Here is a 72089-nt window from a genome sequence, read left to right as displayed (position 1 = left end):
AACTTTGTGTACGAATATGTTGAGTCTATCAGCACTAGCTTAAATAATTATATGTTGCATTTATATTTCAAATATTTAAAAATGTTATATGCGAATTATTTAACCAACCATTTTGTTTTTCGACAAGAAACTAAAATGAAACCAACCACCTTTTGTATATATCTAACAGCAAGGAGGATGCCACCGTGGTGCAATGGTATGCACACCCGCCTTGCACGCTAAAGGTCGTGGGTTCGATTCCCCGGCCAGTCAACATCAAAACACTTTTCAACGGTGGCAAAATACCCCTCAGTAATGTTGGCGACATTTTCTGAGTATTTCAGCCTAGTACAACTTCTCTGCAAGTGGTGTCTTAGACACGCCGTTCGGACTCGGCGATAAACAGTAGGTCCCATATCATTGAGCTAATATGAATCGGGGTGCACTCATTGATATGAGAGAAGTCTCCCCTGTCCCGCCTGGGATGTTTGTGGAACAATTATTAGTATATTATTATTAACAGCAAGGAGTTAGTTATGAAAAAAGGTGCTTGTTGTGCGTAGAGAAATTTGTTTCCGACATATCGATCCGAAGTCGTACCGAAGTCGGAAGAAAAACATTAGCATATTCGAAAGGAAATTTACTTCCGACATTCGCTCTGAAATTGGAACGACACCTAAAGGAATTCCCCTACGAAAAATCGTTTAAAAATCGGAACGAAATCTTAACGATTTTGCTTGCGAAATTGTTCCGATGTGTCGGACATCCGACATTTGGTTTGCTGGAAAGATTCTAGCTTCGGACGTTTCATGTGGGCGTTGTAGATCTATCAGTCATCATCACTCAAATCTTTTATATGTATATATGTATATAGATTTAAAAATTTTGGACCAAATCGTTTACCCCTTTTGAGAGTTTTATGATGGCCAGCCAACCAATCAGACGGACGGACGAACATGGCTATATCAACTATGTCAACTCCAAATTGTCTGAAACGGATTTGCTCTTAACATATATGGGATCTTTAATCATTTTAAAGGATGAACATTTCTGATCCTGACAATGTGTATATATATTTTTTATGCTGGGCCGCTGTTATTTTTAATAAATGTTTCTCGGGTTTCAAAACATAGATCGTGAGTGGTATATTCTTTACTTATGTAACCCACTGTTCTTCGATTTAATTTTTTTAAACATTTTTTTCGAAAACTTCATGTTGTGTGGCCCAAAGTCAAAAGGTGGCTGCTGCTGGTTGATGATGCTGCTGGGCAGGTCGACCATCAGCACACGAAACAAAAATTTTGCAATGGTTTGCATTAATGTTATGTGCAGGTGTGTTTTTCTACTAATGTTTGTGTATGTGTTTTTGTTCTTCTACGTGTATAATACAAGAGAAGAGGCTGGGTAAGCGGTAGAATATTTTGTTCTAATAAATTATTCAAAAGTACTTTTTGGAAAATTGAAGTGGCATAAAATGTTTTAAAATTATACCATTAAAAGTTTTTTTTTCTGTATTGACGAATAGGGGGAGGAGTTGGGTTGTGTTGTTATTATTTTTGAACATATTTTGCTGCCGTTGTTGCTGTCATGAGATAACATCTGCTGTTAACATTGAATATTTCAATTGATGGTAACACACTTCTCCGACCCTCTATGTCAGGATATATTGCTGTGTAATTGGTACTTTAAGCGGGCAGTAATGGAAAAAGAAGTAGCCGAAAAAATGAAGATTGATGTATGGTGAAAATCAAATCGTGTGGTGTGAAGTAAATCTGTCAAATATTCACTTTTGACATAATTTATTAAAATTGTACATTTTGTGGAAATGAATATTTATAAGTATAAAAAGTGGCTGATTGATATTCTGCAAGAGATATAACTCTAGTATGGGATCTTTTGAAATAATTTTGAAAAGAAATTAAAAAAATGTTTAGGTCAGCTTGAGTCCATATTTTGTTGTATTTAAATATTTGAATAACAATTAAAAAAGTATCAGTCGGCTTTTCCGACAGAGATATACCCTCAGCCTGTGCAAATTGAAACACTTTTTTCACAAAAAACTTATGTATTTAGAGGGTTTCAAAATTTTGGTCATATGAACCGACAAAAATGTTGATTAGGATTAAAGTTCAACATTTTTGCGGAAAAGGTACTTACAGGAATGGACCGACATAGACCATGGGGGTGTCATAGGGGGTTTTTACACCCTTCGGGCTGTTTTCTCAAGAAGTATGGACTTGCCCCTGAAACAACTTTTACCATCGTAATTGAGGCAGCGAATGTAAGTTGCTTCAACAAAAATCAAAGTGATTCAATAGCAGGTCTTAAAGTGAACTTATCCAAAATTTTGTGTGGGAGGTACGGGATGGAGTGGACAAATATAGTCCATATTCGAACCTGATATATATCTGGTAGATATTATGAGAATGTGTAAAGTATGGACCAAATCGGTAACTCCCATCAAGAGTTATGGTGCGCACAATTTTTCGGAATATTTTTTAACTTTTGTGGGGTAGGTACATGAAGGAGTGGACCGATATGGCTTATCTACAAACTTAAAGTAAGTTTGGAAACAATATTACGAAGGCCAAATTTTGACCGGAATCGGCATTTCCGTTCGAGAATAATCTTGCGCTTCCACCCATAAACATGGTGTCATAGGGTTTGTTTTTCAACTTTCAGGCTATTTTTTCAGGAAGTATGGACTTGCCCCTGAGGAAACTTGTACCTTCGTATATGGGACAGTGAATACAAGATGTTACAACAAAAACCAAGGCGATTCGAGAGCAGGTCCCAAACTGAACTTTTCCGAAATTTTGTGTGGGAGGTACTTGAAGGAGTTTACCGATTGAGTCCATATTGGACCCTCATCTAAGTTTGGTAGAAATTTCATAATGTGCTAAGTATGGACCAAATCGGTTACTTCCTTCAAGAGTTATCCTACGCACAAATTTTCCGAACATTTTCGAAATTTTGTGGGGGAGGTACCGGAAGGAGTGGACCGATATAATCCATCTTTGAACTTGAACTAAGTTTGGACAAAATATTACGAAAGCTAAATTTTGGACCGAATCGGCAGATACGTTCGAGAGTTATCTTGCGCTCCAACCACTACACACGGTGTCATAGGGTTTTTTGTAACTTTCAGGCTATTTTCTCAGGAAGTATGGACTTGCCCCTAATGAAACTTACAGCGTCGTATAGAGGACAACGAATAAAACTTGCGTAAACAAAAATCAATGCGATTCGAGGCCAGGTCCTAAACTGAACTTTTCCCAAAATTTGCGTGGGAGGTACCCGAAGGAGTGGACCGATTGAGTCCATATTGGAACCTCATCTAAGTTTGGTAGAAATTACACGATGTGCAAAGTATGGACCAAATCGTTTATTCCCTTCGAGAGTTATCGTGCGCACAAGTTTTGCGACAATTTTTGAACATTTGTGGGGGAGGTACCTGAAGGAGTGGACCTATATGGCCCATCTTCGAACTTAAATCGAATCTGGACAAAATATTTCGATACCCAAAATTTGAACCGAATCGATTGATCCGTTCGAGAGTTATCGTGCGCCCCAGCCTGCCAGACAGACAGACAGACAGACAGACGGACGGACATTGCTAGACCTACTCAAAATTGTCTGAAACGGATATCGTACAAACATACTTGGGGTCTAAAACCATTATTTCGATGAGGCACATTTTTGGTCGTATCAAAGTGTAAATACCCTCTTTAGCCTAAAGGCTGAGGGTATAACAACAAAATTTTTTACAGTGGATATGAAATTGATTAGTTGCGGGCGGAGGGTAGGGAATACTATAGTTTCAGTTGTAACCAAACAACTTCATCAGTTCCCTTTTCCGCCGACTCTGTATCGATAAACAGGTCAATAAGCCCATCCAGCAAATTAAACAAAATGAGAAATTTGCTGTATGGCCCTAAAGCTTTTTACCCTACAATTTGAGTCAAACTAAAGAATTTCATATCCACCACTGTTTTTATGTCGTCTTTGCTTTGCAAAGAATACGAATATAGGAATGATGCTTCAATAAGCGGGGGTAAAACAACGAGAAAGTTGTTGTTTTTGCATTACGCATTGATCAACAAGGCCATGCTGATGTCTGTTATTGTTGTTGGCGTTTTTTATTGTTGGACTGCAGAATTTTACATCTTTGTGTTTATTTCAGCTGGAGTTCATATTTTGTTGTATTCAAGTATTTGAATAACAACAAAATGTTTTACAGTGGATATGAAATTGATTAGTTGCGGACGGAGGGTAGGGAATACTATAGATTCAGTTGTCACCAAACAACTTCATCAAATCAATTTCATATCCACTGTGAAACATTTTGTTGTTATTCAAATACTTGAATACAACAAAATATAGACTCCAGCTGAAATAAACACAAAGATGTAAAATTCTGCAATCCAACAATAAAGAATCTAATCATCTTGTCCTTTAGCCGAAAGGAATTAAGAAATACCCATTTTTTATCCATTTTCACGAATTTGCTAGTTTTTCGCTATAAATACATCAAAAATTGTTTAAGGGCAAGATTTGTATGTGTATGGGTGACGTAGGGGATGGAAGATACCAGGGAACGGTCCTGACCGGCTTTAACATGGCAAAGACCAGGATTTATCTTGGTCTCTCTTTCATCTCAAGTCGACACTGATCTCCCCGTGGTGTCACCTGGGGAGCTGTCTTTAACACCCGTTAAAGGTAGTGGGCTAACATGTGCTGCGCGTTCTCCCATAAGAACTTTAAATACTTGGGTTTGGGCGTCGGGTTAGTAACCCTCCCCTAGAAAAAACAGCCTAATATGAAAAAACCATATGGCCGTTGCCCTGCGCATGACACTAAAATTATTTTAGGCGATTTTAATGGCAAAATTGGAAGGGAGAATATTTTTGGCCCAACAGTCGGGAATTTCAGTCTCCACAGTGAAACAACTGACAATGGTATGAGGCTGATAGACTTTGCAGCTGCAAAAAACATTGTAATTAGCAGTACCAGATTTAATTATCTCGATATTCATAAGGGCTCCTGGCTGTCTCCAGATCAAAGAACAAGTAATCAAATTGATCATGTTGTGATAGATGGAAGACATTAATCGAGCGTGTTGGATGGCGCAAACCTTGATTCGGACCACTACCTGGCTGCAGCAAAGGTACGTACCGTTCTAAGCGTTGCAAATAAAGCACGAACAGACACAACGCGGAAGTTGGACATCGATAGGCCGCAAACACAACAGATAGCCACAGCATATTCCACTCAACTAGGCCACCTTGTCCCGATAACATAACAACACAATGGCAAAATATTGCCCACTCCATGCAAACAGCCGCAAAATCAGTACTTGGATACCAGAGACCTCCATCAAAGAATCCATGGTATAACCAGGAGTGCCGTGCTGCTACCGAAGAAAAAAAATGCATATAGGGCTATTTTACAATCAGTAGCAATGCGTAGCGCTCGAGAGAGGTATCGGGAGAAAAGGAGAGAGGAGAAACGTCTTTTCCGCAGGAGACAGAACGAAGTCCGAAAATTCTACCAAAGAGTGAAACATCAAACTGATGGCTTTGGTACAGGCATATCCTCCTGTAGAGACCAACAAGGTAATTCGGTAACTGATACAGATAGTGTGCTCAGGATAAGGAAAGAAATTTTTCCAAACTGTTGGTATCCGATAGCAGTGAAGATGGCGAAGATACCATAGATCCAATCCCAGAAGATGGTATTGAATGTATACCGCCCAGTCGAGCTGTTAAAAACCGGACTCGACACGCTGATAAGGTGTATGCATCAGGTAATTAGCACCATCTGGCAGGAATAACGCGTACCCGACGTGAGCATCCTATGTCCAGTCCACAAGAAGGGTGATAAGACTGTGTGCTCCAATTACAGGGGTCTGCTCCCTATTGCATATAAGATAGTATCTGGCATATTGTGTGAGAGACTAAAGCCTATGGTCAATGAAATTATTGGACCCTATCAGTGCGGCTTTAGACCTGGCAAATCCACCGTTGACCAGATATTTACCTTGAGCCAATTCCTGGAAAAGACCCAAGAAATGCAGATCGACACCTTTCATCGTTTCGTCGATTATAAAGCAGCATTCGACAGCCCTATACGTTCAAAGGTGTTCCAAGCCATGTCTGATTTTGGTATTCCTGCAAAGCTCATTCGGCTTTGTAGAATGACATTAACTGAGACGAGATCCTCAGTTAGAATAGGAAAGAACCTCTCCGAAGAGTTTATTACCAAAAGAGGTTTCAGACAAGGAGACGGCCTGTCGTGTGATATATTCAACATCCTGCTGGAAAAGTCATACGAGACGCGAAGGTCAAAAGAAATGGAACGATATACACGAACAGCCATATGTTACTGGCTTATGCCGACGACATTGACATCATGGGTCGATCGGTAAAGGAAGTAACTGACACCTTTGCAAAAGTCGAAAGAGAATCTGCTAAAGTTGGTCTGGCAGTAAACGGCGAAAAAACCAAGTTGATGGTATCGACGCGTAATCTGTCCACAAACCCCACACCATCTGTGAATGTTGGTACCTACAATTTTGAGGTAGTAAAGGACTTCGTCTACCTCGGCACCGCCATAAACACAACAAATAACATCAGTTGTGAAATACGAAGAAGAATAGTGTTGGCTAACAGATGCTACTTTGGGCTGAGTAAGCAGTTTAGGAATAAAGCCACCTCTCGTCAAACAAAAGTAACACTTTACAAAACACTGATACTACCCGTGCTAATGTATGGTTCCGAAGCATGGGTACTTGCTCAAGCAGATAACACAGTGCTTGGTGTGTTCGAGAGAAAAATTCTTCGAAAGATCTACGGGCCAATCTGTGTTGACGGCGAATATCGGCGTCTTATGAACAACGAGCTGTATCAACTATACAATGACATCAATGTAGTTGAACGAATCGAGATACACCGATTGCGATGGCTAGGCCATGTAATAAGAATGAGTGATGATGAACCCGCTAAAAAGGCGTATAAATACGTTCCGCATGGATGTTCTCGCAGATCTGGAAGGCCACAGCTTCGTTGGAGCGAACAAGTGAAACGAGATATCATAAAGCTACATATCCCAGATTGGGAAAATACAGCAGCAAACAGAGAGGATTGGAGATTTTTTCTTAGCTCGGCTTATGGAACATATGTTCTGTAAAAGGCCAGCTAAGTAATTAAGTAAGTACCAATATTAAATGCGATTTCTTCCTTGTCCAATAAAATATTTCTATTCACCTTTTTGATTCAATTGTAAAATGTATTGGACATTTAATTTACTTTTTAGTATTTTTTACTTTTTAGTATTTCTTTAAGAAAAGACAAAACACTGATTTATTCCCTCACTTTACCGTCATTACTCAACGATGTTCTCTAGAACACTGATGAAAAAAGACCATCATAATTAATACCATTTTTTCTTTTCCTCTTCGCTTGTTACGTTGGTTAACAACAACAAATCACGAAACACACGTGTTTTACGCATACTCATCACAAAACTTCTGTTTCTCCTATTACATCATGCACACAGCTCTTTATTATAAACCAGCATTCCGCAGCTGCGAGAGCCCTGTTGTTACTCTCTTTGACAAAAATCCTCTCCACCCATAAAAAATATGTTCTAACATAAAAAATATGTTGGTACCCAAACATATTAAATTAATATATGTTACAAATATTGCAAACATATGTTTGTTTGGACACAAACAAATTATGTTTGAATCCAAACACATATATTTGTTTGCAATCAGTCCCAAACAAATATTTGTTTGGATCCAAACATATTTCTAACATATATTTTTCTGCGTGTATGCATAAATCGGCTAAGATTGTGATTCTATGTCGATCATCTAAGGGAACTGTTTGTCTATGTCGATGGCTTTTCCATGTAGAAACTGCAATGGTGCGGACAATAAATTTTAGGACAAACCCCAATGTTAAGGAAACTATTATTTTATTCTCCAAGGTTTTAAAGAATGTTATATAGATCATGAGTGCGATTGAACTTACTCAGCCTACGAGAAAGTCAATATACAATCGGTTCTTGATCTAATATGATACTGCCACAAAGCTCTTTTTTGGGCAGTACTATGTTCTTTATTCCTCTCCATTCAACGAAAATTTTACTTATTAGACTTAAGTTAACAATAAATTCGAGAATCCATCATAAACGGCAGATGTTAATAGAAATTTGGCCATTTTTTAGTATTATCAACCAATACGAAAACAATATTATCACATAAACTAAATGCAAAAAAAAATAAAACAATTTCAAATCGATAATATCCTCAATCAACATCAGATTATCGTAAAGCCTGTTTTTTGCATTTTTATGTATTTTTTCAATATTCTTCTATGTACATTTTTTGCTCAGTAACACTTAATTTTTATCAGACCACAAAAATATCATCAAATAAATGACATTTTATCAGACATCAACTCCCATGAAGTTATCCGCATTCTATTGAAGCAAAGTGCTAAAAACCGAACCAAAAACAAAAAAAGACATGCCAGAAACATTTGTGATATCAATTTATTCAAACAGCATCACTTTTTATGAGCGGATTTTGTTTTTTTTTGTTCTAAGTTTTTTGTTTTGATTTTGTTATTTCATGCCATGCCATATGGAGGCAATAATTCTGTGAAAATAATCATCACTTATTTGAATATGTGAACGCTTACAAATGCATTAGCAGGCATATTGTATGAATATACAAATGTTCGAGTATGTGTATGTATGTTCGCATTTCTCAAAAAATATTTCAAATTTAATTTACATAATAATGTTATTTTGTAACAGAGATAACATTTATACGAGTAACATAATTTTCCGAAACGAGGATGGTTTTGCAAGGGTAGAGGTTTAAACGGGATATTTTAATTTTTGTTAGGCCACATACTAGATTAATGGTATTTATAATTTTTTCTTGGAGTCCCCAAGAAAATAATAATCAGCGTAAAGTACCTACTCTCTGTAAAATTAAAAAAGAAACAAAAAATAAACTTCCATTGTCGAAATCTTAAGAATGGTTGATTCTTGAGAAAAATCAAAAAAAAAAAAAATAAATAAATAAAAAAGTTGACCTTAGACCAGCGTCGCCCATAATATTTCATCAATACTACAGCATATGTGTATGCATGGGTGAAAAAAACAACAACCACATGATATTCATCGTTTGTTTATTTACACGTACACTGTACGTGAGAGAGAGAAGCAAATGCAAAAACAACTCAGTGGGCGCCCTCACTATACTTCTTTGCAAAGACAGCGCGACCCTGCCTTAGACTAACATGCGCATGTGGCATTGAACCAGCTCTTTCAGAACAAACACCTGTGCCTTATGCTTGTATAGGAAATATTCACATTATCATGATGCGACGATTCATTCAAATCCGTTTCAGATAATTTGGAGTCAATATAGCCATATTCGCCCCTTCGTTTTTATACCCTCAGTCTTTGGACTACGATGTTTGGACGAAATCCGTTTCCGACAATTGGAAGTCGATATAGCAATGACCGTCCGTCTGTCTGGCTGGCTGGAGCACACGATAACTTTCGAACGGATCAGCCGATTCGTTCAAAAATTTGGCCTTTGCAATATTTTGTCCAAACTTAGTTTAATTTCGAACATGTGTAACACAAACTCAAAACCTTGACATTTTCGGTAAAATGGTGTGCACAATAACTCTCGAAACATTAACCGATTTCTTCCATACTTTGCACATCGTACACCCTAAATTTTTTGCCACAACATTTTTTTTTTGAAATACGATTTTACGCATAAAATGTTTTAAATTTAGGCATTTGTTGTTGCAGATCCAACTCACTTTCCATACATGGGTTCACAATTTCAGCACACTTTATGCGTAAAAATCGTATTTCAACAAAAATGTTTAGAATTACGTAAATTTTTGGAAAAATGTTGCAATATTTCTATGAGACATACAGAGAATATGTACTATATCGGTCAAAGCCTTCGGGTACCACCCACACAAAATTTCGGAAAAGTGCACCTTAAGGCCTGTTCTCGATTCGCTCTGTTTTTATACCGTACACCACACTGTGGTAAGGGGTATTATGTCTTTGTGCATTTGTATGTAACATACAAAAGGAAACGAAATAGACCCATAGTTCCTATTGGGGATATACATATAATCACTTTCTGAGTCGATTTATGCATGTCCGTTCGTCTGTCCATGTATTTTTGTTCACAACGAACAGGTCGCATTTTTTGTCCGATTTAGTTGATAATTGGGGAATGTAATTTTTTTTAGCCATAGGAAGGACGCTATTTTGGTGATTTCACGTATTTGCTGCACCGAACTCGCTATATATGTTTGATTTCGATGACATATGGTATGTGTGACTGGATTCGGTCTAAAAATAAATGTGCCAAATTACATCAAAATCGGTTCAGATTTGGATATAGCTCCCATATATATTTTCGACCGATTTGACGTATTTGCTGCACCAAACACCCTATGTCTGTCCAATTTTGATGAAATTTGGAATGTGGGACGGAATTTTATCTAGTAATAAGTGTCCCATATTATATAGAAATCAGTTCAAATTGATATATATCTCCTATATTTTACATATTCACAGTGGTGTAGGGTATCATATATTCGGCCCCGCCCGACTATGATCCTTTCCTTACCGGGTTTTTTTGCAACAATTTGTATTCGCTGCTTCCATTACAAAGGCACACGTGAGCTCGAGAACCTTCCAACGAATCAGCCAATTCGGTCAAAAATTGGGCCTTCGTAATATTTTGTCGTGTGGGATGAATAATCCCAAGGAATGGTCCTGACGGGCTTTAACATGGCTGGTGTCACCTGGGGAGCTGCCTTTAATACCCGCACCTGGAATTTTCACACTCTTTATAGAGAAGGTGCCGTTTACGCGCTGGCAGATGTACTTGAAAAGTACAGGCCCGATATAACTGTCATAAAGGAAATACGTCGCAACAACGCCTAAAGGTGATGCACGGTATTATAGCTGCCATGACACAAAGCGGATTTGTAGTTGCGCTCATGCTCCCACTGAAGACAAAGACGAACAGACCAAAGGTATATTTTTCGAGCGCTTAGAAGAAACTTATGACCGTTGCCCTTCCCATGACATCAACATTATTCTAGGAGATTTTAATGCCAAAATTGGGATGGAGAATATCTTTTGCCCAACAGTCGGGAAATTCAGTCTCCACAGTAAAACATCTGACAATGGTATGGGGGTGATAGACTTTGCAGCTGCAAAAAACATGGTAGTTAGCAGTAGCAGATTTAAGCATCTCGATATTCACAAGGGCACCTGGCTGTCTTCAGATCAAAGAACAAGAAATCAAATTGATCACGTTGTGATTGAAGACATTCAGCAAGCGTGTTAGATATACGATCGTTCCGAGGAGCAAATATGGAGTCGGACCACTACCAAACGTTCCAAAATTTGCAAATAAAGCACGAACAGACACAACACTTAAGTTGGACATCGGTAAGCTGCAAACACAATAGATAGCCATAGCAATTCCATACAATTGGCCAAATTGCTTAATGAAAGCACTCCTCGTCCCAATAACCTAACAGCACAATGGCAAAATATTGCCCACCCCATGCAAACTGCCGCAAAATTCATACTTGGTTACCAGAGACCTCCACCAAGGGACCCATGGTATGACCAGCAGTGTCGTGCTGCTTCAGAAAAGAAAAATGCAGCACCCTACAATAAGTAGAAACGCGTAGTACGCCAGAGAGGTGGCGGGAGAAGTAGGCTAGAGGAGAAACGTATTTTCGGCAGGAAATGGGGATAAATGGAAAAGCAGGTGTGTGAAAAAATCTAGATGTAGAGGAGCCAGAATGAAGTCGGAAAATTCTACCAAAGAGTGAAACACCAAACCGATGGCTTTCGTACAGGAACATCATCCTGTGGAGACCAGCAAGGTAATTTGGTAACTGATACAGATAGCGTGCTCGGGAATGTTGAATGTATACCGCCCGGCCAAGATGAGGTAAAGGCAGCAATAAACCAGCTGAAGAATAATAAGGCAGCAGGCTGCAATGACCTACCAGCCGAGCTGTTCAAAACCGGAGGCGACACGCTGATAAGGTGTATGCATCAGCTAGTTAGGTCCATCTGGCAGGCAGAATGCTACCCGACGATTGGAACCTGAGCATCCTGTGTTCCGTCCATAAGAAAGGAGATAAGACATTATGCTCCAACTATAGGGGCATAAGTCTGCTCCCTATTGCATATAAGATAGTTTTAGACCGGGAAAATCCACCATTGACCAGAAATTTACCTTGAGACCAATCCTGGAAAAGACCTAAGAAATGCATATCGGCACCTTCCACCTTTCAACTATTATAAAGCAGCCTTCGACAGCCCTGTACGTTCAAAGGTGTTCCAAGCCATGTCTGATATTGTTATCCCCGCAAAGCTCATTCGGCTTTGTAAGATGACATTAACTGATACTCGATCCTCAGTTCAAATAGGAAAGTACCTCTCCGAAGAGGTTATTACCAAAAGAGGTTTCAGACAAGGAGAGGTTGGAAAAGGTCCTACGAGACGCGAAGGTCAAAAGAAGTGAAACAATATACAGAAACAGTCATATGTTACTTGCTTATGCCGATGACATTGACATCATCGGTCGATCGGTAAAGGAAGTAACTGATACCTTTGCAAAAGTCCAAAGGGAATCTGCTAAAGTCGGTCTGTCAGTAAACGGCGATAAAACCAGGTTTATGATATACGTCTACAGTTCTCGCACCATCTGTGAATGCTGGTACCTACAATTATGAAGTAGTAAAGGATTTCGTCTACTTCGGCACCGCCATAAACACAACAAACAACATCAGTTGTGACATACGAAGAAGAATAGTGTTGGGCAACAGATGCTACTTTGGGCTAATAGTCCGGTCAAAATAGACATGCGTATAAGGGGGAAATAGCAAAAATTCCCACAAAGCTGAATTTTGGTGGAGAGCTAGGGTTAGCCATTAGAAGCAACGTCCTAAAAGTCCCCATCGATCCCATGTGTGCAAAACAAGTTATTCGAGGTCAAAGGTCATTTTTGGAGGCATTATTCAGTTTTTTTTTAGTTTTCCTCAAAAACGGTAAGACTTAGCAAAAGCCGGCTAAAGTAAAAGTTGTAGATTCAATAATTGTCTACAAGAGTGGTCTTTATGATACTTAAAAAAGACTTACCATTTTCGATATATCGCGATCTAAAGGTCAAATAAAAAATTAGCCGCGTAAGTACATTATGAGGCGAACCGGTTAAAGTAACGACACTATGTGGTAGATACTTCCGTAAGCTTTCAGACGATATCCACTTTGCAGGAATCGGATCAGTAGAATAACCGGCGAACCGGATCCGCAACCATTGAAAATTATACATTTCCGTAATCAGCGCAACAAACCCTACCTTCGGACAAAACTTGAAAAAAATCGGAGAGTTTTCGTTGGGGTCGTTCCCGTTGGGCTTTCGATTATACATGTGGGTTAAATGGGCTATTTTTGCATAAAGTGACTCTAACATTGAGTAACTCTACTGAACACGCTCCGATTTTGTTGGATTTTTTTTTAGAAGATAGCTATAATTTCGCTCTTCAAGAAAATATATATATTTTTTGGGGGACAGATCCGATTACTTCGCTTATTTTAGCCGGTTCGTCTGAATATGTGCATATTTCCCTTATAAGTGCATAAAAATCATGTGTTTTTAGAACAGCTATATCTCAAGAATGGTTCCTTGTAGGAAAAAAATTATAAAGGTCAAACTTGTAGATAATTTTTCTGTCTACAATATTTACTTTAATCACTTTTTGATTAATCAACCGTTTTCAAAAAATAAATCCAAAAACCAAAAAACCCTTAAAATTTGACCTTTGACCCCGAATAATTTTTTTTGCACACATGGGATCGATGGGGACTTTTAGGACGTTACTTCTAATGGCAAACTCTAGCTCTCCACCAAAATTCAGCTTTGTGGGAATTTTTGCTATTTCAATGTCTATTTTGACCGGACTATAAGTTAGCAGCTTAAGAATAAAGCCACATCTTGTCGAACAAATGTAACACTTTACAAAACACCGCTACTGCCCGTGTTAATGTATGGTTCCAAAGGCGGTGCTTGGTGTGTTCGAGAGAAAAATGCTTCGTAAGATCAACGGGCCAATCTGCGTTGACGGCGAATATCGACGTCGTATGAACAACGAGCTGTATCAACTATACAACGACATTAATATAGTTGAACGAATCGAGATACAACGATTGCGGTTGCTAGGTTATGTCATAAGAATGAGTGATGATGAACCCGCTAAAAAGGCGCATGGAGGTTCACGCAGATATGGAAGGCCAAAGCTCCGTTGGAGCGAACAAGTGAACAAGAGACATCAGAAAGCTACAAAACCCAGATTGAGAAAATACAGCAGCAAATATTGGAGATCTTCTCTTAGTTCGGCTTAGTAAGTAAGTAGTAAGTAGTAATATTTTGTCCAAACTTAACATAAGTTCGTAGAATTAAAATATCGATCTACGCCTTCCGGTACCTCCACCACAAAAGTTCTAATTTTTTCGCTTAATTGGTGCGCACGATAAACGATAACCGACAGTAACCGATTTTGTCCACACTTTACAGAAAGTAAAATTTCTTCCACACATAGATCAGTTTCGAAAATGTATATGTTATAAAGTATATGTTATAAAGTTCGATATTGCGGGTACTCTCCTGCTCAAGTTAAAACGTTTGTAATTATGGACCTTGTGGTCCTGATTACAACTACCAATTTTTTTTCGTGGGTATGACCATACTTCCCGGGATTATGACTCAAGGCTTCAACTTAAACGATTACCATATAACATGAGGTTTTAATATCCGATTTCACAGAAATTTTGTAAATCGCAAAATTTCTTTCAAATGTAAATTAAGCTCCAATAAGGGCTGTTCGAGAACAGCTTTGTAATGTTGTCGAAACTATTCCTTGTTATTCTAATTACAACGATATGACCAAGACCGGAGAGATGCTGTCTACTGACAAAGGGATAGTGGGGAATGGTGGGGACGGACATGCGGCACCCGTCATATATTGCAAACCTTCTGGAACAACCATGACCCTGGGTTTAGTGAGACTTCTCATGCCGAGTACAGTTCATCTTAGGACGAACAAGAAACTGACATCGGCGTCGTTATAAAAAACATTGTCGCCATAGCCGATAGAAGAATTCCGGTTCAGTTGAAAAAGGAACGGCGAGCGTCTAGGTCGATGCAGTATCTTAGGAAATTCATAGGCATGGAACCCTTGTTCATCGCGGCAAGATTAAGAGCTTGCCCAAGAGAAATCCATATCTCAACAGACTCTATTCCCGATGTCCACCGAGCGCAAATTGAGTACAAAATCCATAACTACGCTAACTACCCGTGTTTACGGAAAAACGTAAACCCCTACTTTTTTCCTTTTTGTCCCTGCTTTATGTTTAAATATCCGAATAGATCAAATGTAACAACGACGTAGTAAGTTGTACTACAGTCTTGCTTACTGATTACTTTTCGACATATTGAGAAGACCATCCTTCCGCTTAAATATGTATATCCTATTTAATCAGCTAAGGAACAAACATCTGAATTTATTGGATTGGCAACTAATCTATTATAAATCCTTATCCAACACGGCAAATTCTACGTCTTCGTTTTATTTGTACTATCATTTACTTTGCCTTTGCTTATCGAGTTTTTAAACAGCACCTGGTTAGCTACAAATCAAAGCTACATCAATACTTTGATTTATTTCGGCTCTCACTTGAACTGATTTCTGCACTGTACCTTCACTCAGCCGTTTGCTGTAAACAACCCATAAAAGTCACATTAGTAGTGACGTTGGTTTGGCTCAATAATTCATTCTTTGCGATTTCAACACTCCAACTTCAACGGGATGCTCTGGCAGCACACCAGCGGGGGTCCTGTGTCCTCGTTGAAGAACGGCACGTAAAAGGGGAAGACTTAGCCTAAATATAAACCAAGGATGCAAAGAGTTGAGAAGACTGACTCAGCAAAGGCCTGGACAACTAACATGTGGATTCGATGAGTACCAAAGGTGACCGGAGCAACCATATTCGAAGCAAGACACCCAAACCGAGTCAGGACTGTCTGCTTGCTGTCAATAGATTAGGATCGAGAATTATACGACGGCCAAGTAGCCTCACAAACTAACCAAAGCCACACTCAAAGAAAAACGGAAAAAGTCCGTCCAATCGTACCAGACGAGCTTTGAGTTACCGTTATCGATAGAGCTTTTTCTGTATGGATCAGATATGGAAAGAGCGTCTATCTATGGTTGCTGATTGAGGATCGTCTAGGAAATATTGTGTTCTCGGGCGATGGAGATTCTCTCAAACCTCTATTGGTGAGCCAATGTAATCTGAAGTGCGAACAAGGAATAGCTGGACTGACTCTGTAGTACAATTAATGGTCTTGGTGAACTTTGGATAGCGTATCAGTTAGCGGTTGTGACTATGAAGGAGATCTCCTGTAGAATGGTATTGACTTTAAAGATGCCACATCCTGTGGAATCTGCATGCAGTTTTGAATTGCAAGGCCGACTTGGGGATCCTAAAATTAATAGCAACTTTATATTGAGTCCTGGGTCACTGCAACATTGATAGAAATGAAAGGGCAGATAAACAGGGACGTCGGGAATCGATAGCACACGATGTTATAATCAATAATTCAGTCAATCCACTTTTGTGCTACTGCATGCGACTGGTTGAAGAAAGCCTTCGGGATAATACCAACCAGACTTGGCAACACAATGAAGCAAAATGCAAGGTCTTCATGGTAATCTGACCAATCCTCTCCAACCGCAGAACAACCTCTATACTATTCCTGAAGAAGCCTTCTCATTTCATTCTGGCTCGATTTTGTCACACTCCCGCATTTCCATTTATCACCTTTTCCTGCGGAAAATACACCTCTCTTGTGCGCTACGCATTGCTACTGATTGTAGAGTAGCCCTATGTACCGCATTCTTCTATTCGTTTATAAGCACGACCCTCCAAGTCATACCATCGGTTCCTTGATCGAGGTCTCTGGTATACAACAATTTTGCAGTTGTTTACGAGGAGTGGGCAACACTTTGCCACTGTGCTGACATGTTGGATCAGCTGAATGGAACATGCTGCGTTTATCAACAACTTAATTGTTTCAACATGGGGGATCCGAGTCGTGTTTGGTCCTCGGACGATCGTACATCAAACACGCTCGATGAATGTATTGCATCTATCACAACGTGATAAATTTGACTTCTTGTTTGTTAATCTGAAATCCGAAATCTGATGCTGCTAACTAGCATGTTGTTGCTGTTGGGAAGTCTATCTGTCTCATGCCACTGTCAGATGTTTCACTGTGGAGAATGAATTTACCGACTGCTGAGCTAATTTTGGCATAGAAAGCGCCTAGAATAATTTTAATGTCAGGGACAAGGACAATAGCCATATTTCGCTTCTAAGCGTTCTTAAAATGTATTTTTGGTCTGCTCGTCTTTGCCTTAAGTTGGTGTAGATCATGTTCGAAAATGGGGTATATAGGCCCGGGTTAAACTTAAGTTTATATTTTGGTATGTCCCCCATATAACGGCACCTCCCGATTTTCGTTTTTTTTTTCAAAACCCGATCCGATTTTCACAAATTTTTGTAGGATTGGTTTTTTAGCTACAACAATGAACTGGTAAAGTTTTTTCATCGATTGGCCATATTTGCGATCTATAAAATTTTCGTAAAATGCACCTTTGGCCCCATACAAATATTATGGAAACAAAGATCTCTCGGGTGGCACGATTTAACGTTAACCGATCGACATAAAATTGCATATATAAGTTTTTTTGTATAAAATGGAAACAAATTTAGGAGGTAGGAGTTCCAAACAAAAAAGATGCTTTTGGGTCGCCCTGATGTGGAGTCAAACTGATGGCTTTGGAACTGGCACATCCTCCTATAGAGACCAGCATGGTAATCTGGTAACTGATACAGATAGTGTGCTAAGGATATGGAAAGAGCATTTTCCATAAACTGTTGGTAACCAATAGTAGTGAAGTTAACGAAGATACCACAGATCCAATCCAAGAAGATGGTATTGAATGTATACCACCAGGCCAGAATGAGGTAAAGACAGCAATAATCCGGCTGAAGACACGCTGATAAGGTGTATGCAACAGCTAGTTAGCTCCATCTGGCAGGAAGAGCTCGTACCCGACGATTGGAACCTGAGCATCCTGTGTCTCGTCCATAAAAAAGGAGATACTACTTTATGCTCCAACTATAGGGGCACAAGTCTTCTCCCTATCGCCTACAAGATAGTGTCAGGGATATTGTGCGAACGACTAAAGCCCATGGTCAGCGAAATAATTAGACCATACCAATGACCAGATATTTACCCTGCGGCAAATCCTGGAGAAGACTCAAGGGATGCAGATCGACGCATACCACCTTTTTGTCGATTTTAAAGCAGCCTTCGACAGCCCGCTACGTTCAAAGGTATTCCAAGCAATGTCTAAATTTGATATCCCCGCAAAGCTCATTCGGCTTTGTAAAATGACTCTGACCCAAGATCTTCAGTTAAAATAGGAAAGAACCTTTCCGAAGAGTTTTGTACCAAAAGAGGTTTCAGGCAAGGATACGGCCTTTCGTGTGATCTTTTCAACATCCTGCTAAAAAGGTGATACGAGAGGCAAACGTCAAAAGAAGTGGCACAATCTACACCAATAGCCGCATGTTACTTGCTTATGCTGATGATATAGACATCATGGGACGATCAGTAAAATAAGTAACCGATACCTTTATGAAGGTCTAAGGAGAATCTGCTAAAGTGGGTCTGGCGTTAAACGGCGAGAAGACCAAGCTGATGGTGTCGACGCGCAATGCGCCCATTGAGATCGGACCAACTGTTGAAGTTGGTTCCTATAATTTTGAGGTAGTAAAAGACTTCGTATACCTCGGCACCGCCGTAAACACAACAAACGACATCAGTTGTGAAGTAAAAAGAAGAATTGTATTGGCCAACAGATGCTACTTTGGCTTAAGTAAGCAGTTTAAAAACAAAGCCACAACTCGTCAAACAAAAATAACGCTTTACAAAACACTGATACTACCCGTGCTGATGTATGGTTTCGAAGCCTGGGTACTTGCGCAATCAGATAAGGCAGTGCTTGGCGTGTTTGAGACAAAAATTCTTCGAAAGATCTACGGACCAATCTGCGTTGACGGTGAATATCGACGTCCTATGAACCACGAGCTGTATCTGCTATACAACGACATCAGTATAGATAAACGTATAGAAATGCAGCGATTTCGTTGTTTAGGCCATATAATAAGAATGAGCGATGATGAACCCGCTAAAAAGGCGTATAAATTCGAGCCACATGGCGGTGCATGCAGAATTGGCAGACCAAAGAATATATGGCGCAAAAAAGTGGATGAAGAGATGACAAGGCGCCGTATTCCAGAAAGCGAAGCACTGAACAGAGGGAATTGGAGATCTTTTATTAGTGCGGTCTATGGAACAAATGTTTTGTAATGTGCCAGCTAAGTAAGTACGTAAATAATGTGGAGTCTTAAGTCCTTAATTAATGGCGATCGTGACAAAGTGTATTTACCAAAGTGTATTTACCCTTAACTTCTAGACTTAATATATCTGCTCCTTTTTTTGGGTGATGAAAGTTTTGAAATGCTGCTGTTTTATGTAAATACATACATATGTAAATTAGTTGAAATATGTATGTTAACAAATATGTAATAATTATTATCTAAATTCCTACAACTGAAAATATATGCGTTCAAACATATGTATGTTAATGCTCTCTTTCGAAATGTACATAAATAAAGAAAAGCGATTTAAGCAAACGAAGCCGGAAGCAGTCCAATATTTTGCTGATTACCACTTGAAATTGAAAAGAAAACAATCAAAGCCTCCCTTAGCAACATTAAGAATATCCTAACAAAAACCTTAAGTTGAAATTAATATCCTTCTAACGCTGAAATAATCGGGAAAAGGGATTTTGAATGTAAATGTTGCTCCTTTCAATGAATAACAAAAACAAGCTCCAGGATATGTTAAAAACTGAAATTTTTATCAAAAAAGAAACTCCAACACATAAAAACCTAAGCGAATACAGAAAAAACCAAAAGTAAAAATTTGTAACTTTATATATAAAAAAGCATATCCGCTGCCATAAACAGAATTATCTTTACCTTTAAAAAAGGCCATCATCATAACTCAGCGTTGGAAAAGTGGCAAAAACTCAACACGAACCAAGTGGAGGATGGGCAGCCATGCATCAAACATCAACAGGCCATAAAAGCATTTAAGCCAAAAACAAAGTGACAAGGATGATAACGGTGACGATGGCAATGCAGGTAAAGATGAATGCTTATGAAGCATTGGCCATAGCGATGATGATGCTGATGATGGGCCATCATCGTGGTTGTGCTGTTTGTTGGTGATGGGCAATGATGATGATATGAAAATCTGAATTCAAGCAGAATAATTCAAATATTATTCTAAAGTTATTCATGCAGCAAAACATGAAACCTTACGAAGAAAGTCTTAACATTGCTCTCTTGCACAGAAAAAGAAGGATGTGGCGAATGAAAAACTTTTAAAAATGCAATAAAAATATTATAAGAAATATATAAGTATTTTATGCAGAAAAGGTGAATATTTAAACCATAGAAAAATAAGTAAGTAGTTGAACTTTTTTGTCTTCATTTCTGTAACAGTTTACTTATTGGCAAAGGGGAATATAACATAATATTATGCACTGGAGAAAATCAAGAGATGCTAGGTAAATTGGAATGTACAATCTCGGCGACCCAACTGACATAAGGACACGTTTTTCTCACCAGACCAATTGTAGAAGTTGGAAACTATAATTGTAAGGTAACACTGTGATACAAAAGTTGACAACAAATTTTTGCAGGTGTTCTGATGCATAAATTCGGTTTTGTGGGAGTCCATAGAAGACGAAAATACCTTTGGTGTCCTTGGGTCACTTCGGTTTTTGGTTTTATAACGGTAAGTGTAGCGAAAAATAGACATTCTTGGATTATCAACTTTAAACGAACATTACTTCTTTTCTCCACAACCAATTTGCACACCCATAGATTTTTAAAATCGGTTAACAAATGGCTAAGTAATAGTGGTTTATATGTGACAAAAACCCATTAAAAAACAGTGAAATGTTTTTCCTTTTGCTCTAGGCTTCGTAAACGATGCCTAACAGTACAATTATATACTGTTAGCAAGTAGGAAATTTAGTTGGCTTTCCAAAATGGGAAAAACCAACGAAATCGGTAGAAAAATGAATGCGCTATGTCATTTTTTGTGTTTCGACTTTTTGTTTTGTTTTTTTTTTCATATTTTCCTTTATTAAAGATTGGTACCTTGTGCGTAATAGTTAAGCAAGATAATCACAATTAGAATCATACATGCTAAGGTACCAACTTGACCAAAAATCATAAAAATTGAAAATGGTGTGTAGCTTTACTTAAAGTGTTTTTAAGGTTTTGCTGTTGATTTTATATTAAATATTGACACAAAGTATATAAATTCAGTAGAGAAAGCTCACAATATTTAGGATACAATTTTAACTTCTTACAGAGTCCCAGACAAAATTTGGAGGAAGGGGTTCCATGCGATGACGTGATTTCATGGCATCTTTTGCATTGGTTCAAACGAAGTCGTGAAAGATCCCATCTTTTCATTACATTTGAACCAATGCGAAGGAAGTCGTGAACGATCCGATCTTTTCATCAGCATTCGAACCCATGCAAAAGAAGTCGCGAAAGATCCGATCTTCTCATCAGCATTTGAAACCATTCCATCGATCCAATAGAGATGAATTTTGTGTTTTTATTTATACACATTTTTCTAAATATATAAGATTAATTATTTACAATAGGCTTGATGTTGTCGGAGACTCAAAATCACAGCCAACGTTGTTAAAACTCTCGTCGTAATGATAATGTCATTGCAAAGGGTTGGTGAAAATGACATGCCAAAGCATTGGTGAAAATTACATGTCAAAGCATTGGTGTAAAGGACATGCTTTGAATCCAAATATGAATAGCATCTTTTGGGGACCACGCTCATATAAAATTCTTGCACCTTGATTGAATGGCATCTTTGGCATCGAACATTTTGCTAGGGTATTATATCCCATTGAACCCCTTCCTTCAAATTTTGCTGGAAAGTAGTTAAAATATATACACGTTTTAATCCAATCCCTACTTAACTATATTCGCGAGTAGGACGAATTGAGTTATACAGGAGTTATAGGGTATAGGGTTATAGTTCGACCCAAACAGAATGCCTCAATATACCCTACACCACTATGTGGAAAGGGTATTATAAGTTTGTTTTGGTAAAAATTCATGTAACACCGCGAAATATTCGTCGGAGACCCCCAATGTGGTATACCAATCTTTATATCTCGGCGTGATAAAGCGATTTTGAGATGTGTGTCCGTCCGTGTGTCCGTCTGTCCATTTTAAATTGTAATCAAACTCCAGGCCGCAATTATGGGCCGATCGTCACGAAATTTGGTATTGAGGTCGGTTTCACATCAGAATAGATCGCTATTTTAATTGGTGATAATCGTGAAATATTTAGCGGGTGAAATGGACCAAAAACATAATTTTTATCTGATTTTGTAGCTGCTCTGTAGTTCGCAATAATAGTCCGATCGCCTCGAAATTCTAAATAAGGTAAGATTATATGACAAAGAAGAAGCTTGCAATTTGAGATGGCGATCAGATAATATTTAGACGGTTAAATGGACCACAACTTTTGTGTGAAAATTGTGAAAATTTTTAATATACAGCTTATATATTTATTCCTGGAAGATACATTCCGCCCACGTAAATAACATTTGGAAGGCCATTTCTTGACCTTTCCATTGATACCAATTATGTTTATTTACGTGCTCAGATAACAGAGTTACAGCCAAATATATCCAGTTATTTGTTTGTAGTGTAATCAGAAGCTCGCTAGAGGTCGCAATTATAGATCAATAATCACGAGATTTTGTACGATGTAAGAGTTTAGGTCGAAGAACATGCCTACAATTTTGGATGATGATCTCATATTATATTATGATATTATATTATCTAATGGACCAGTACTTTTGTATGAAAAGTATAAAATTTTTAATTTGGTCCATATTTTACTTCCTGGAGGACATTACCAGCAAAGTAGCCTAAATATGGAAAAAGAACTACTGACCTTTCCCCTGAGGCAAATGCAATAATGTGTATCCTGGTAACTATCGCATACCGCCTAATATATAATAGGTTTTGTGTAGAATACAACATTTTCCTCCCATGCTACAATTTGTCTCCATCATGATAGAGAAATTCCCAGCGTTATTGCAAATTACATGGAGTCCTAGCATATTAATTGTCCAGTTGAATTGAATCTTGCAGCATATGATTTTGGGAGTCATAAATTTGTTTGCTTGCAAATTATTTGAATTTCTACTCACAATTAATTGTTTTTTACCGGTTGAAATATATTTTTGATATCACAGTATATATCAACAATGAACTATTTTCGAAATACCCTAAAAAGCACAAAATCGCGTGCATTTCCAAGCATATGTATGGTACAAGTGCTATTTTTTGGACGATAGATCTTCAATAAACTCATAATGTTCCCTTTGAAAATTTGTAAATAACATTTATAGTGTTCAATAAAATTGGAGCAGTAACAGCCTTTCGAAAATTTCAATGTGTAAATATATACATAATTGTTCCACAAACATTCCAGTAGGGACAAGGGAGGCTTCTCTTATATGAATGAGTGCACCCCGATCCATACTAGCTCAATGATAAAGGACCTAATGTTTATCGCCGAGTCCGAACGGCGTGTCCTAAGACACCGCATGTAGAGAAGTTTTTCATGGCTGAAATACTCAGAAAATGTCACCATCATTACTGAAGTGTATTTTGCCACCGTGAAAGGCGGATGTGCATACCATTGCACCACGGTGGAACCTTATTAGATATGTCAAAACATGGAGATTTAAAAATTTTTGATCTTTGAAGAATAGACTTCGAAGACATATAATATGCTCAAAGAAAACAATCATTACGCATCTTCGTTTCTAATATTATTACATAGAGTGGAGCTACATTTAAACTTCACATCCGCCTTGTACACAGAATGTCGTGGGTTCGATTGCCCGGCGAGGTAACATCAAACTTTCAACGGTGGCAAAATACCTCGCAGTAATGTTGGCGACATTTTCTGAGTATTTCAGCTGTATAAAACTTCTCTAAAAGTGAGAAAGACGATACATAGACTCCACATTAGGGTTACGACTTTTTTACAACCTCATATCCCTGTCTCATCGTGATGAGTTTTGCCATAAGATTACATAAAATGATAATTATAAGGTGATTCGGTGAAAAAACCTCACGCACAAAATGATTTTAAAATTTGAATTTATCAATATTATGGACAAATTTTTGAAGTCACTGTAAGCAGATATAAAAAGAAAATAAACTTTAGAATCACATGAGATAATTAAACTGACATAACATTTATTTTTCACTAATTTTCTTCAATTTTGAGAATCGTAAAAATGTTGTAAACGCTTTTATTTAAAGATATAATTTTTTAACAAAAAACAAAAATTTAAAATTTTTTCAAAGTGGTTTGTGCATGACCTTTTTCAATATTTGAATGAAATAAACATTATTATAGTTATTAGTAGGCTTATATTTATTCATTCGTGCAACAAAAAATAATTCTTGAAAAAAAATTTTTTTTTTCATTTCATACATTTTTTCAAAAAATTATATTTTTAAAATTGATTTGTGCGTGAACTTTTTTTATATTCCAATGGAATAAACGATAGCGTAGTGATTATTAGGCAAAAGTTCATTCATCCCTGATACAGGAAATAATTTTTGAGAAAAAATGTCAAAAAGTCATTACCCTACTCCACATCCTTCTAAGAGTACTGTTTGAGACTACAAAACTCATGTTTGGACTTAGCCACAGAATGGTCGAAGAAATATATCAGAAACCAATTGACAAACTCTAGCTAAGTCGTGACAAAATAATTTAAGTCGAAAATGTTCATGATTGTTGTTCCGGCTGCATTCTTTACTTTTGGTATAATGTTAAAGAACGCCTTAACTAACTTTAATTGAAAGGTGCTTACACTTGGAAAGTTTTTGCGGTTTCTGAAACTACAATGTTCATAGATGAGAAAAATCCAAAAACAAGAAAAAATCACTGGATGGGTTTTTAAATAAATCGCGGTCAAAGTTCAGATCTTTAGGGGTCTTTTAGGTAAAAATTCTCTACAAGATTCGCCTTTACTACTTTTTCCTAAGTTTTACCATTTTTGAGATATATTCGTAGAAGTTCAAATTGGGACAAGGCACTGACTGTATTGCCTCCTTATAAAACAATGTCATGTACGGTGTCCTTAACTAACTTTAGTTGAAAACGGCTTACACGTGGGAAAATCGCTGGAGGGTTTTTAAAATGAATCGCGGTCAAAGCTCACATTTATAGGTTAATTTTAGATTTTCAGGATTTTGCTTGGAAGCTGCAAGTCCTATCGAAAGGCAACTAAGGAAAATGGTGTAGCAGTGAAAATCCTCTACAACATTTTTTTTTCAGTCCCATTTCGATAGGACTTTACGTTCCCACGCAAAATCGTGAAAACATAAAATAACCCAAAAAAAGTGAACTTTGACCGCGATTTATTTGAAAATTCCTCCAGCGATTTGCTATTTTTTCTCATCTATGAAGCACCTTTCATTTAAATTTAGTTAAGGCGCACCGTGAAAAGTTTTTGTACTCTATGACATTAAACACTTCACTGGACTCAGGACGTACATGAAGATGTTGGCCACATATATTCTCTTGGAACTTGTTGTACGTTTGGAAGTAATTTTATTTGAAGGACTGGACCGATATAATTAGTTTTGGTTTCGATATATTTCAGAAGAAATATTGCGATGTGCAAAGTTCAGATCGAATAGATTACTACCATTTTAGCGAAATTTTTTTTTTACGAAATCCAAAACTTTGATCAAATGGTTAATCCGTTCGAGAGTTATCATGCGCTCCAGCCTGCCAGACTACTGAGATACCGACGGACGGGCTGTCCGTCCAAACATATGTGAAATTATACTTTGTTGATGATAGAGAAAAAAATGCAAGTGAGTATGCTACATATAGCAGATTTAAGCAGTTTTTAACGCACACAAATTCATTGTACTTCATTATTTTCTTCTCTTGTTTAGCAACAAGTAAAAAAATTTTGGCGATGGCAGCGAAACAAATTTCTAATTGGCTTTCAATATATAGTCCACGAAGAACCCTTCATACATTTTGTCCAATAGACATGTTTCATGCACTTCCATTCCCACAATACTGAATTCGTAATTATTTTGGTTACAGGAGCCTCGATACCTTAATATAGTTTGAATAAGACATAACAAATATGAAATATATTCATTGCGGAATTCGTATTTAATAGTGGAATGATGTGGCATGAAAACGTAATTCAGATTTCATTGGAAGTTTCTCCCAAAAAGAGTATACAAACAAAGAATTTGAAAAAAAAAATCTTACAAGACTTGACTTGATGCACATTTTCTGTACATAAACTTCTGAAAAATATAAATTTTCATTTGAAATCTCCTAACATAAAAAATGTTTATGACAAAGAAAAAATTTAATAATTGGTTACAGTAGCTTAATAAATTTTGGTCGACCAAACCATTTATATATATATATATATATGCAATGGTATGCACGCCCGCCTTGCACGCAGAAGGTCGGGGGTTCGATTCCCCGGCCAAGCAACATCAAACCTTTTTCAACGGTGGCAAAATACCCCTCAGTTATGTTGGCGACATTTCCTGAGTATTTCAGCCTTGTAAAACTTCTCTATAAAGTGGTGTCGTAAGACACGCCGTTCGGACTCGGCGATAAACAGTAGGTCCCATATCATTGAGCTAATATGAATCGGGGTGCACTCATTGATATGAGAGAAGTCTCCCTTGTCCCGTATGGGATGTTGTGGAACAATGTTTTATGTTTTATATATATATATATATATATATATATATATATATATATATATATATATATATGCCTCACTTCTCTCATCTCACCTACAACTGACAGTTGCCGCAAGGACAAAACATATTTTTTCTTTTTGACCAGCATTAAAGAAATTAAGAATATTTCTTTGAATAGTTTTTACAGAATTCGACTTTGCAATATAAACATCAATATCAGCATCAACACATCAAAAAATTAAGGAAATCAAAAACGATTTTTTGCGGTAGTTTTTCTCAGAATTCACCATATCAAAGTGGTTTGTTTGTGACCTTTTTTAATACTTACAAAAGTTCATTCATTCCCGCTACAGGAAAACATTTTTGAAATGGTTAAGAAGTCATTACCCTATTGTACACGCATCGTCCAAATGGAATGACTATAACACGGTATTTCGAATTATCAATGGGTAGAAAATATCGACGTGTCATTGGTATTAAACCTTGGTTAAAAGAAAGTGATATCTTTCAGTTAGTGTGGCAGAGAAGGGTAGTACTTTTATAAAGGAAAGGAAACTAATTGATTAATTTTACTTAAATACAACCGGTGGTGGAGGGCACAAAAGGTTCGGCGCGGTCGAACTTAACTCCTTTCATAGTCGTTTTTTGTGATTTTTTTCAAGTAACTGTAAACAATAAAACACACGTTCGTATGTCAAACTGTCCTGAGTACGTTTATGCTATAAATGTTAAACTTTCCAATGGAAATGTCAAATAGCACCTGGCAATAAGCAGTGTTGCATAGGCCAAAAATGTATCTAGCTACCCTCGTATCCATATGCGCAACATCACAGTGTCAAAATCCAAGGATGAGATTGTTTAGTCATAAACCCATTTTTCACATTTGGCAACTTTTTCGAGTGTAATCGAAATAAAATTTTCTATTCAGAGGTAATTACCTTGAAAGATACCTCACCACAGCACAACATAATTTGTCACAATTTCTCTTCATGTTTTTTTATTCATTTTCTTTCACTGTCGAAGTTGTTGAACTGAAGAAAATAGAACAAAAAAACAGTTTAATTCGTTTGTAAACTACGGTTCGTTGAAAAGCCAACTGCACTTGACAGCCATGCCAATTATGAAAATAATCTAAGGATAGAATGGAAAAAAACATATTTTCAACTAAAAGAGAAAAAACGAAAAAGGCAAAGAAGCAACAGAATAACAGATAACGGCAGTTATGAAGGTGTGAACAGTTTAAAGGGTTATTCTTGCCGAAGGCTTAATTTTCATTTTAATTGGCAGAGTACGTGCAGAGTCGGAGCAATAAAAAACTGAAAGGAAATGACGTTTAAAGAATGATAGATGATACTTGTGGCATCTGGGGCAGAAACTAACTAAATGCAGCAACAATATAAAGTTAATATTGTGGAAAGAGTTGCATTGTGTAAATTTGAAATGCTGTTATTGTTGTGTTTTAATGGTTCTTTGTCAGGATATAGGTTTTTAGATTTTTTGTTTCTTTGCTACAATTACTTATGTTTATTCGTTACATATAGAATAAAGTTCTATATACTCTCCACCATAGTATATTAAGTTTGTTTTTCTGTTCGTAACGCATTGAAATTATCACATGCGACCCTTTAAAATATATATTCCTAATCAGGATAAACTTTAAGTCGATATAGTAATATCCGTCTGTTGTAATCACTCTATCATCCGCAATAATTGAGCTAGAACACTATATTTTTGCATATGAGTAAATTTTTTCCATAGTCAGGTAAAGTTCGAAGATGGACTATATCGCCCCACTTTTTGTTATAGCCTCCACATAACGACACCTCCCGATTTTCGGTATTTTTAGGATTTTAACTACAACTTTTAAGCGAATTAGCTGTAATTTGGCATTTGAGGTTCCTAGCAGTTACAACAGCTGTCCACCAAAATTTGTCAACATAGATCCAGGTTTTGGTATTGCCTCTATATAACTGTACCCACCGATTTTCGGTATTTTGAGGATTTAACTACATTTCTTTCCAAATTAGCTGTAATTTAACATTTGAGGTTCCCAGTGGCCACACCGATATCTCCCAATTTTCGATATTTCAACGATTTTAGTTACCCTTTTTACCGATTCTAGGTGTTTTGACCGAACCATATGTAACATTTAAGTTTCCCAGTAATAACAAAATGTCTCCATTAAAAAAATGTCATCATTGGTTCTTGTTTTTGTATACCCCCCATATGACAGGTCCTCCCGATTTTAAGTGTTTTCCGGATTTTAGCTACATTTGTTAACAGAACTATCTCACGGTGCTCTTGAAGCAAATTTAAATGGAAGGTGCTTACAGCTGGGAAGTTTTTGCGGATTCTGAAAGTACAATTTTCATAGATAAGAAAAAAAAATCGACGGAGCGCTTTTTTAATAAATCGCTGTTCAAGCTGGCATTTTTATGGGTTTTTTAGGCTTTCACGATTTTGCTTGGAAATCGCAAGTCCTATCGAAATCGGACTAAAGAAAATGTTGTAGCTATGAAAATTCTCTACATGATTGACCTTTATGATAATTTCGTAGGTTTTACGGTTATTGAGATATAGAAGTTCAAATTTGGACAATTCGTTGGCTGTATCGCCTCCTCCTTATAAAACAATGTCATGACTGCAATTTTCCAACATAAACTTATATATCTCGAAAGTGGTACAACCTAGAAAAAAATTACGAAAGTCAATCTTGTAGAGAATTTTCACAGCTAAAAGATTTTCTCTAATCTCATCTCGATAAGACTTACCATTCAAGCAAATCTGGAAAACCTAACAAAAAAACTAAAAATGTCTCAAAAATGGTGAAATCTAGGAGCAAATCATAACTGTAAATCCTCTAGAGACTTTCACAGCTACAACATTTTCTTTAGCCCCATTTTGATAAGACTTGCGGTTTCCAAGCAAAATCGGGAAAACCTAAAATAAACATAAAATGTGAATTTTGACCGCGATTTATTTGAAAACCCCTCCAGCGATTTTTTCTTGTTTTTGGATTTTTCTCATCTATGAACATTGCTGTTTGAAAATCCGCAGAAACTTCCCAGGGGTAAACGGTTTTCGTTAAGTTAGTTAAGGCTCACCATGTACAAAAATGTTTGTGTGTAGAATTTTTCTGTTTAAAATTCTCTTCAGACAAGTCAATAAAATAGAGAAATGTATAACCACAGCAACAACCTTCAAAATACCGAAAATCGGGAGGTACCGTTCTATGGGGGCTATATGAAGACGTGGACCTATACCGACAAAGTTCAGGTGGAAAGTTTTATACCCACGTCGAAGAAAAATGCCAAATTTCAGTCATTTCGTTGTGATATTGAGGCCACAACCCTCAAAATACCGAAAGTCGGGAGGTACCATTCTATGGGGGCTATATGAAGACGTGGACTTATACCGATAAATTTCAGGTGGAAAGTTTTATACCACTAACGAAGACTTAATACCAAATTTCAGTCATTTCGTTGTGATATTGAGGCCACAACCTTCAAAATACCAGAAATCCGGAGGTACCGTTCTATGGGGGCTATATGAAGACGTGAACCTATACCAACCAGTTTCAAGTGGAAAGTTTTGTACCCACAGCGAAGACAAAATGTCAAATTTCAGTCATTTCTGTGTGATATTGAGGCCACAACCTTAAAAATACCGAAAATCGGGAGGTCCCATTCTATGGGGGCTATATGAAGACGTGGACCTATGTCGACAAATTTCAGGTGGAGTATTTTATACCGCCAACGAAGACTAAATACTAATTTTCAGTAATTTCGGTGGGGGCTACAACTTTCAAAATACCGAATATCGGTAGGTACTGTTCTATGGGGGCTACATGAAGACGTGGACCTACGCGGACAGATTTCAGTTGTAAAGTTGCATACCCCTAACGAAGACTTAGTACCAAATTTCAGCCATTTTGTTGGGATATTTAGACCACAAATCCTTGAATATATTTTTGCATAAAATTTTGCATATGCTCATTTTATGCAGATATGTACAAATATGTCAAAATAAGCACGATATGCAGAATATGCAAAATATGCAAAAATTTCTGGGCCTAGTTCGTTTTACTTTGCAATAAAAAGAGTTTCTGTCCAATCAGACTTTCTCTACGACCATCCTAACCATATATGCATTTGCATAGGATTCCGCAGTCTAGTTATAATGTAGCAATACAGTCAATGCATTGTCCCAATTTGAACTTCTATATCTCAATAAAGGTAAAACCTACGAAGTTATCATAAAGCTCAATCTTGTAGAGAATTTTCATTGCTACAACATTTTCTTTAGTCCCATTTCTTTAGTCCCATTTTAATTAATCTTTTCTATAATCTTTCTACTTGTTTACTAAATCGAAGCCTTGGTCTTCCAGTTCTGCGTGTTCCGCCATGAAGCCCGTATTTATAAGCCTTCATCGCTCATTCTTTTGGCATGGTCTAGACAACGCAATCGTTGTATCTCGATATGTTTAACTGTACGGATTTCGCTTTGTTCGAGGGCTACTCGAAAAGTTTTTGGCCTTGTCAATACACAGTTTTCCAAGGCGCCATTTGACATTTTCATTGGAAAGTTTGACATTTTTACCCTAAAGGTACTCATTACGGTGACGAACAGCTACATATGTGCTGGGTTGTGTACAGTGACTCGAACAAGTAAAAGAGTATCAGTCGGCTTTGCCGACAGAGATATACCCTCAGCCTATATGAATTGAAACTTTCATCTACGGACAGATCGACTGTATTTAGGGTCTTTTCAGAATTTTGAGAACCTTTTTGAACATTTGAACTTTCAGACAAAAATGTGGATTAGGATTAATGTTCAAAAGTGTTGCGGAGGAGGTACTTGAAGGAATGGGCCGACATAGTGCATCTTATTTTGGGAGTCTTATCTTTTAGATAGATATCGCACCCACTAGTCATTTCAGTGGGTCATCGTATAACATTTGGACCAGTAGGCCAGGAAGCATGAACTTGTCCACGGAAAACATAACATCGCTGTAAACAGGACCACAACGAATAGCAACGGTATACGAGTACATTTCCAAAGGATCTTTGAACAGACCCTAAATTACACTTAAACAAAAATTTTAAACTTTTGCAGGGAAGGTACCTTAAGGAGAGGACCAATACGGGCCATTTTTGGAAGTTAAACTAAATTTGGACAAAATATTAGAAGATCGAAAGTTTGGACCAAATTGGTTACCCAGTTCAAAAATGTGTACCGTGCATACCGTTTTAGTGACATTTTTTTAATTTTGGGGGGAAGTATTGGAAATAGTGGACCGGTATTGCCCATCTTTGAACTGAAACTAAGTTTGGACAAAATATGTCGAAGGCCAAATTTCCGTACCAACTGACCAGTTCGAGATTTACGTGCTCTCCAGCCACTATTTACAGTGCCATAGAGATTTTTACAGCTTTTGGGCTGTTTTCTCAGGAAGTATTTACTTGCCCCTGAAAAAAAACTTGTACAATCGTAAAGGGGGTCAGTGAATGCAATTTGCTTCAACAAAAATCAAAGTGGTCTTGAAGTGAACTAATACGAAATTTTTTGTGGGGTGTACCCGAAGGAGTAGACAAATATTGTCCATATTCGAACCTAATCTATATCTGGTAGATATATTATTATATTATATATGTGTGCAAAGTATGGATAAAATCGGTCAATCCCCTTAAGAGTTATCGTGGGTACAATTTTTTCGAAAATTCCTGAAATTTTGTGGGGAGGTACCTAAAGGAGGGGACCGATATGGCTTATCTTTGAACTTAAACTATGTTTGGACAAATTAATACGAAGGCCAAATTTTGGACCGAATCGGCAGATGCGTTCGAGAGTTATCTTGAGGTCCAAGCACTACGCACGGTGTCATAGGAATTTTTTGCACCTTTCCGGCTATTTTTTCAAGTATGGACTTGCCCCTGATGAAATTTTAACGTCGTATGGTGGATTTGAGAGCAGGTCCTAAACTGAACTTTTCCTAAATTTTGTGTGGGGGTATCCGAAGGAGTGGACAGATTGCGTTACCTTTAGCTATATTCCTGTATGACAGTAATATTGACCTTTTTTCAACTACGTCTGCCAATGCCTAAACTGCAGCTTCTCTCTGGGGTAGATTCGCAGATCATGGTCCTTAAAAAATTTGCGGCTGTCGTCAACTTTGGAGAGTTTTGTTTTTTCATAGCATGTTGCTTTTTGGAGGTGAACGCGTATCACAAGTTAGTTTACTACCTTTAACGGGTGTTAAAGGCAGCTCTCCACGTGACTCCACGGGTGTCATCTTTAGAAGAAGTCCTGGGCGTTGCCGTGTTAAAGCCGGTCAGAGCCATTTCTTGGTATTTTTTATCCCCTACGTCTCCTATTTAAGCTGTCTTTACTTAGCCTTAGCTGAAATTTTTTTATCATGAACTAGGCGTTATAAATTCTTTTAACGTCTAGTCACTTCGTGTGTAAAATTGAGTTCATACTATAAATTTAAGAAAAAAATAAAATTTTCACAGATATTTATGAAAGAAATTATTCACAAAATATCAACTGTAATCCATTCCTACTCTGCAATACAAATAAACCACAATATCACGACCATAAAAGACAACAAACATGACATAAACTGCCCCGTAAACCAAAAAGGATGGACAGAAAAACATTTTCACACACCCACACACAGTTCACATGACCATTTTGCAAAAGATTAAAGTTCAACAAATGTGAAATCCCAGAGTCAACTGGAAGAGTAACATTGTGATTAAATGACAATCTAGACGATAGTGAAAGGATGTCCCATGTATGTCATCGTCATCGCTGTAGTTGTTGTTGCTGTTGTCAAGCACACCCACAAATGACCGTAATATGGTATTATCCTGTGTTGAACATATCCTCCAGTAAAAAGAGGGCATTCCTTTTGTTTTGTGGAGCATTATGGGTGGGTATGAGTCTGTGTGCGTTTGCATTAAAAATGAGAGAAATGCAACAACGTGTCAGGAACACAACACTCAGTGTTTTATGTTAAGTTTTTGTTATTCGTTTTGCATTCCTCAAAGGAGCTAAACAAACTCACAATGATGTAAATGTTCGTTCTTCAGTAAATTTGTCTTTCTTAGCAGTTCATTTTGTTAGTTTTAAAATTCATTACTGGTGTGCAGTTACAGAAGGTAGGTTTTTGAGTAAAAATTTAATTCCAAAAGATTAATATTTTGCCTTCTGAAGGAGGAAAAAGATGGAGATGTTCCACTATTTATCGCCTCCTTCTGAGTTAAATAAAAAAGTATATACATTTCTTTACTGTACTCATTTCTTATTGTTAAATCGACAATAACAACAATGTTAATTTTTAAACTGACATGTCTTTATTTTTTTCTGTATTTTTCTACTAAGTTTCCATTGTTGACATACAAATCCCAACTAAGTTTGCACATTTCGGCTCTATTATGGTCTGCTGAGACCACGTTATATGAATGCCCTGATGTATTGATAGTGGCATGAAGCAAAGGTATGTATACGGACAGAAGTATCAAGAAAAAGTATACGATAAGACACGTCGGTCAAACATGTCACAACATACACTGGTTATATGCAAGATCAAGATGTCTGACATTTTATTTCCAAATAATTTGACTTAGTGACGAAGATATTAATTTATTAAAGAGCAAGATTCACTAGTTACATTTCTCTGTTCCAGACTTTTTGGCCTGGCCGTGTCTGTCTGGCTGGTGCGACGATAACTTTCCGATTTGATAACTTCCACCTCGTAATATTTGGTGCAAACTTAGAGCAAGTCCAAATATTGGCCATATTGTTCCATACGTTGCTCTAAAACCAACTTTAAATGAAAGGAGCTTACACCTGGGAAGTTTTTGAGGATTCTGAAACTACAATGCTCATACATGGAAAAAATCAAAAAACAAAAAAAAAAAAAAAATAAAACCAAATTAAAAAGTATCAGTCGACATTGCCGACAGAGATATACCCTCAGCCTGTGTAGATTGAAATACTTCTTTTTTCCAAAAAATTTACGTATTTAGAGGGGTTTTCAAAACAATATGAATAGGATTAAAGCGCAAAAATTTGCGGGGATATCGATGGAAAGGGCTTTTTTATACCCTCAGCATTTATACTAACGAGGGTATATACACTTTCATACGGGCAAAATGTGCCTCATCGAAATAATGGTTTTAGACCCCAAGTATGTTTGGACGAAATGTGTTTCAGACAATTTGGAGTCGATTGAGCAATGTCCGTCCGTCTGTCTGGCTGGCTGGAGCGCACGATAACTCTCGAACGGATCAACCGATTCGATATTTTGTCCAAACTTAGTTTAAGTTCGAAGATGGGCTATATCGGTCCACTCCTTCCGGTACCTCCCCCACAAAAGTTCGAAAATGATCGGACATTTTGTGCGCACGATAACTCTTGAAGGAAGTAACCGATTTGACCAATACTTTGCACATCGTGAAATTTCTACGAAACTTAGATGAAGTTCCAAAATGGACTCAATCGGTTCACTCCTTCGGGTATCTCCCACACAAAATTTCGGATAAGTTCAGATTAGGACCTGCTCTCGAATCGCTTTGATTTTTGTTGCAACAACTTGTATTCATTGCCCCCCATACGACGGTACAAGTTTCATCAGGGACTAGTCCATATTTCCTGAGAAAATAGCCCGAAAGATGCAAAAAGCGACACCGTGTGTAGTGGATGGAGCGCAAGATAAATCTCGAACGGTTCTGCCGATTCGGTCCAAAATTTGGCCTTCGTAATATTTTGTCCAAACATAGTTTAAATTCGAAGATAAGCCATATCGGTCCACTCCTTCAGGTACCTCCTCCACAAAAGTTCAAAAATGTTCGGAAAAATTGTGCGCACGATAACTCTTGAAGGGAGTGACCGATGTAGTCCATACATTGAACATTCTAATATATCTACCAGATATAGATCATGTTCGAATATGGACTATATTTGTCTACTCCTTCTGGTACCTCTCACACAATTTCGGATAAGTTCACTTTAAGACCTGCTCTCGAATCACATTGATTTCTATTGAAGCGATTTGCATTCGCTACCTCCATTACGACGATAAAACTTGTTCAGGGCAAGTCCATATTTCTTAGGAAAACAGCCCGAAAGGTGTAAAAAAATCCCTATGTCACCATATGTGGCTGTCGGAGAGCACGATAACTCTTGAACTGTTCAACCGATTTGGTCCCAAATTTGGTCTTCGTCATATTATATCCAAACTTAGTTTCATGGGGCAATACCGGTCCACAACTTCCGGTACTTTTCCCCAATATTTAAAAAATGTTACGAAAATGCACTTGAATGGGACAATATCACTTGAATGGGGCAACCAATTTCGTCCAAACTTTGGATCTCCTAAAATTTTCTCAAAATTTCAAAATTTAGATTAACTTCTAAAATGGCCCATTCGGTCCTCCCTAAGGGTACCTCCACCACAAAGGTTCAATATTTGTGTCTTAGTGCAGTTAATTCCTAATCCCAATTTTTGTCGGCAAGCTCAAATGTCCAAAAAGGGCCACAAAATTCTGAAGAGACCTTAAATACATTCGATCTGTCCGTAGGTGAAAGTTTCACTTCACATTGGCTGAGGGTATATATCTGTCGACTGACACTTTTTTACTTGTTAAACTGAGTTTCGACAATATTTAGAGTACCATTATAGCGAATATTTTTAAACTTTTTGTGGGGAAGGTAACGGAAGGTCGACGAGTTCCACCTTCGATTTTTATCTAATATTCGAGGAAATATTACGATATCCAAAGTGTGGACGAACGCAGTATTCAGTTCGAGCTCTCCAGTCATAGGGTGTTTTTCAACTTTCGGGCTTTTTTCTCAGAAAGTATGGACTTGCCCTTAAAAAAACTTTTACTGTGGTAATTGAGGCAGCGAATGCAAGTTGCTTCAACAAAAATCAAAATGATTCGAGAGCAGGTCTTAAAGTGAATTTATCCAAAATTTTGTGTGGGAGATACCCGAAGGAGTGGACAAATATAGTCAATATTCGAACCTGATCTATATCTGGTAGATATATTAGGATGTGTAAAGCATGGACCAAATCTGTCCAAATCGTGCGCACAATTTTTCCGAAAATTTTTGAACTTTTGTGGGGGAGGTACCTGAAGGAGTGGACCGATATGGCTTATCTTCGAATTTAAATTAAGTTTGCACAAAATATTACGAAGGCCACATTTTGGACCGAATCGGCAGATCCGATCGGCGTTTCAGACTATTTTCACAGGAAGTATGGACTTGCCCCTGATTAAACTTATACCGTCGTTTGAGGGACAGTGAATACAAGTTGCTACAACAAAAATCAAAGCGATTCGAGAGCAGGTCAGATACTGAACTTTTCCGAAATTTTGTGTGGGAGGTACCAGAAGGAGTGGACCGATTGAGTACATATTGTAACCTCATCCATCTTCGAACTTAAATTAACTTTGGACAAAATATTAGGAAAGCCAAATTTTGGACCGAATCGGTTGATCCATTCGAGAGTTATCGTGCTCTCCAGTCAGACAGACGGTCGGGCATGGCTAAATCAACTCCAAATTGTCTGAAACACATTTCGTCCAAACATACTTGGTGTCAAAAACCATTATTTCGATGAGACACATTTTGCCCGTATGAATGTGTAATACCCTCTTTAGCATAAATGCTGAGGGTATAAAAATGAGGAAGCAGTGAAAATTCTCTACAACATTTTTTCAGTCTCATCTCGATAAGACTTTGTGTTTCTCAGCAAAATTTTGAAAACCTAAAAAAACTTAAAAATGTGAACTTTGAACGCGATTTATTTAAAAATCTCTCTTGCGATTTTTTCTTGTTTTTGAATTTGTTACTTGTTTCAGTTTGGGCATGGGTATAGATAGGACTGATGTGAACGAATTTTTAACTTCCGCCTAACTACAAACCCACAATCAGACTGATGTTATGTTTCGTACCATTTAGTTTTGTTTACTTGATTTGCAGTCACATATCCACTCATATCTGCTAGACCAATTTCAATGAAATAATTTCGTAAAATAAGGCGTTCGTTCCCACTTCGGCAATTTCAAAAATTTACTTTGATATGGAACTCGATGCTAAGAACTCCTAATTTGATGAAATTATTTCATTGAAATCGCTTTAGTGTGGGCCGGGACCATGCTTCCTAGAAGGGCTCTGATTTAGAAGCATATTTAATACAAATGTTGAAGTTGTACTCCAAATGGCAATGGTTTATATTCCTTGACAGCATTTTCACTACGATACATTTTAGACTCAACCTAAAGAATTTAAAAATTAAATTTTTGTTCAGTTTTTTTGACTCGCTCCAAATACTAACCTCATTATCATCGCCTTCAACAATGTCCACATTCAAAATAAAACAGCATATTCACCACGGCTTATGCGATCAATTTTCAAATTATTGATCTTCAATAAATCTGAATTTTCAGAATAGGCTTCAACCGATTTCAACTCATAGTTCCATGTTTGCTAACATAACAGAGAGAAATGAAATTCTTAATCTGTAATTTGATATCCTATTACCTTATAATGAAAAATATTCCTTGGTCTTTATTAGTTTTGATGACACCAATAGCACAATAATTGCCGCTATTCCCGGTGTAAATTCCATTCTAGTCAAAACCAACTGTCACATATATCCAATTAACTTGCTAACAGTTAAGTTATATTAATTACCCAATTTATAGAAAACACCAGCTATATTTATTGTTGATTAACTAAATATTTTACAAACATGTTGTTGATTTTTTTTTGTATAAAATTGCATGACAATGTTTGAATAATATCTACATGGGGTAATCAGCTCTCCCTTGTCCCTTCGGGGACAAAAATACATACATATGTATGTACAGTTGCGAAAACAATAATAGCACCAACAATTTGTTTGTCATTACAAAAACAATCAAGATTGTTGTTGCTTTCACCAATATTGTTGTTAGGTGCACATTATTATAAATATTTGTTTTTACATTTTTATTTAACTTGCTTTGACCCGTTTAGTTCAAATCTGGTAATTCATTTTTAACACAGTTGCAGTTGACCAATCAAACTGAAACTTTGCACACTTTTCAGATTTAGATGACAATACATGAGTATGGAATCAAAACCAATATTGGTCCATTTCACAGTGTTTTAACGTGTTTTATTTAAATTGCATTTCAAATCTGGTAGCTCAATTTTGACACAGTTGCAGTTGACCAATCGGACTAAAACTTTGCACACTTTTCAGATTTGGATGACAATAAATGAATATTTAATCAAAACCAATATTGCTCCAGTTTTACCATTTTTACAGTGTTTTAACGGTGTTTTATTTAACTTGCATTTCAACTCTGCCCAGCAAAATTTGAAGGAAGGGGTTCCATGCGATGACGTGATTTCATGGCATCTTTTGCATTGGTTCAAAGGAAGTGGCGAAGGATCCTATCTTTTCTTAGCATTTGAACTAATGCAAAGCAAGTCGTGAAAGATCCGATCTTTTCATCAGCATTTGAACCCATGCAAAGGAAGTCGTGAAAGATCCGATCTTTTCATCAGCATTTTAACCCATTCCATCGATCCAATAGAGATGAATTTTGTATATATGTTTTTCTAAATATATAAGACTAGCAAAATGCCCGCTACTTCGTAAGCGGAAAAGGAATAATATACAAATAAACAAGTAAGAAAAGTCTATAGTCGGACGGAGCCGACCATGGGATACCCTATACCACTATCCCTGGACAATCGCTCTCCACGGAACTTCTTTTCAATGATTGTGAAGATTTAATTATCAAATATCAGAGATGTAATGTATAATCCTTATGACCAAAACCAAAAAGTTATCTAGCATGACAAAGACATTTTTGTAGCAGGAAAGGAAAATTTAGTTCACACAAACTAAAATGTAATGAAACCCACTTATGTAGTACTACTACTTCCGTTGTTTAACCGCTACGTTATTGAAATTTTTACCAATTTCACACATCTTCACGTTGGTTTGTACGCTTCTTCTTCATCATAAACACAAACTTTGTTCAAAATTTTGCGGGTTATTATTTTGACCTACAGAGCCGCTACAAAATTAGTTAAAATTTTGTTTTTGGTCCATTTCATGCCCTGAACATTTCACGATCATCACCAAAAACTAATCATTTCTATTCTGGCCCGAACCCAACCTCCTTAAAAAATTCGTTACAATCGGTCCATAATTGCGACCTTAAGCTTGTTTACAATTTTTAATGGACGGACACACATCGCTAAATCGCTTTATCTCGTCGAGATATGAATTTTGGCATACCAAATATGGACGAATATTTGGAGAGACAATATGTAGCTTGGGATAAAGATGTGGTTATCTACACAGAACCCATTATATATTAGGCAGTAGGCCCGTTATCTAGCAAACACTTTATTGCAATTTACATCAGAGGAAAGGTCAGTAGTTTTTTCCATATGTAGGCTACTTTGCGAAATGTTTGTGTCCTCAAGGAATTAAAATATCGACCAAAAATAAAATTTTTATATTTTTCATACAAAAGTAATGGTCCATTTCACCCGCTAAAGAATATCAGATCATCATTCAAAATTGTAGGCATCTTTTTCGACCTATACTCTTACCCGGTGCAAAATTTCGTGACTATTGATGTATAATTGCGACTTCTAGCGAGTTTATTATTACACTAATTATTACACTACAAACAAATAACGGAATATATTAGGCTGTAACTCTGTTATCTGATCATGCACACCAACATAATTGGCATCAATTGAAAGGTCAATCGTTCCACTTTCAAGTATATCTCACTTGTCCGGAATGTCACTTCCAGGAATTAAGATATAAGCTGTATATTAAAAATTTTCACAATTTTCACACAAAAGTTTTGGTCCATTTAAACCTCTAAATATTATCCGATCGCCATCTCAAATTGCAAGCTTCTCCTTTCTGATATACTCTTACCTTATTTAAAATTACGCGTTGATCGGACTATTATTGAGACCTACAGAGCCGCTAGAAAATTGGATAAATATTATGTTTTTGGTCCATTTCACCCGCTAAATATTTCACGATCATCACCAATAAGAATAGGGATCTATTCTGATCTGAACCCGACCTCCATACAAAATTTTGTGACGATCGGTCCATAATTGCGGCCTGGAGCGTGTTTACAATTTATAATGGACAGACGGACGGACGGACGGACGGACGGACGGACTGACGGACGGACACACATCTCAAAATCGCTTTATCTCGTCGAGATATGAAGATTGGATACCACATTGGGGGTCTCCGACGAATATTTCGCGGTGTTACATGAATTTTTACCAAAACAAACTTATAATACCCTTTTCCACATTGTGGTATAGGGTATAACAATATTTAATATGGAGAAAACAGAAAATTTTGAAAAGGTACGTTTGATTTTTTGATTTCAGTACATTATTTAGAAACCGAATTCATGTTAACCTAGAAGCAATAGTACATTATTCAGTACAATTTTTAAAATCCAGGATCTTAGCTCAAATGTTAAGGTTTTAGCTCTAATTCTTCAACCAATGCCAATGGTATTACATGTAGAAACCTATCGTACATTTAAAGGCGGATTTAAATAAACATTCTGATCCAATCTCAACAGTTATCCTCATAACAAATTTCATTATTGATTCACCCAATACCAGTGCTTCAATATTTAGTATTATGTAATACTTGTAGTACACTTATTGTACGACCACCTCTAACACCTGACAAATCAATAATATATCAGAATTTCACTTCTATTCTTTAGCCCAATACCAAATTTATTGCAATTTTGTACTTTTCACGCACTAATGATATAATTCCATCTTCACTGCTACACCCAACTTATAGTATATATAAGTTTCAAAAATTACTTCCTTTTATCCAAAACTATATCTTAACCGCGATTTAGTATTTTTCGTATACATTAGTACGAATTTCCAAAACTTCCTCTCTATCTCCACTCTAAACGTCAACTGCTATACTAATACCGAAGTTCACAATTTCAGCTCTACCCCTTTACACAATAACAATTTGGGCCAAATTCTGTGCCATTTAGTAATTTTCGTACACTTATTGTACGTATATCCACAACCACATCCATATCCATCCCTACACACCAACAGCGGCTATAATACCAAATTTCCGAATTCCAACTTTTTCCCAAAAAAAAAAAAAAAACAAGTAAGAAAAGTCTATAGTCGGACGGAGCCGACAATGGGATACCCTATACCACTATCCCTGGACAAACGCTCTCCACGGAACTTCTTTTCAATGATTGTGAAAATTTAATTATCAAATACCAGAGATGTAATGTATAATTCTTATGACCAAAACTAAAAAGTTATCTAGCATGACAAAGACATTTTTGTAGCAGAAAAGGAAAATTTAGTTCACATAAACTAAAATGTAATGAAACCCACTTATGTAGTACTACTACTACCGTTGTTTAACCGCTACGTTATTGAAATTTTTACCAATTTCACACAAAAGTTTCAGTCCATTAACCTGCTAAGTATTATCTGATCTTCACATTGGTTTGCACGCTTCTTCTTCATCATAAACATAAACCTTGTTTAACATTTTGCGGGTTATTATTTTGACCTACAGAGCCGCTACAAAATTGGTTAAAATTTTGTTTTTGGTCCATTTCATCCCGTGAACATTTCACGATCATCACCAAAAACTAATCATTTCGATTCTGGCCCGAACCCAACCTCTTTAAAAAATTCGTTACAATCGGTCCATAATTGCGGTCTTAAGCTTGTTTACAATTTTTAATGGACGGACACACATCGCTAAATCACTTTATCTCGTCGAGATATGAATTTTGGCATACCAAATAAGGGGTCTAGGACGAATATTTCGTGGTGTTACATATACTTTTGGAGAGACAATATGTAGCATGGGATAAAAATGTGGTTCTCTACACAGAACTTATTATATATTAGGCAGTAGGCCCGTTATCTAGCAAACACTTTATTGCAATTTACATCAGAGGAAAGGTCAGTAGTTCATATGTAGGCTACTTTGCGAAATATATATCCTCAAAGAATTAAAATATCGACCAAATAAAATTTTTATATTTTTCATACAAAAGTAATGGTCCACTTCACCCGCTAAAGAATATCAGATCATCATTCAAAATTGTAGGCATCTTTTTCGACCTATACTCTTACCCGGTGCAAAATTTCGCGACTATTGATGTATAATTGCGACTTCTAGCGAGTTTATTATTACACTACAAACAAATAACGGAATATATTAGGCTGTAACTCTGTTATCTGATCATGCACACCAACATAATTGACATCAATTGAAAGGTCAAACGTTCCACTTTCAATTATATCTCACTTGTCTGGAATGTCACTTCCAGGAATTAAGATATAAGCTGTATATTAAAAATTTTCACACTTTTCACACAAAAGTTTTGGTCCATTTAACCCTCTAAATATTATCCGATCGCCATCTCAAATTGCAAGCTTCTCCTTTGTGATATACTCTTACCTTATTTAAAATTACGCGTTGATCGGACTATTATGAGACCTACAGAGCCGCTAGAAAATTGGATAAATATTATGTTTTTGGTCCATTTTACCCGCTAAATATTTCACGATCATCACCAATAAGAATAGGGATCTATTCTGATCTGAACCCGACCTCCATACAAAATTTCGTGACGATCGGTCCATAATTGCGGCCTGGAGCGTGTTTACAATTTATAATGGACAGACGGACGGACGGACTGACGGACGGACACACATCTCAAAATCGCTTTATCTCGTCGAGATATGAAGATTGGTATACCACATTGGGGGTCTCCGACGAATATTTCGCGGTGTTACATGAATTTTTACCAAAACAAACTTATAATACCCTTTTCCACATAGTGGTATAGGGTATAAAAACGCATGAATTTAGGTGGGTTTTCAAAATTTTGGGCCTGTAAACCGACAAAAATATGAATAGGATTAAATAGCAAACATTTGCGGAATATCGATAGATAGGGCTTTTTTACCATACTAGCCTACGAAAACATAATATCGCTGTAAACAGGGGCACTACGAAAATCTTCGGTAAAAATATCCAAAGGATCCTCGAACAGAACCTTAACCAGACAAAAATGTTGAACATTTGTGTGGGTGGTACCCCAAGGATCGGGCAGATAGGGCCCAAATTTGAACATAAACTATGTTTCGACAATATTTAGAGATCCATTGTTTGGACCAAATCGGTTGATCGTCTATGAGATTTCGCGCGTACCATTTTAGCCAATATTTTCGAACTTTTGTGGGGGAGGTACCGGAAGGAGTGGAGCTATAAGCAACACCTTGGAATTTCATTTAGTATTCGAAGAAATATTACGATATCCAAAGGGTTCGAGCTCTCCAGACATATGGTGTCATAGGGGTTTTTTATAACTTTCGGTCTGTTTTCTCAAGAAGTATGGACTTGCCCCTGAAAAAACTTTTACTGCCGTAATTGAGGCAAAGTGATTGGAGAGTAGGTCTTAAAGTGAATTTATCTAAAATTGTGTTTCGGAGGTACCCGAAGGAGTGGACAGATATAGTCCATATTCGAAACTGATATATATCTGGTAGATATTTTAGGATGTGTAAGGCATGAACCACTTCCATTAAGAGTTATCGTGTGCACAGTTTTTCCGAAAATGTTTCAACTTCTGTGGGGGAGGTACCTGAAGGAGTGGACCGATATGGCTCATCTTCGAACTTAAACTAAGTTTGTACAAAATATTACGAAGACCAAATTGTGGACCGAATCTGCAGATCCGTTCGAGAGTTATCTTGCGCTCCAACCACTACACACGGTGTCATAGGGCTTTTTTGTACCTTTTAGGCAATTTTCTCAGGAAGTATGGACTTGCCCATGATGAAACTTGTCCCGTCGTATGGAGGGCAGTGAATACAAGTTGCTAAAACAAAAATCAAAGCGATTCGAGAGATGGCCCTAAACTGAACTTTTCCGAAATTTTGTGTGGGGGTACCCGAAGGAGTAGACCTATTGAGACCGTATTGGAACCTCATATTACTCTGGTAGATAGTTTATGCTATGCAAAGTATGGACCAAATCGGTCACTTCCTTCAAGAGTTGTCGTGTGCACAAACTTTCCGAACATTTTCGAACTTTTGTGGGGGAGGTACCTTAAGGAGTGGACCGATGTAGCTCATCTTCGAACTTAAACTAAGTTTGGACAAAATATTACGAAAGCCAAAATTTGAACCGAATCGGTTCATCTGTTCGAGAGCTATTGTGCGCTCCAGCCAGCAGGACAGACAGACAGACGGACGGACATGGCTAGATCGACTCCAAATTGTCTGAAACACATTTCGTCCAAACATACTTGGGGTCTAAAACCATTATTTCGATGAGGTACATTTTCATTGTATCAAAGTGTATATACCCTCCTTAGCCTAAAGGCTGAGGGTATAAAAATGTCAACTTGAATCGCGATTTATTTAAAAAGCGCTCCGGCGATTTTTTTGTTTTTTGATTTTTCTCATCAGAATCCGTAAAAACTTCCCACCTTCCATTTAAAGTTGTTGAGCACCGTGATATTTAATCAAATATAGAATAGAAGAATAGAAAGGAAATGTTGAGGTCCCATAACAATCACAATAATTTTTATTTTATACCAACACCATATTAATCTACATACTTCAAAACTTATATATTATTTTGTACTTCGACTATGAAAATTATATCCCAATTAGCAGAACCAAAACCTTTCATAACTACTTTGTAGAAACCATCCTGTAAATGTTGTGGGAATCCCTCCTGACTTAGTTGGCATTTATCTAAGGTGTAAGTTATCTTTTGTAATGGTGGTTCAAATTTATCCTCAAATACCGGTAAATTCGAACATTTGCTTAGGGACTCCATAATAAGATCCTTGTAAAATGTATTGATGTATTCATATACATGTTGACGTTGTACCTCGAATGGTATTGGTTTATATTCCTTGACACCATTTTCACTGCGATATGCTTTAAATTCAACCTAAAGAAGTAAAACATTTATATTAATTCCGAATTTGTAGACGCGATCGAAATTTTAACCTCATTACTATCGCCATCAACAATATCGACATTTATTGATATACTACCGGAGATAGCATATTGACCACGGCTAATGCGATCAATTTTCCAATCAGAGAACCCCAGTAAATCTGAATTATCAGTATGAGATTCAACCGATTTCAGTTCATAGGTCCATGTTTGCTAAAATTTCGAAGAGAAATGAAATTCTTAATCGATTGCCATATATTATAATGCGATATCCTGTCACCTTTAGTGTTAAGGATCCCTTGGTCTTCATCAGTTTTGATGACACAAACAGTACAATAATTGCCGCTAATCCCGTGATAAATTTCATTTTAGTTAAAAACAACTTTCAAAAATGTCTAATTAACGGTTAATTTATACTAATTATCCAATTTATACCAATTCATACCCAAGCGAGATTTTTGTGTTGATAAACAATTTAAATATTTTACAAGTTTTTTTCTATTCTAATTTTTATATAATTGCATGCCTGCTTTTGATTTACATCTACATGTGGTAATTAAAATTATACCTCATGTATGCAATCTAGTTATAGAATTAGACAGATATAACAAATGTTTATTGTTGGATTCCGATTTGATAACATGAATGTAGAGAAATGCCGCCTGCATCCGGACATGCATAGCTAAGTGCTAACGAAGCCTGTCCAGTTTGAGAATGGTTAAAATATCACAGTAAACGTACTGGAAACTACGAATTAACTAAGCAGCCGCTGACAATTAGGCGGATCTCAGAGATAGTGTCTCACGACGGTCGACTGTGCTGATCTATGGTGATGCTTGAACATACAATGTCATACTCACATACAAGACATATTTTATATACCCATCCTTGCAAACACACACGCATACACAAACACTACTATAAAACAAGTAAAAAGTTCTGCAGGGCCGAACTTTTAACATCCTCCATCGTGAAATTTTCTGAACTTATTTGAAATAATTTATTTTAGCACTAGGAACTTCAAATATCCATTTTTAGCTATTCGGTCAGCTAAAACCGGTATCGTTATACGTTGTGATATAGTCCAACGTGGGTCAATGTCCATAAATGCCAAAGGACATCCAAACCTGTTCGAAAATGTAGACAAAAACTAAAAAACCTGAAATCGTTGCTACCGTTTATGGGACCATACCAAGACATTGACCTATATTAACTGTTTTTAGCCCAGAAGTTTTGTGACCACTAAGGTTCCTAGTGGTCAAACGTCAAATTGCAGTTAGTTTGGTCCAAAAATTTTGCAAAATACAGAAAATCGGCAGGTATCATTATATGGGGATGGAGGCTATATTTAAACTTAGACCGATTAAAAATTTTTTGTCCACAAGTTTGGTGACCACTGTGAACCTCGAATGCCAAATTACCGCTATTTCGGCAAAAAATTTTAGCTACAATATTGAAAATACCAAAAATAGGGACGTACCGTTCTATGGGGGCTACATCAAAACATGGACCTATGCTGACAACTTTTAGTGGAGAAATTTCGGTACTCTTGAAGCAAATTTAAATGGAAGGTGCTTACACCTGGGAAGTTTTTGCGGATTCTGAAACTACAATGTTCATAGATGTGAAAAATCAAAAAACAAAAAAAGGATCGCTATTTAAATAAATCGCGATTCAAGTTGACATTTCTCTATATGAATGATCTTTGTGATAATTTCGTAAGTTTTACCGTTATTGAGATATAGACGTTCAAATTGGGACAATGCATTGACTGTATCGCCTCCTTATAAAACAATGTCATGACTGAAATTTCACAACTTAAATTTATATATCTCGGAAATGGAAAAAATTTCGAAAGCCAATCTTGTAGAGAATTTTCACAGCTACAACATATTCTTTAGTCCCTTTTCGATAGGACTTGCGGTTTCAAAGCAAAATCGCGAAAACCTAAAGTAAACCAAAAAATGTGAATTTTGACTGCGTTTTTTTTTAGAAATCCCTCCAGCCATTTTTTCTTGGTTTTAGATTTCTCTCACCTATGAACATTGCTGCTTCAAAACCCGCAAAAACTTCGCAGGTGTAAGCGGTTTTCACTTAATGTTAGTTAAGGCGCACCATGTATGACACTGTTTTATAAGGAAGCGATACAGTCAATGCATTGTCCCAATTTGAACTTCTATATTTCAATAAAGGTAAAACCTACGAAATTATCATAAGGGCCAATCATGTAGAGAATTTTCATAGCTGTAACATTTTCTTTATTCCCATTTCGATAGGACTTGCAGTTTCCAAGCAAAATCGTGGAAACCTAAAAAAACCCTAAAAATGTCAACTTGAATCGCGATTTATTTAAAAAACGCTCCTGCGATTTTTTTTGTTTTTTTTATTTTTCTCATCTATGAACATTGTAGTTTCAGAATCCACAAAAACTTCCCAGGTGTAAGTACTTACTTTACTTAGCTGGCCCATTACAGAACATTTGTTCCATAGGCCGAACTCAGAAAAGATCTCCATTTCTCTCTATTTGTTGCTTCGTACTCTGGAATACCGCTTGTTTGCGCCATTTATTCTTTGGCCTGCCAATTCTGCGTGCACCGCCAAGCGGTCCGTATTTATACGCCTTTTTAGCGGGTTCATCATCTCTCATTCTTATGATATGGCCTAGCCAACGCAATCGCTGCATCTCGATACGTTTAACAATATTGATGTCGTTGTATATCAGATACAGCTCGTGGTTCATGCGACGTCGATATTCACCGTCAACGCAGATTGGTCCGTAGATCTTTCGAAGAATTTTTCTCTCAAACACACCAAGCACTGCCTTATCTGCTTGCGCAAGTACCCAGGCTTCGGAACCATACATCAGCACGTGTAGTATCAGTGTTTTGTAAAGCGTTATTTTTGTTTGACGAGTTGTGGCTTTGTTTTTGAAGTGCTTACTTAAGCCAAAGTAGCATCTGTTGGCCAATACAATTCTTCTTTTTATTTCACAACTGATGTCGTTTGTTGTGTTTACGGCGGTGCCGAGATATACAAAGTCTTTTACTACCTCAAAATTATAGGAACCAACTTCAACAGTTGGTCCGATCTTAATGGACGCATTGCGCGTCGACACCATCAACTTGGTCTTCGTTCTCCGTTTACCGCCAGACCAGCTTTCGCAGATTCTCCTTCGACCTTCATAAAGGTATCGGTTACTTATTTTACTGATCGTCCCATGATGTATATATCATCAGCATAAGCAAGAACATGTGGCTATTGGTGTAGATTGTGCCACTTCTTTTGACGTTTGCCTCTCGTATAACCTTTTCTAGCAGGATGTTGAAAAGATCACACGAAAGGTTGTCTCCTTGCCTGAAACCTCTTTTGGTACAAAACTCTTCGGAGAGATTCTTTCCTATTTTAACTGCAGATCTTGTGTCAGTTAGAGTCATTTTACAAAGCCGAATGAGCTTTGCGGGGATACCAAATTCAGACATGGCTTGGAATAACTTTGACCGCAGCGGGCTGTCGAAGGCTATTTTATAATCGACAAAAAGGTGGTAGGTGTCACTCTGCATCTCTTGGGTCTTCTACAGAATTTGCCGCAGGGTAAATATCTGGTCAATGGTGGACTTATCAGCTATAATGCCACATTGGTATGGTCCAAGTATTTCGTTGACCATTGGCTTTAGTCGTTCGCACAATATCCCCGACACTATCTTATAGGCAATAGGTAGAAGACTTATGCCTCTATAGTTGGAGCATATGGTCTTATCTCCTTTCTTGTGGATGGGACACAGGATGCTCAGGTTCCAATCGTCGGGTACGTGTTCTTCCTGCCAGATGGTGCTAATTAGCTGATGCATACACCTTATCAGCGCGTCGCCTCCGGTTTTAAACAGCTCGGCTGGTAAGCCATCGACTCCCGCTGCTTTATTATTCTTCAGCCGGTTGATTGCTGTTTTTTACCTCATCTTGGGTGGGTGGTATACATTCTATACCATCTTCTGGGATTGGATGTGTGGTATCATCATCTTCGCTACTATTGGATACCAGCAGATTGGAAAAATGCTCCTTCCATATCCTGAGCACGCTTGCTGTATCTGTTACCAGATAACCGTGCTGGTCTTTACAGGAGAATGTGCCTGTACCAAAGCCATCTGTTTGATGTTTCACTCTTTGGTAGAATTTTCGGACTTCATTCTGGCTCCTGTACATCTCGATTTTTTCACACTCCCGCTTTTCCATATCTCTCTTTTTCTTGCGGAAAAGACGTTTCTCTTCTCTCCTTTTCTCCCGATATCTCTCTTGTGCGCTACGCGTTGCTACTGATTGTAAAGTAGCTCTATATGCTGCATTTTTCTCTTCGGTAGCAGCACGACACTCCTGTTCATACCATGGATTCCTTGGTGGAGGTCTCTGGTATCCGAGTATGGATTTTGCGACTGTTTGCATGGAGTGGGCAATACATTGCCATTGCGCTGATATTTTATCGGGATGAGGAGTGCTTTGATTAAGCAATTGGGCTAGTTGAGAGGAATATGCTGTGGCTATCTGTTGTGTTTGCAGCCTATCGATGTCCAACTTCCGCGTTGTGTCTGTTCGTGCTTTATATGCAAGGTTTAGACGGGTACGTACCTTTGCTGGAATGATTGTACATCCAACACGCTCGATGAATGTCTTCCATCTATCACAACGTGATCAATTTGATTTCTTGTTTTCTGATCTGGTGATAGTCAGGTGCCCTTATGGATGTCGAGATGTTGAAATCTGGTGCTGCTAACTACCATGTTTTTTGCAGCTGCGAAGTCTATCAGCATCATACCATTGTCAGATGTTTCACTGTGGAGACTGAATTTTCCGACTGTTGGGCCAAAGATATTTCCCTTTCCAATTTTGGCATTAAAATCGCCTAGAATAATTTTAATGTCATGGGCATGGGAACGGTCATATGTTTCTTCTAAGCGCTCATAAAATATATCTTTGGTCAGTTTGTCCTTGTCTTCAGTGGGAGCATGAGCGCAAATAAAGCTGATGTTGAAGAATTTTGCTTTTATTCGAATTGTAGTCTTTCATTCACTGGTGTGAAGCTGGAGACCAGGTGTTTTAACCTCTGACCAACTACAAATCCGCAACCAAACTCCTGCTTTATGTCATGTCATCTATAATACAGTGCGTCAGCTTTAGGTGTTGTTGTGACGCATTTCCCATTCCATCGTATTTCCTGTATGGCAGTAATGTCGGCTTGTACTTTTCAAGGACATCTGCCAATGCTTAAACTGCACCTTCACTATAAAGAGTGCGAACATTCCGGGTGCAGATTCGTAGATCATGGTCCTTAAAACTTTTGCGGGGGTCGTCAACTTTAGAGGGATTTGTTTTTCTTTTCCTTTGTTTTTTTTCATAGTAGGCTGCCTTTTCTAGGGAGGGTTACTAACCCGGCGCCCTAACCCAAGTTTTTAACGTTCTTATGGTTGAAAGCGCGGCGCATGTTAGCTCACTACCTTTAACGGGTGTAAAACGCACCTCCCCAGGTGACACCACGGGGAGGGCAGTGTCCACTTGAGATGAGAGAGAGACTAAGAAAAATCCTGGGCTTTGCCATGTTAAAACCGGTCAGGACTGTTCCTTGGTATCTTCCATCCCCTACGTCACCCTTAACCTGGACCTACGTTGACAATTTTTGGTGAAGTAGTGTTCTGAACCGTGAGAACCTCAAATGCCAAATTACAGCTGGTTGGGTTAAAAATTGCAACTAAAATCCTTAAAATACCAAATCCCGATATAGCCCATCTTCGAACTTGACTTGTCCATAGAAACAAATTACTCGTATGCAAAAATATAGTGCTCTAGCTCAATTTTTTTGACTTTAGAGCGATTAGAACAGACTGAGATCGCGTTTAATGCTGATCAAGAATATGTAATTTATTGGGTGACAAATGAGTATTTCAATGCGTTACAGACGGAAAACAAACTTTAATATAGCAAATCCCATGACTTATATCGGACCCTATTTAATCTCAAATGGACACTAACATTCCCGTGGCGTCACATGGGGAACTGCCTTTGATACCCGTTAATTGGGCCAAACCAATGCGGCTTTAGACCACCACTGATCAGATATTTACTCTGCGACAAATCCTGGAGAAGACCCAAGAAATTCAGATTGACACCTGTCATCTTTTTATCGATTATAAAGCAGCTTTGACAGCCCCCCTACATTCAAAGGTATTCCAAGCCATGTCTGAATTTGGAATCCCGGCAAATCTCATTCAGCTTCGAAAGATGAGAATATGTAGGAAAGAACCTATCTGAAGAGAACCTAGCTTCATTTGACCTATGCATTTCCACGAAATTGACCTAAAACCCAACTTATTAAAAAAAATCTACTTTTTTGTAATTTTCGACTTTTGATGAAAAATTTAAATATGCCATAAAAATTTAATCATAAATGTTAAAATCATATAAAGTCAGGTGGGATTTGTCAGGAATATAGTAAGAGTATTTTCTCAATCAAAAACCCATTACCCTCCAAAGTTTTAGGCACTTTTAATAGAAGGCCCGATTGCAGGAAAACTCTACGTTTTAGAGGAAAACGTTATTTGTTTAAAAAGTCTCAAGAATATAATTTTCATAAACAATTTTAAGTTTTCGCGCAAAAAAAATTCTCGGCGCTAAGGAAAATTTCAAGATTTCGGTAGCAGATTGAAGGCTGATTGAATGCTTTGCTACACATTTATCAGGCACACACACGCACGTACCGAAGGTGTTCATCGGCTGTACAAGCCAAATTGATAGTGTATGGCCCGCTTAAAATCTATTTTTCAAAATAATTTTAAAATGTAATTTGCGAGGCAATTAAAACTTTATCTTATTTATGATCATCATTTGAATTTAAGTGGTATTATTAAAAGTTTTGAATGCAATAACCACAAAGATATATTTTTTAAAAAAATATATAAATATCTATGCATGAATACAGCAAATATTGAAATTGAAAGAAAAATGAAATTTATGTGGCAAATCTCAACGATCATTGCTCTACTAATTTTCTCTGCAGTGCCAAAGGCAATGCCAGTTTTTGAAAATAAGGTAAGGACTATATACATATATTATGCCATTGTAATACATCCGTTTGGTGCCTTCTTTTTTTTAAATAGCAAACCTGGAATTATGAATTGAAAAGTATTGAAACCATTTCCTCCGACTTGGATAAGCTTAGGTTTGGAGAGTTTAAAGTGGAACGTATAAGTCGTGCTGTGTATGCTGCTTCGGGATCGATTACAATAAATGCCGATGTGGTTGAGGGTGATTCTAATATGGTAAGCGTTACAGAATTGTTATCTTTATTGCAACATTTCATAATTCTATTCTAGATTGAAACTCATGGATATCGGAGTAAAAATGGCAAAGATTTCCAACCGATTCCCATGCAAACACCTCGTATTCATTTATTCGAGTATTTGAATACTTTTTATAAGGACTATGCCATGGAGACTTTAAAGGATTGCTCTAATTTGCCAGTATTTGAGGGTAAATTCGAACCACCATTAGAAAAGAAAACGTATGTTATGGAAAAATGTCAATTTGATCAATCTGCATTTCCCCCATTTCTCCAAGAGGGATATTACAAAGCCGATATGGTAGGTACTGGTGATGTTGAATGGCATTTCATTTTCACCGTTCTAGTTGAACCAAACATGGGAGCAATGTATTGAAAACATTTTTTTTTAAACAAATTGTTCAAAGTGAATTTACACATAGAATATTGTATGTGTGTTGCAAATAAATAATATTTTAATTGAAACAAATCTGTGGTTTTCAAACAAAACAACATAAGTCGATTTATGTAAATTTTGAGTTATTAATGCCACGTAGTTGTACATTTTAAGAGCTATCCCTATCACTTTTTGGACTAAAAAACGTAGATAAAAACTTCGAAATACTTGACGTTATATGGGAGCGTCTTATCTACATTTTTGTGGATGCTAGAGTGGTTACAACAGACGGAATGACAGGCAGACGTCAACCCAGAAGTCTGTCCTGAAAATTCCGTTACAAACGGAAAAACAAACTTAATAAAACTCCATACTATGGTAAAGGGTATAAAAGCTTCTATTTCTTATTTTTTAAGACCTTTTTGTGTTCTCTTTCACCTACTGATATTTTCTAGGAAGACTTTCTGTCCTTCGCTATGTTGACCTTTTGGTTTACAATAAGAAGACCATTTGGCCTTCCTTAAAAAGACGTAGTCTACAACAGGAAGAATTTCTGGTCTTCTCTAAGGAGGCATTTTGACCAAAAATATGAATATCTTCTGGCCTTCTATAAGAAGTCCTACTTGTCTACGAAAGAAGAAGACCTTTTGGTCTTCATAAAGCATACCTTCTGGTCCAAATTATGTTCTAGTCTTCTCTAAAAAGACCTTCGGATCTTCTCTAGAAGAATTTCTGATGTTCTCTAAGAATACATCCTTAGGCAAGACCTCCTGGTATTTTTTTTATTACTACCTTCAAGTCTTATTTATAGAGACCCTCTGATCTACAATAAGAAGGCCTTCTAGTCTTTTCTAAGGAGATATTCCGTTTTACTGCAAGGAAGTCGTTACTAAACAAATGTTCTGGTAAAAATTGTTGATGTTTTAAATGGTTGTTGTTGTAGTAACTCAAATGTGTTCGTTCGTGTATTATTTCAGTTATTAGGTTCCTCTAATGCAAGAATTCTGCAGGCTGGACTGGTTGCGTCCATAAGGAATCAGGAGACAGGTGAGTGGGGTTAGCTGGGCAGCTAAACAAATGCAGTGTATCGTGTGGTCTCAATCCACATGCTGGGCAGGTATTGGGTATTGTGGCGTGAATTCGGGCCCAATACGAATTGAGGCGCCCGCATCGTTCGGATCTTAACTGGGATAAAACCACTCGTATTTGCCTTGGCAGCTGGCGTTCCTCTGCTGCGATGGATGGGGGTGGTCTCCAAGTACGGCATTCACACTGTATATCTGTACTGCCTGCGCAACCATGTCAGTGTGAATGCTATCCAAGCCTGCCTGATAAGCTCGTTGGTCTAGAGGTTCTTTTTTATACCTTTGGACCTATCTCTCTAGATCATGAAGATCTCTCCTGACGTGCCTGGGTGGAGGAAGCCTGTCCATTAAACCGTGGCAGGGATGCACACTGCGATAACACCCAAGCAGGTACTGCTTCGATGCACCGGTAACATCTTCGTCTCCTCATGAAGATGGTCCACTGGTGTCATAAGGAGGCTCCCTGTTGCAGTCCTCAGGGCAGAATTCTGGCAGGTTTGAATCTTCTTCCACTGCGTAGTGCTAACCTTTGCAGACCACGCTGGCGCCGCATAGCTTACCACAGACCGGCCTATTGCATTGTATGTGGTCAACAAAGTTTCTTTGTCAGCTCCCCAAGTGCTGCCGGCCAGCGACTTGAGCACCTTGTTCCTACTTCTGATCTTATCGCAAATAGCTGTGGCATGCGCGGGCGACTTAATCATGCTGCCTAACGTTACACCCAGTATTTTGGGTAGTTAGTGGTCGGAATCAGTGCACCATCGACCAATATGTTCAGTGGGAGCCTCATTTCAGCCGTCCATGAGGTGAACAGTGTGGCAGTGGATTTAGCGGCGGATATTTTCATATTCCTCAGATGGAAGAACTGCACTATGTCAGCTATGTAGACATTTAACCTATCACATATGTCATCGATGATAGGACCCGACGCCAAGATCGTACAATCGTCCGCATACATCACGATGGTGGAATTTCAGAAAGGTAGAGCTTAAACAGTTCCGGAGATATCACCCCTCCCTGGGGAACTCCCTGTTTCACTCTATGGGGTTTGGACTTCTTGTTTTTGAATTCCACAAACGACTGGCGTCCGCACATATAGTTGATTACCCAAAGTTTCAAACATGGCTGGAGATTAGTCTTCTCTATATCCTCGAACAGCTTGGCATGGTTGACGGTATCGAAAGCCTTCGATAGGTCAAGAGCCATCATGACTGTTCGGTCGCACGGCCTTTTCCGGTTCAGTCCTCTACTGATATGTGTGTACTATGCATTTTCCGAAATCCATGTTGATGTTGGGCAACTGGAAAACACCTTCTCATCGTGGGGAGGAGTAGTGCCTCTAGGATCTTTGCTACTGGCGACAAGAGCGAAATCGGCCTGTACGATTCACATCTGCTGGCATCCTTACGTAACGTGGCAATATGTTCACGTACATAATACAACAACTATTACCAAGAAACGCCCCCACATACATCGCTTCGACAACACTTGTCTACCTGACACTAGTGGCATCACAGGTCACACAATGCTAAATATAAATCCAGTGTATTTTTGCAACCATCGTAACTTAAGCTTAGGGCGAATAATTCTCATTCGCTTCATACTCATAGTTATTAAAGTATTTCAGATTTGGAGGCAAATGGCGAGCTTACTACTGCAGGGGGTTAGCTACACGGGTTGGAACAAAGGACTGTTCTAAATCCGCCAACTTACACTTCGGTGCTAAAGCGTTGGGAATACTTGTTGAGGGCTACTCATTAAGTTGTGGAACAGCTGACCGGGCTTTCGGGTCAGCTGTTCCACTGGGCCTTCGGGTCAGCAGTTCCACAGGACCTTCGAGTCAGCTGTTCCACAGGGCATTCGTGCCAGCTGTTCCACAGGGCCTTCGGGTCAGCTGTTCCACTGGGCATTCGTGCCAGCTGTTCCACAGGGCCTTCGGGTCAGCTGTTCCACTGGGCCTTCGGGTCATAAGTTCTACAGGGCCTTCGGGTCAGCTGTTCCACTGGGCTTTCGGGTCAGCAGTTCCACAGGGCCTTCGGGTCAACTGTTCCTCAGTTAGAAACCAGCAGCGCATGGTAGAAATTAGACTAACTAGACTAATACCCGAAGCCGTCAAAGCCCGGGCATAAGCAACCGAACCCATCGTGTCCCCGAGCATCTGTAGCCGAACACCGAATTCATCGTCTTCCCGATCATCTACAGCCGAACACTGAATACATCGTCATCCCGATCATCTACAGCCGAACACCGAATTCATCGTCTTCCCGATCATCTATGGCCGAACACCGAATTCATCGTCTTCCCAGTCATCTGTAGCCGAACACCAAACACAAACAACACCGTTTCCCTCGTAGAAGAAGCCGGTAACTCAACACGAGCTCCTCAGCTGCAAATCCCAGCGAGTCTGCATAATCCAACGCCAACTATTAATCTAAATATACACCCATTGAATTCATTCTTATCGCATTTGAACACACGTAGATTGTAAATTAGTATTTATTCAATAAATCCCCGATTTAGCCCCCAGGAAAGGGAGAATATTAGTCTTCTCATTTCATAAGGTTTAGTGGGTCCTTATGGAGACCCTGGACGCGACTGAGCTTACCCCAGCCGACGACAAAACCCCGTTACACTTGCCAGGCTTCAGTAACGGGACCACCCTGCCAACTTTTCAGGCTTCTGGTATGCTAAGGGTGGTTAACGATAGGTTGAGGACACTTGTTAAATACTCAACGCCAGGTTCATCAAGTTGCTTCGGTGTGGGCCCAACGCTTTGGATGATTTCGCGTTTCGGAAGGCATTTGCAACATCGCTCATCTAAATTGTGGTGGTACCTCCGCGGCTGGAAGGGCTCTTCTTATACGGCGTAGCACACCTCTCTTCGCCCTATCACTCTCGGGGTGCTCTATGAACTGCCGGTTAAAATAATACGCGCACCTCTTTGGGCCAGTTACTGTCACGCCGTTGAAAGTAACTGTCATCCTTCTTTTCGGGATTCGAGAGTGATTTAACCGCTGCCCACAATTTACTTAATCCTGCACCAATGTTGCATTGCTTCAGGTGGTCTAGCCACTTTTTCCGCTTATGTTCGCCTACTAACCTGTTGACTTCAAGAGTAAGCTCTCTAACTCTTGGGTCTGCAGGGTTCGTACGACGAAGCTCATCACGCTCATTTGCTAGTCCCGTCGCCTCTGCTGGGAAATTTTGGTCTTATTTCGGGTATTCGACCAGCAGGTATGTATCGAGCGGCTGCTGAAGTGATGATGTCCCGGAAAGTTTTCTCTGAACCCTTGCCAATTAGCTTTCTCATGATTCAGGAAAGTACGGCATTCAGAGGTTATGAAATCGGGTGGTCTGTTTACGGAGATGATGGATTGCCAGGATACGTCATTTATCAGACTTGGTGACACAATGGTGATATCTGGCGAGCGTCTTCATTCACCGTGCAAAACGTGGAGCTATCAATTTGCTCAGCCAGCGCTGTACTGCTCTGGTCATAACCTAGGACGGAATGCCAAAACTCGGATGAGCATTGAAGTCCCCTAGCACCAGACGGTTATTGCCCTCTAAAAGCGAACTAATATCGGGCATATAACGCCGGGCACAGCTATTCATCGGCGGTATGTACACATTAAGCAGCTCTACCTCGGCATTACCACACTTACTTAATCCTTATACATTCCATGTAGGGGTCACTAGAGACAAGCTCAAGCGAGATAGGTCTGTACTGGAAAGACTGGTGTTTTAAATGGTCTGTTGTTCTGTTTATTTACCTTATTACTGACCTACGAAAATACCGAGTGGTCCCCAAATGTCTTCTGTCCAAATATTTATACCCCCACATTTCTGCCATTTCGTTTGTATAATGGCGGGTGCCACCGTGGTATGCACACCCGCCTTGCACACATAAGGTCGTGTGTTCCATTCCCCGGCCAGGCAACATCAAAACACTTTTTGCGACATTTCCTGAGTATTTCAGCCTTTAAAAAACTTCTCTACAAGTGGTGTCTTAAAACACGCCGTTCGGACTTGGCGATAAACAGTAGGTCCTATATCATTGAGCTAATATGAATCGGGGTGCACTCATTGATATGAGAGAAGTCTCGCTTGTCCCTTATGGGATGTTTGTGGAACAATTATTATAATGGCTTTAAAATATGCAAAATTCACAAAAATCCGCAGGTACCGTTCTTTGGAGGCTGCAGGAATGTTTTTAGCCATTTCGGTTAAATAATGTGACTAAAACCTCCAAAATACTCGAACTTGGGAGGTACCAAAATAGATGAGTTTTGCCATGTTTCGTGTTTGAACATTTTGGTTTTTGTATATTTTCCTTTATAAAGGATTGGTACCTTAGTGCGTATGATGATTGTAACCTCAATTTTTCTACTTAATAACTACGCATAAGTTACCAATCGTTTATAAAGGAAAATATACAAAAAACCAAAAAGTTAAAACACAAAACATGGCATAATTCATCTATTTTTCAACCTATTTTATAGCTTTTTCCCATTTTGGTAGATGGGCGGATGGACACACATAGCCAGTTCATGTTGGTGTATATAAGTGTAGGTCTTACTTACTTACTTAGCTGGCCCATTACAGAACATTTGTTCCATAGACAGAACTAAGAAAAGATCTCCAATTCTCTCTGTTTTTCTTTCTGGAATACCGCGCCTTGTCATCTCTTCATCCACTTGTTTGCGCCATCTATTCTTTGGCCTGCCGATTATGCGTGCACCGCCATGTGGCATGTATTCATACGCCTTTTTAGCGGGTTCATCATCGCTCATTCCTATGATATGGCCTAGCCAACGCAATCGTTGCATCTCGATACGTTTAACTATATTCATATCTTTGTATAGCTGATATAGCTCGTGATTCATACGACGTCGATATTCACCGTCAACGCAAATCGGCCCGTAGATCCTTCGAAGAATTTTCCTCTCAAACACACCAAGCACTGCCTTATCTGCTTGCGCAAGTACCCATGCTTCGGAGCCATACATTAGCACGGGTAATATCAGCGTTCTGTTTAGTGTTATTATTGTTTGACGAGATGTGGCTTTGTTTTTAAATTGCTTACTTAAACCATAGTAGCATCTGTTGGCCAATACAATTCTTCTTCTTATTTCACAACTGATTTTGTTTGTTGTGTTTATGGCAGTGCCGAGGTAGACCAAGTCTTTAACTACCTCAAAATTATAGGTACCAACTTCCACAGTTGGTAAGAGCTCTATGGACGCGTCGGCACCATCAATTTGGTCTTTTCGCCGTTTACCGCCAGACCCACTTTCGCAGATTCTGCTTCGACCTTCCTAAAGGTTCTTCCTTTACTGATCGTCCTATCATGTCTATGTCATCAGCATAAGCAAGTAACATGTGGCTATTGGTGTAAATTGTGCCATTTCTTTCGACATTTGCATCTCGTATTACCTTTTCCAGCAAAATGTTAAAAAGGTCACACGAAAGGCTATCTATCTCCTTGTCTGAAACCTCTTTTGGTACAAAATTCTTCGGAGAGGTTCTTTCCAATTTTAACTGAGGACCTAGTATCAGTTAAAGTCATCTTACAAAGCCGGATGAGCTTTGGGGGGATACCAAATTCAGACATTGCGTGGAATACCTTTGATCGGAGGGGTAAACATCTGGTCAATGGTGGACTTGCCAGGTCTAAAGCCACATTGGTATGGTCCAATTATTTCGTTGACCATTGGCTTTAGTCGTTCGCACAATATCCCTGTCTTATAGACAATAGAGACAAGACTTATGCCCCTATAGTTGGAGCATACAGTCTTATCTCCTTTCTTGTGGACGGGACACAGGATGCCCAGGTTACAATCGTCGGGTACGCGTTCCTCCTGCCAGACGGTGCTAACTAACTGATGCATACACCTTATCAGCGCACCGCCTCCGGTTTTAAACAGCTCGGCTGGTAAGCCATCGGCTCCTGCTGCTTTATTATTCTTCAGCCGGTTTATTGCTGTCTTTACCTCATCTTGACCGGGCGGTATACATTCTATACCATCTTCTGGGATTGGATATTTGGTATCATCGTCTTCGCTACTAGTGGATACCAGCAGATTGGAGAAATGTTCCTTCCATATCCTGGGCACGCTACCTGCAAGAAGGTAGTGGTCCGAATCAATGTTTGCGCCTCGGAACGATCGTACATCCAACACGCTCGATGAATGTCTTCCATCTATCACATCGTGATCAATTTGATTTCTTGTTTTCTGATCTGGAGACAGCCAGCTGCCCTTACGAATATCGAGATGATTAAATCTGGTACTGCTAACTACCATGTTTTATGGAGCTGCAAAGTCTATCAGCCTCATACCATTGTCAGATGTTTCACTGTGGAGACTGAATTTCCCGGCTTTTGGGCCAAAGATGTTCTCCTTTCCAAATTTGGCATTAAAATCGCCTAGAATGATGCGAACATTCCATGTGCAGATTCGCAGATCATGGTCTTTAACGTTTGCGGGGTTCGTCGTCTTTATATGGGTTCGTTTTTGTTTCATTCGTTTTTTCATAGTAGGCTGTTTTTTCTAGGGAAGGGTTACTAACCCGACGCCTAAACCCATGTTTTTATCGTTCTTATGGGTGAACGCGCGCCACATGTTACCTCACTGCCTTTAACGGGAGTTAAAGGTCGGTCAGTCGGTCTACTCCTTCGGGTACCTCCCACACAAAATTTCGGAAAAGTTCAGTTTAGGACCTGCTCTCGAATTGCTTTGATTTTTGTTGTAACAACTTGTATTGACTATCCGCCATACGACTATCCATCCATACTTCCTGAGCAAATAGCCTGAAAGTTGCAAAAATCCCTATGACACCGTGTGTAGTGGTTGAAGCGCAAGATAAATCTCGAAAGGATCAGCCAATTCGGTCCAAAATTTGGCCTTCGTAATATTTTGTCCAAACATAGTTTAAGTTCGAAGATAAACCATATCGGACCACTGCTTCAGATACCTCCCTCACAAAAGTTTAAAAATATTCGGAAAAATTGTGCGCACGATAACTCGGCCAATGTAATCCATACTCTGCACATCCTATTATATCTACCAGACATAGATCAGGCTTAAATATGGACTATATTTGTCTACTCCTTCTGGTACCTCACACAAAAAATTTCGGATAAAATCACTTTAAGACCTGCTCTCGAATCAATTTGATTTTTGTTGAAGCCATTTGCCTTCGCTACCTCCATTACGACGGTAAAAGTTATTTCAGGGGCCATATGCCACGTTAACTCTCGAACTGTTCAACCGATTTGGTCCAACATTTGGTCTTCGTCATATTTTATCCAAACTTAGTTTCATGGGGCAATACCGGAACACAACTTCCGGTACTTCTCTCCTAATAAAATGTCACTAAAATGGTAAGAACGATATCACTTGAATTGGTCAACCAATTTGGTCCAAACTTTGGTTTTCCTAATATTTTGTCAAAATTTAGTTTTACTTCTAAAATGGCCCATATCAGTCCTCCCTAAGCGTACCTCACCCACAAAAGTTCAACATTTGTGTTTAAGTGCAGTTAATTCTTAATCCACATTTTTATCGGCAAGTTCAAATGTTAAAAAGGGCCACAAAATTCTGAAGAAACCCTAAATGTAGATGAAAGTTTCACTTCACGTTGGCTGTGGGTATATCTCTGTCCGCAAAGCCGACTGACACTTTTTTACTTGTTTATACAGATTTTCATGCGCTCATACCAGTTGTTGAAGTACTTTTTCCACACCGATTGAGACACCTCCAAAACATAGTTTTTGAACGCTTCAACCGTATCTTCTAGCTACGAAAATCGTTGACCAAGCTTTTTTTTCTTGATGTGCGGTAATCAAGTGAAGCCATTGGGTTCCAAGTCGGTGCTGTACGGCGAATGACCCATAAATGACACGTTTTATCCGGTCAAAAAGGCTCTGGTTTAAAACGATGTGTGCGAGCACGCATTGCCATGGTGCGACTTCCCTTGTGTGTGTTTCGAATTTCTCAGGAGGCTTCAGGCAAACAAATTGTAGTGTACCACTCAGAATTAAGCTCCTTACGTTCCTCAAGCCGTGTAGTAGCCACATGATCGGCTTAGCTGAAGAAAGAGGCGACCATTTGCTTCGAAGTGCTTCTTCCCTGAACAAATTTCGTTGGATTTGGCTCATCTTCGAAGACCCTGTTTAGATTCAGGCTCTTACGCATAGATTCAAGATTCGTCGACTGTGACAATCTTATAAACGTCGTTTGAAGCACCCCGATCTTATGTATTTACAATTTCTTTCCACCAATTGAAAAGAGCCATTTTTGAGGGATAGTCAAATTGCGGTGGATCTAACGAGAAAAATCCAGGTGTTCATGCAATAACAAATGTTATTTGGTGGCCTATATCTCACAGTATAAAATAAGACGATCTTGCGTTATCCGTTCACGCTCGGCTTAATTTTTGGTGCCACAACGGCCTCTTTTGGAAGACCCTCACGACCTTCGTTTATTAGCGAGTGTCGGCCACAATTGAATTCACTAAACCAGTTTTTCATAGTGATATAGGGTGGACCTTTAGCAACATACAAAGATTTAATTTGATCGATGCACTCTTGCCGTGATTATCCACGTCGAAAATTTTTAAAATTCTTCCATTTTACACATTTTAGGACCGACCAAAAACAGTGAATGTCACTGTCCTTATAATTTTTCACATAACTATATGTATGTATTATATTTTCTTATGAAAGTTTCAGTTTTCAATGGAGTATCGATTTTTTTGCAGCACAATCTTAATATTATGGCCATAGCTGTAGCCTACTCACTCTATTTTTCTCCCAATCTCTACGCAAAAATAAATATCTGTTTTCTGTTCTTCCTTTAATTTCCCTTAAAAACTTAACCACACTTGGCGTACTTCATTTGTTAAATTACTGTCAGTAATAACGATGCTGGCCGTACCTCCCTCCCTCTCCGTACGTTATTCATTCTTCATTGCGTTAACGTGTCCATTTTTCTCATTTGTCCCATTCATTGCTTGTGTAATGTTAAGGTTTATTGTACGCAATTTTTCAGCTCCATTTGCATTTGTTACGTTGGTCACTTGGGTGTTGCCGGAGTTCATATAGCATTCAACGTTAAGCATTCATCCGGTTCCGTCATTTTGTCCTTAGCTCTGTTAGTCTGGACATATTTACACTTATAAACAAGCTAACACAAACAAACACACACATATACTCACTCACCATGAGTTTTTTTTTCTATTTTATTACACAAGAAATTGCAACATCAACAACACATAAAGTGCAACAGCACTATTAACTTCAACAGAAAGAGCAACAACAACAACAAAGACATTTGTATCTGGATTTGTTTCTCGAGTATTTATTCCTCTTTGGCCATGAATGGTCTCGACTTTATTAAAGTTAGTGTTTTGTGACCGTACGAACGTACCAGTGCAATAATGTTTGTTCCAAGTGGACCAACAACCGACTTGGCACACTTGTAGAATTTTCGTTCATTTTTTCTTGTTGTTTTGCTTGTTTGCAACTGCAGTTGTTGTTCTTTTGTGTGTCATGCTGACACACATATACTTACTGCAATCATACTACGTACGCACACCAGAAACAACAAATTTGTACTCTGTTGAATTTATATGGGTTTCCAGTTGATACATTACTCAGGGCATTCCGTATCTTGTTGTAGTGGTAAAAGTAATTTAAACTTGAAACAGTATTCGGTTCGAATATTAGGTTAAACGATTTTCACCTACATGCTACAATCATCTCAGCGATTTGTTCACTCTTTTATATCATTATGAGATTTATATGGGATCGAGTGAACCAACCGTAAAAACATACGAAATTCGACTCAGAATTTTGTGAGCTAATTTGATATTAATAAAAGTGAAACGGAATCCAATTCTAATATTGTGGCAATGTACCGTTTTCATGTTATGACTGCAACTAGATACGAACGTAAATGAAAGAAAATTCATCAATTCGGTTTTGAATCTAAAGATTTTTTTTTCTAAAACGGGTTTCTTATTTATATTTATTGCGTTTCCGTTAAAAATTTTAGTAACAAGTAAAAAACCGTTAATTTCGGCTGGGCCGAACTTTTTATATCCTCACCATAAAATATTTCGAACTTAAATAGAGTAATAAGTTTCCATTCCTTCCCACAATTTTGGGCGCTGAAGTTTTTCGACCACGAAAAATTAGATCACAAAATGTATCTAGAAAAGACTTCAATCGGGCGGTACCCTATGATGCACCTATTCAAGTATCAAACCACAGATTGTTTGGCCAAAAATGTAGCTTATTACCTCAAAACACCTTTATATGGGGCTACACAAACATTTTTTTTGATGGAGATGTTTTGTGACATCGGTAAAAATGTTGTTAAAATCCTCCAAATACCAAAAATCGGAAGGTACCTTTATATAGGGCTATACTTAAACGTGGAAATATGTTGACAAGTTTTGATAGAGAAGTTTTGTGAACACGAGGAACCTCAAATATCACGTAATAGGTAGTTCATTTAAAAAATTTAGCTTAAACCCTAAAAAGATCTTAAATCGGGAGGCACCGCAATATGATGCATATACGAAAACATGGTCCTATGTTTCGCGAGCGCAGCGAATGATAAATTAAGATTAGTTTCGTCAAAAAATGTAGCTAAAACCTCAAAATACCGAAAATCGACCACTGGACAACTCAAATGTTAAACAACAGGTAGTTCGGTCAAAGAATGTAGCTATAACCCTCAAAATACCGAAAAGCTGAAGACTAATACTTTTCAGTGAAGAAGTTTTGTTACAGCAGGGAACCTCAAATGTTAAATTACGAATAGTTCAGTTCAAAAAAGCAAGTAAAAATGTATGAGTCGGTTTTGCCTGGAAGCATGGACTTGCCCACGGAAAACATAATACCTTTGTAAAAAGGACCATAACGAACAGCATCGGTATACATTTCCGAAGGATCTTTGAACAGACCCCAAACTGCACTTAGACACACATGCTGAACTTTTGGGGGAGGTACCCTAAAGAGGGGACCGATATGGAAGGTTTTAGAAGTAAAACTAAATTTGGACGAGTTATTAGGAGATCCAACGTGTGGATCAAATTGGTTGCCCGTTTAAGGGATACCAATTTAGTGAAATTTTTTTTTAATATTGGGAAGGAAGTACCTGAAGTTGTGGACCGATATTGCCCTTATTCGAACTGAAACTAACTTTAGACTAAATATGACGAATGCCAAATTTTGGACTAAATCAGTTGATCAGTTCGAGAGTTATCGTGCTCTCCAGCCACTACATATGGCGCCGTGGGTTTTTTACACCTTTCGGGCTGTTTTCTCAAGAAGTATGAACTTACCCCTAAGAAAACTTTTGTCTTTGTAATTGAGGCAGCAAGTTGCTTCAAGAAAAAAAAATCAAAGTGATTCGAGAACAGGTCCTGTAGTTTTCCAAAATTTTGTGTGGAAGGAGTTGACCGATTGAGTCAATATTGGAACCTCATTTTAGTCTGGTATATATACCATATCGGTTACTCCCTTCAAGAGTTATCGTGTGCATAAATTTTCTGAATATTTGTGGGTAAGGTACCGGACCGATAAAACCCATTTTCGAACTTAAACTAATTTTTGACAAACTATTACGAAGGCCAAATTTTAGACCGAATCGGCACATCCGATCGAGAGTTATCCAGCGCTCCAACCACTACACACGGTGTCATATGGGTTTTTGCATCCTTCAGTCTATTTTCTCAGGAAGTATGGACTTGCCGTTGATGAAACTTGTACCATCGTGTGGGGGGCAGTGAATACAAGATATTAGAACAAAAATTAAAGCGTTTCGAGAACAGGTCCAAAACTGAACTTTTCCGAAATTTTATATGGGAGGTGCCCGAAGGAGTGGAGCGACTGAGTCCATATGGGAACTACAGCTAAGGCTGGTAGAAATTTCACGATGTGCAAAGTGTGGACCAAATTGGTTACTAATTTCAGTTATCGTGCGCACAAACATTTTCGAACTTTTGTGGGGGAGGTACCGGAAGGAATGGACCGATATAACCCATCTTCGAACTTAACTAAGTTTGGATAAAATATTTATTACGAAGGCCAAATTTTGGACCGAATCGGTTGATCCGTTCTAGAGTTATCGTGCGCACCAGCCTGACCGACAGACAAACGGACGGACATTGCTAAATGGCTCCAAATTTTCTGAAACGTATTTCGTCCAAACATACTTGGGGTCTAAAACCATTATTTCGATGAGGCACATTTTACACGTATGAAAGTGTATATACCCTCATTAGCATAAATGCTGAGGGTATAAAAATAGCTAAATCGTCAAAATAGCGAAAATCGAGAGGTACCGGTATATGGGGGCTATACTTAAACATTCTCCTATGGTGACAAATATTTGTGAAGAAGTTTCGTGACTGTAGGGACTCTCAAATGTAAAGTTCCTTATATGGGGGATATACGAAAATATGGAGCTAGGTTGACAATTTTTAGTGAAGAAGTTTTGTGACCACTGGGAAACTCAAATGTCAACTAAGGGGTAGTGCGGTCGAAAATGGTGCTAAAACTCTCAAACTGCCGAAATTCGGAAGGTATCGTTACATGGGGGCTATACCTAAACGTGAATCTATTTTGACAAACATTGGTGAAGAAGTTTCGTGACTGCAGGATATCTGAAATGTACAGTTACGGTCAGTTCAGTATAAAAATGTAGCTAAAACACTCAAAATACCGAAATTCAGAAGATACCTTTATATGAGGGCTATACAAAAATGTGGACCTAGGCTGACAATTTTTAGTGAAGAAGTTTTGTGACCACTGGGAAACTTTAATGTCAAATAAGATGTAGTGCGGTCGAAAATGGTGCTAAAACCCTCAAAATGCCGAAATTCGAAAATTGCCGTTATGTGGGGGCGATACCAAAACATGGACCTAGGTTGAAAATTTTAAGCGAAGAAGTTTTGTAACCCCTGGAACAATTAAATGTCAAATCACAGGTAGTTCGGTCAAGGAATGTAGCTAAAACCCTCAATATATCGAAAAAACGGAGAGGTTTTTAGTGAATAAGGTTCGGTAGTGCAGGGAACCTCAAATGTCGAATTACGGATTGTTCAGTCAAAAAAATATAGCAAAAACCCTCAAAATACCGAAAATCGGGAGGTACCGTTGTATGGAGGTGACAATTTTCGGTGGAGAAGTGTTGTGACCACTAAGAATTTCAAATGCCAAATTACGGCTAGTTCGGTTAAAAATTGTAGCTAGAATCGTTAAAATACTGACCACTGGGAAACTCAAATGTCAACTAAGGGGAAGTGCGGTCGAAAATTGCGCTAAAACCCTCAAACTGCCGAAATTCGGAAGGTATCGTTACATGGGGGCTATAACTAAGCGTGAATCTATTTTGACAAATATTGGTGAAGAAGTTTCGTGACTGCAGGGTATCTGAAATGTACAGTTACGGTCAGTTCAGTATAAAAATGTAGCCAAAACACTCAAAATAACGAAATTCGGGAGATACCGGTATATGAAGGCTATACAAAAATATGGACCTAGGCCGACAATTTTTAGTGAAGAGGTTTTGTGACCACTGAGTAACTCAAATTTTAAAATATCGAAATTCGGAAGGTATCGTTATATGGGGGCTATACCAAAAGAAGGACCTATGTTGAAAAATTGTTGGTGGAGACCGCTTAGAACATCAAATGTCAAATTTCAGCTAGCTCGGTTCAAATTTGTAGTTAAAATCCTCAAAATACTGAAAATCGGGTGGTACCGTTATATGGGGCTATACCTTAACATTCACCTATGGTGAAAATTTTTGGTGGAGAAAAATCCTTAAAATCTTTAAAATACCAAAAATCTGGAGGTACCGTTATACTATACGTAAAAATTTACCTATGTTGACTATTTTAGGTGGAGAAGTATGGCGGAAATCGGGAGGGACTTCTATATTGGGGCTATATTACGCGCCCACGATTTGGCGTAAAAGCAATAAATAATAAACAACAAATTTGAGGCCGATATAGCCCATCTTCGAACTTGACCTGCCTATAGAAAAACAGGTAAAAAAGAGTTAAGTTCTTCCAGGCCGAACTTGTTATACTCTCCACCACGAGTTGTTTTGAAGTAAAATGGAACAAGTTGTTTCCATTCGTTTATAAAAAGACTAAATACCATATTTCAACAAGTTCGGTATAACAATGTGGCTAACTTTCAAAATACCGACATTCGGGGGGTACCGTCACATGAGGGCTATATCGGGGGTACCGTCCCATGAGGCTAGACTCATAGAAGACCAAATACCAATTTTCCGATATTTCGGTAAAAACTTTAAAATACCGAAAATCAAGAGGTACGCTACTATGGGAGATATAGGAACCCGCGGAACTGTACCCATAATTCTCTTCTGGAATATTTTATAACACCATGGAAGCTAAATAACAAATTTCAGTCTTTCGGTCACAACCTTCACAATTACGAAAATCGGGAAGTATCGTTCGACGGGCTATATCGAAACGTGGACCTATACCGACGAATTTCAGTCAAAGAATAATCGGGAGGTACCGTTCTATATGAAGGCGTGGACCTATACCGATTAATTTCTGGGAGAAAGTTTTGTACCCCCAACGAAGACTAAATACCAAATGTCAGCCATTTTGGTGTGATAATGAAGCTAAAACCTTCAAAATACCAAAAATCGGGAGGTACCGTTCTATGGGGCCTATATCAAACTGTAGACCTATACCGACAAATTTCATATGAAAAGTTTTATACCCCAAATGAAGACGAAATGTCCGATTTCAGCAATTTCGGTGGATTATTGTGGCCACAACCTTTAAAATATCGAAAATCGGGAGGGACGTTCTATGGGGACAATATGAAGGCGTGGACCTATACCGAAAAATTTCTGGGGGAAAGTTTTGTACCCCGCTGCAAAGAATAAGTACCAAATTTCAGCCAGTTCGGTGTGATAATGAAGCTAAAACCTTTAAAATACCGAAAATCGGGTGGTAAATTTCTTGGGGGCTGTATCAAAACGTGGTTCTATACCGACAAATTTCATATGGAACGTTAAATACCCCTAATGAAGACAAAATGCCAAAATAGTGAGGTGCCGTTCTATGGGGGCTATATGAAGGCGTGGACCTATACCAACAAATTTCTTGGGGAAAGTTTTGTACCCCAACGAAGACTAAGTACCAAATGTCGGCCATTTTGGTGTGATAATGAGGCTAAAACCTTCAAAATACCGAAAATCGGGAGGTACCGTTCAATGGGGCCTATATCAAAACGTGGACCGATATAGCCCATTTGCAATACCAAACATCCTAGGAGTAATAGAAACTTCTACACCAAATTACAAAGCTCTATCTTAAAAATTACCCTTCATATTATGGTGGAGGGTATAAAGATACTCGGGTACAGAAATATAGCATTCTAGCTCTATTTCGGTGGACGCTAGAGTGACTACAACAGACGAAAAGAAGTTTATCCTTATCAAGAATATATATTAGGCCGGGGCGATTTGAAAACCTTAATGGGCTCTTTGCGTTTCTAATTCCTGGGATTGAACTTAGCAAAAAATTCCAATTGACCATAGGGCTACGGTGAAAATCGAGCCTGCCGATGTTGACTTTTTTTGACATTTGGACATATAACGGTCAAACCATTGAGATTTTCTAAAGAACACAAAGTCAAAAATTGTATCCAAGACAGTAATTAAGAACTCTCGCAAAAGCATTGGAATGCTCCTTCAAGCGGTTTTGGCCTTGAGAAGATGCAAACTTTTCAGAAAATGTCGATAAATGGCACTATGCCACAAATGTTGACCAGAAAAAAATTCAAGCGTTCTGATGCAAAATTCTGTGTTGTTGGGATTCATGGATAACGAAAATGCCTTTAGTTCGTTTGGGTCACTTCGTTGTATTTATTTAAGAACGGTAAAAATTGGGTGACGTAGGGGATGGAAGATACCAAGCAACGGTCCTGACCGGTTTTAACATGGCAAAGCCCAGGATTTATCTTGGTCCCTCTTTCATCTCAAGTGGACACTGACCTCCCGTGGTGTCACCTGGGGAACTGCCTTTAACACCCGTTAAAGGTAGTGAGCTAACATGTGCCGCGCGTTCTCCCATAAGAACGTTAAAAACTTGGGTTTGGACGTCGGGTTAGTAACCCTCCCCTAGAAAAAACAGCATACTATGAAAAAACGAAAGAAAATAAAAACAACCCCCTCTAAAGTTGACGAACCCCGCAAACGTTTTAAGGACCATGATCTGCGAATCTGCACCTGGAATGTTCGCACTCTTTATAGAGAAGGTGCAGTCTTCGCATTGGCAGACGTACTTGAAAAGTACACGGCCGATATTACTGCCATACTGGAAATACGATGGATTGGGAAAGGCGTCACAACAACACCTAAAGGTGACGCACTGTATTATAGCTGCCATGACGTAAAGCATGAGTTTGGTTGCGGATTTGTAGTTAGTCGGAGACTAAAACATCTGGTATCCAGCTTCACTCCAGTGAATGAAAGACTTGCTGCAATTCGAATAAAAGCTAAATTCTTCAACATCAGCTTCATTTGCGCTCATGCTCCCACTGAAGAAAAGGACGAACAGACCAAAGATATATTTTACGAGCGCTTAGAAGAAACATATGACAGTTGCCCTGTCCATGACATTAAAATCATCCTAGGCGATTTTAATGCCAAAATTGGAAAGGAGAATATCTTTGGCCCAATAGTCGGGAAATTCAGCCTCCACGGTGAAACATCTGACAATGGTATGAGGCTGATAGACTTTGCAGCTGCAAAAAACGTGGTAGTTAGCAGTACCAGATTTAATCATCTCGATATTCATAAGGGCACCTGGCTGTCTCCAGATCAGAAAACAAGAAATCAAATTGATCATATTGTGATAGATGGAAGACATTCATCGAGCGTGTTGGATGTACGATCGTTCCGAGGCGCAAACATTGATTCGGAGCACTACCTTGTTGCAGCAAAGGTACGCACCCGCTTAAACGTAGCAAACAAAGTACGAACAGACACAACACGAAAGTTAGACATCGGTAAGCTGCAATCACAACAGATAGCCACAGCATATTCCACTCAACTAGCCCAATTGCTTAATCAAAGCACTCCTC

At 38.3% G+C, this 72089-nt stretch overlaps 2 protein-coding genes and 1 long non-coding RNA gene across 3 annotated transcripts; 1 reads left to right on the top strand and 2 right to left on the bottom strand.

The window, feature by feature from the left end:
• Positions 1 to 37899: 37899 nt before the first annotated feature.
• On the bottom strand, positions 37900 to 38792 carry LOC141391142 (uncharacterized). Its single transcript, XR_012409569.1, has 3 exons — positions 38653 to 38792; positions 38447 to 38598; positions 37900 to 38387 (listed from the first exon to the last, which is right to left on the bottom strand). It is a non-coding gene; the product is annotated as an uncharacterized lncRNA (long non-coding RNA).
• Positions 38793 to 45740: 6948 nt separating this feature from the next.
• On the bottom strand, positions 45741 to 46586 carry LOC141391141 (uncharacterized). The gene is made up of 3 exons (XM_073964058.1): positions 46433 to 46586; positions 46204 to 46365; positions 45741 to 46144 (listed from the first exon to the last, which is right to left on the bottom strand). Exons 1-3 carry the CDS (start codon positions 46517 to 46519, stop codon positions 45812 to 45814), a joined length of 582 nt encoding a protein of 193 aa, XP_073820159.1. The 5' UTR covers positions 46520 to 46586; the 3' UTR covers positions 45741 to 45811.
• Positions 46587 to 53114: 6528 nt separating this feature from the next.
• On the top strand, positions 53115 to 53944 carry LOC141391139 (uncharacterized). The gene is made up of 3 exons (XM_073964057.1): positions 53115 to 53226; positions 53295 to 53456; positions 53511 to 53944. The coding sequence occupies exons 1-3, from the start codon at positions 53140 to 53142 to the stop codon at positions 53850 to 53852; spliced, it is 591 nt and encodes a 196-aa protein (XP_073820158.1). The 5' UTR covers positions 53115 to 53139; the 3' UTR covers positions 53853 to 53944.
• The last annotated feature ends 18145 nt before the right edge of the window (positions 53945 to 72089 follow it).

This window comes from Musca autumnalis, unplaced genomic scaffold, assembly GCF_047663935.1.
Source record: "Musca autumnalis isolate F117 unplaced genomic scaffold, ASM4766393v1 scaffold_1, whole genome shotgun sequence".
NCBI classification, from domain to species: domain Eukaryota; kingdom Metazoa; phylum Arthropoda; class Insecta; order Diptera; family Muscidae; genus Musca; species Musca autumnalis.
Note: the sequence above shows the minus strand (reverse complement) of the source record. Positions and strands in the feature narration are given on the sequence as shown.

What these genes read in the sequence shown, in the direction of transcription:
- LOC141391141 (XM_073964058.1), bottom strand. Translation starts at nt 46,519, where the DNA reads ATGAAATTTATCACGGGATTAGCGGCAATTATTGTACTGTTTGTGTCA. An exon ending in AGGGATCCTTAACACTAAAG is followed by an intron (nt 46,366 to 46,432) that starts GTGACAGGATAT and finishes TCGAAATTTTAG; the next exon opens with CAAACATGGACCTATGAACT. An exon ending in TTGATGGCGATAGTAATGAG is followed by an intron (nt 46,145 to 46,203) that starts GTTAAAATTTCG and finishes TTACTTCTTTAG; the next exon opens with GTTGAATTTAAAGCATATCG.
- LOC141391139 (XM_073964057.1), top strand. Translation starts at nt 53,140, where the DNA reads ATGAAATTTATGTGGCAAATCTCAACGATCATTGCTCTACTAATTTTC. An exon ending in TGCCAGTTTTTGAAAATAAG is followed by an intron (nt 53,227 to 53,294) that starts GTAAGGACTATA and finishes TTTTTTAAATAG; the next exon opens with CAAACCTGGAATTATGAATT. An exon ending in TTGAGGGTGATTCTAATATG is followed by an intron (nt 53,457 to 53,510) that starts GTAAGCGTTACA and finishes ATTCTATTCTAG; the next exon opens with ATTGAAACTCATGGATATCG.